General features: G+C 37.3%; 1 protein-coding gene across 2 annotated transcripts; it reads right to left on the minus strand.

Annotated features, from left to right (window-relative positions):
- Positions 1-214: 214 nt before the first annotated feature.
- Positions 215-54,089, minus strand: SLC38A11 (solute carrier family 38 member 11). Of its 2 annotated transcripts, XM_008537091.2 has the most exons (12): positions 53,709-54,089; positions 53,129-53,246; positions 51,246-51,320; positions 44,036-44,170; positions 42,740-42,805; positions 38,262-38,368; positions 35,818-35,897; positions 16,491-16,561; positions 15,645-15,806; positions 12,520-12,632; positions 9,509-9,640; positions 215-2,819 (listed from the first exon to the last, which is right to left on the minus strand). In XM_008537091.2, exons 1-12 carry the CDS (start codon positions 53,745-53,747, stop codon positions 2,526-2,528), a joined length of 1,392 nt encoding a protein of 463 aa, XP_008535313.2. In that variant the 5' UTR covers positions 53,748-54,089; the 3' UTR covers positions 215-2,525. The 2 variants fall into 2 exon arrangements, with proteins under 2 accessions (XP_008535313.2, XP_070437589.1); XM_070581488.1 differs by lacking the exon at positions 15,645-15,806.
- Between the last annotated feature and the right edge of the window lie 18,000 nt (positions 54,090-72,089).

Consider the following 72,089-nt stretch of genomic DNA (forward strand, 5'->3'; position numbering starts at 1 on the left):
GTAAATTAAGAAGGACTTTATAAGTTTAAACGTAGTGACAACTTTAAAAATTGGTTTAAAATCTTCCAGTTGCTTTGTCAGGGGCAAGAAGTAGCAGGGAGCAAATGAGTCTCACTGGAAATCTCTTATTAAACTGAGGCAAGAAATAGATGGGGGGGGTGGTTCTTGAAGTTCTGCATGGTGGTAAAATAAAAAGACGAGTATTCTTGCAAAATAGACTTGAGTTCCTAAGATTTATTTTATCATAATTTGAAAGATGTTGGTAATCCATGCAGCTAATAACTGGGTGAAAGGTAGTCTTGTTCCACAGTTGATTACGAAAAAAAAACAGAACAAGTATTTATTAGGCATTAATATGGCACTCAGTTCCTACCAGGAACTTTTTATCTATTTGAAGAGTCAAGGTTAAGGAATCTGAAGCAACACCAAGAGTTCATGATAATAGAGGCTAAGTGCTATAGTACGTTATCCTTGACGTACTTCTCTTTGTACTCTCTTGGAAATCTCATCTCTCATGACTCTATCTAATAACTATGTAGGTCAGTGTTTCTCACTCTTGAGTAATGTAGGGATGGACTGCTGCAGAAATTTCTTATATTCCCTCAGAAGGAATGAAAGTATTTTTATCATTATTTTACCAAAACATACATCAATCTAAAAATACGTACAAGCCACTTAACGTTAGGATTCTTAAACAACTATATAAAACAGATTTACAAATTAAATACAGAAAAGCTATACAGCCAATAGAATTTAAATCAATTTAGTGGCATAAATAATGTTTAATGAAGGCAAAATCACCACTCAAAGCCGGAGCCTGCTTCTGCCTGCTAAGGTGCAACTTCCTTCGTGTTCAATAGGCCTTTCTTAACATGAGTAACACGATGACTCAGCGCTCACCACTTCTTTATTCAAACTGCTGTGAAGCCATCCTTTATACAATTCCTGTGGGATTTTTTTTTGGGGGGGGGGCTGTGATTTGTACAAAGACTTTGTGTATATTAACTCTGCTTGTGATACTTTCTATTTGGCAACAATTAATATAGTACTATGGATTGTCAACTTGATGGAAATACAAATGAAAAAGGTGAGAGCCCAAGTCTTGGGTGATACTTAATATATTATATATCAACCTAAGGTAGCCAACCAGATGGTTCCCAATTTTATTCTGTTACTTTTTAAAGATTTTCATAGATATGAAGACATGAAATCCTCATTGAGAGATATAAAGCCCGCATTAAAAACTGAGGGCAGCTGTGGTCGACACAGCTGGGCCTCCCAGATCTCCTACAAGGAAGCGTGTGGTGCCCCACCTACCAGCCTCCAGCTCTCAGTTCCTTGAGGGTTTGCTCAGCTGCAAAGAACTGCCTAGCCCAAGGGCTTGTCCTTCCACAGGTGCGCACCTACAAGGACTGCTGGAGAGAGCAGTGTTAAAACCCGGCTATTTCCCCTGAACAGGGACAACTCTGAAGGACCACCTATGTTCTAGACTCCCTTTTGGGTATGGCTGAGGGTTTGTCAGCCTACATTGCATGTCCATTTTGCCCTCCCAGTCCTGCTTTGCCCCTCTTTCCCAGTAGCTATGATCCCTAATAACCATCCTGAATGCCGGACTCCATCTTAGTGTCTGCTTCTGGAGGTTCCAGCCAACAAGAGCTCCTGAGAATCTCTCTGAGGGCTCCCGGAGGAGTAAGAATGCCTCTTCTGTAGCCCTGATTCTTCTTGCAAGCTTCTAGTCTGAAAGTTCAGCTTCCAGGTGTATATTCCTGCCAGCATTTCAAATTCAACCAGTCCAAGGCTGATGGATAACAGATCTCTTGGGCTCGTGCCTAAGAACAACTTGTGAGGTACTTTTTCCTGTTTTATAATTTAGTTAACGGCACTACCATCGTATTCCCACAGGATCAAAACTTGGGAGGTAATTTTGATTTCTCACACACCTTGCTCTGTATATTCAATCTATTATTCGTGCTTCTTAACATGGAAAGAAAAGAACTTTACTCATTTCTCCAGGGAGTCAATTCTCTCTAAACAAGGATGCAGCTGAAATTATAATGGAGAGCTTCACTTTGCTCTCGAAATATCTACTCTCTTTAATAATTTTTTTTCCCTTCCCTTCAATTCCATTAACTTTAAAACACTTTTTTTTCTCATAAAGGACACACACAATTCCAACCCATAATCTTCTACTTATTTGGGAGCGCAATATGTCGGCTCATGTATTAAATAAAAGAATAATGCTTTGAGAGAATGGCAGCTGATGCCAAAGGCTTCACTGCTCCTTCTGCAGTTGGAATTAGTGTAGCACAGTTATTAAAATAAAACATTTATTTTGTCCCTGTTTAAGACAAAATACAATCAACTTTCTTTTCCTCTTTATCTTTTATATTGGGCTGAAGAGTAAAGAAAACCAAGTCTTGATAAATGCCAAAGTAATAATTTTACAATATAGACACTAAAACATATGTGAACGTCATGTGGTTTAGAAGTCCATGAAAACATACGTATTTTTTAAAGCAGTCAACTCACTGAAAGATAGTGACGTTTAAAACTGAAAGTTGTGTTGTCAGTTGAAAATGAGTCACTGAGATGTTTGTGAAGGAGAAATTGTCAGGAAAGCAGTAGAACATTTCCTGCCCGTGGGTGCAGTCTTGAGGATTTCTGACGGCCATGACGAATCCAACCACCATCACCACCGCACCGATGGGGAGCATGACGCAAGACATAATCTTATCCGAGTGTGTCCTTGGTTCTTCAGACAGCTTCAGATAACATGCCGATGGAATGATAAAAATTAAAGGAGCTGCACAGAGCGCACCCTGAGTGTTGAAAACAAGACACGAGATAATGTCACTGGAGGGAGCATTCCTGGGGTAGTTTTCTAAAAACATTTACAAAATGTATCTGTCATTGCACTTGTTAAAAGTTTGATAGGTTCAGTTGAATCAAACAAAGGAAAGAAAAAGAATTACAAGAAAGACGAGGAATAGGTTTTTCTTCTTCTGATGGAATATTTACAAAAGAGAGTAAAATAATGTAATAGTATATCAGACTTAAGAAAAAATGATCAGAAAATAATATGGAAAATAAAGCAGATCGTAGGACGGACTTGTGGCAAACTCTTGAAATTTCCCATATTTTCAGTTACATCATATTTCCTTGTACCTTTCATTACAAATTTCTGTGTATTTACTATGCTGGTCAAATCTGAGAGATCTATTTCTGATTTGTGTACGAGGGGACTTTTGGGAGGTATCTACGGCATATTGTCTTTCCTCTTCACCTGAGTTTGTATGAAAGTAGGTGCCTGTCTGTATGAGAAATGAAAACTATAACCCTAAGGGTACTTAACATGAAACAGCATTTCTAAATCTTCTTTCAAGTGAAACTAAACACATTAATTACCCTAGAAAATTGACAGTGGAACTAAATGTTTATGACTCACTCAGCCTCCCCCACTTTAGCTTATGGCGAAGTCCAACCTGAAGGGGAATGTCAGGCTGAAGCTTATGGAGAATATCATAAAAATACCAAGAGTTGCTGACTTCAAAGGAAAGAGACTTTCCCCTTGAGGCCAAATTTGCTGTGGAAACTTTGCAAATGAAATCACGTTAAAATTTAATGCATTTTAGGTAATATATTTTTCTAATTATATTAAATATTAAGCAAAATATAACACATTATTAACAAAATATATTAAATATAATTCTATGACAAATAATAGTCACTTAAACCATAAAACACAAGTTTTTTAAAACAGACACTCAATAGCAAATGCGATACTGGTTTAGAATTAAAAGCAAGTTTTCCATAAAATACATGTTTGCTATATTTGAAAAAGTAATTATTATGGAAATTTGTAAATATAGAGAAAAGTAGGAAGAATAGTATAAAGAAAGCTTCTATACCTACCACCTATGGTTTGAAAGCTTTTTGATATTATTTTGGTAGATTTTTCAAGGAAAAATTACAGAAAACTGATTTTGAAGTGGATGGTATAAAAGAACAGATTATCCTTTAAAAATAGTTTAAAAGAAATATTTTTTCAATATCACCATATAATAAAATTACTGTGTTTTATAATAAGTACCACCCTCATACCAGAAATATTACAACTATGATTCCAAAAATATCACTTTTTAATTTTTTACAAAGACAGCAACAATCCAGAGAAATGGCAATTAAGGAGGACACACTATGAAATCAGACTAGCCAGGCAGTATCTGAAAATCTGAGGACAAACAGGAGGGATCACAGTCCATGGAAAATATTTCTACCGTCAGTGATAAAGCAGTGAGAAAATACTAAGAGGTACCAAATTGTATTCTATTTTAAAATATATGGACAATATAATTTTGCTACTCATAGAAGCTGAATACAAATGAATACCTGCAAAGGTCCATAGTGTATAAAAAGTGAGTTTTCATATGGCTGGAATTAAATGAATTATGGATTCCTTAGACTGTATCATGACACTTGAAACTGGCAATGTTGTTTAAGTTATGGAAATACTGTAGAATTCAGTGTGTTTACAATAATTATTATCCTTTGATTTCTTTGAAATAGTTTTTGAAAACAATAAAATAGTAATTAAAATACAAACGTGTGTGTGTGTGTGTGTGTGTGTGTGTGTGTGTAGAGAGAGAGAGAGAGACCCTTGTAAAAACAAACTTGAAGCAAATGCATCTGGAACTGCAGAGTGTGAAAATGCTATCAGGATGAAACTGCCACCAGCTGCTGCTTAGAAGCTGTCATCAGTCAGCATTTTGGGACTCTTCCAAATCTAACTTGCTGGGCAGTGCAAAGCAATGGGTGTTCTGTTTATGTTATAATTCCTAAAAGTTGAGAAAGCAGCAATTAGTGGGAAAACTATATAGCTGATGTTTGTACTGGAAGAAGTCCAGTTGGGTATCTTGTCTAGATAGCACTTACTTTCCTAATATTTGAAAGCTCATTCTTATAAGAGGTTGCTGCTAGGACCCAAGACCATCAGTAAAACGATAGTGCAATTCCATCTGTTCTATTCCCTATGAATTAGTCTGGCCTACTTGATCTGTTTAATATAGTCTTGCTTGAGAATATACCACTGGCTTTAAATAATTTTTGAAATTGCTTGACAGGATGTAAATACTATAACTGTTTATTAAAGAGACAATAAAATATAGTCACATTTATAAAGGCAGAATAGCTCTATCCTTTGATGATAATACGATGGAGGCCATGGCATTTTGCAGTTTGCTGTAGGGAAATAGCAGAAGATGTTAAAGATTTTTACTGGCAATACAGATTGGAAAAGTATCTGAAATTTCCTACCTGAATAGAAACCTCTCAAATGATACAAGGCAGCTGAAAGCTAAGTTTAAATAATGCTTATACAACTTTTAAATGTATGCTTTGTCATCAATGTGGACTCATGATATGTATTCTTATACCTTAAAAAGAAAATCTCTCTAGCTCAAGAGGTCTTTGGTAGCTGGGACTATGGCTTGCTCACCCTCATGACTGTATCTCTCTATCTGGGCTCTTGCTGGGTAATTGGCTTGCTTCCTTCCCTCCACTGTAAGCTGCACACAATGCTTGTTGGGCTGGTTACTCTGGCCACAGGGACCAGCTGCTTCATCTTTTCTCTTTGTACTGCTGCAAGTAGAAACCCATAGGGCCCAATTACTGCAGATGCCTCTTTTCTCTAACACTAACATCAGTGCCAAGATGCTGGATTCTTATCACCAAGTTATTTTATTTGCTTCTAAAATGAATCCTGTAAAATTGAGAGTGCGTTTGCTTTGGAAAAATATGTCATTGTGTCTACCCTGTGAAAACAATGAAATAAAAGGGAAGCTAAGTTCTAACCAGGGTTTTGCTTTTTATTAAATAACTAATACAACCACAAATAATTTATCCTATATTATTTTAGTTATACTCAGTAACAGCATTTCCCTAACTTTGCAAATTGTAGGTCTGACTCTATTACGTGTCTCATTTATGAAGATTATTATCTACTTAGTGATGATTCAGAAGCCACAATAGAAAAGAATTCCAAAAGTACTACAGTTGTTAACTAGGATAAAAACTGTTGGCTAACAATTATTAATTTAGATGAAAAAGTTTTAGTTCCATTTTATTTCATCGCCTGATATTTATTTTAACTCATTATTCAAGTCTATCTGTGCGTGTTACAGATTACTCTTAACCTTACTTACAGGTAAGCTCAATGCATAGATCTTTTAATTTAAAAAATGGATAGAGAAGTGAATGTAATTATTTTACATAATTTAAAGCCTATACTTAGGAAACCTAAGACTAGCATACTGATTAAAAATATGGGCTATAGGGTCCAAGAGCCTATGTTCAAATCTTGATTCTGCCACTTACAACTAGTGTGACCTATTTAATCACCCCGTGCCTCAGTTTCTTCATCTGTAAAATTAATATAGATCAAGGGAGATAACACATGCAACACACTTGGCACAGAGTAAATACTCAATACATGTTGGCTCACATTGTCGTTCTGAAGTGGAAGACAGCATGCTTTGCTTACTTCTAATGTGATGCATGACCCAGCCTGCATTAATTACTGACAGAAATGATGCTTGATCTGGCTCTATTAAACATGACAAATGCCCACACAAAAGGGAGTTGAGTAAAGACCTGAATACGTTATTGTGCACACCAAAAGACTTTTGTTGACTGGAAAAACATACAATCAGGTGGTCTGAAAGAGAATGGAGATCCTAGATTTTAACAATTCCTACAAAGTGCTTTAAAACTAGTGTAATTGTCTTTGGTTATTAGATCATAACAGATAACTTAGCACTCTTTAATTGTTTTTTTTATGAATATCTATATAACCAGGTTTTAGAAAATCTAAGGATTTAGAATCATGTTTTAAATTTTAAAAAGTAGTCCTATACAGCCAGCTCAGATCTTGACTTTATAACAGATATTCACCAAATATTCTCTGATTACTCTACAATACCAGAATTCTGTCTTAACCACAAAAAAGTTTCAACATAAGTACAGGAGAGAATATTTAATGTCATTATGTGCTTATGATTTTGTTGTGCAAGTGTCAGGGAGATTAGCAACTAACAGAAAGTAATGGTCAAATTTACAAAAATATATCATTCCTAAAAAATAAGCAATATATGTGTGCTTGGTTAACTTAAAGGGAACAAAAAATTGTTAGGCTATCAAGATGTGGTGAGTGGTCAGGCAGCTGATAAACATATTTTCTCTCATATCAACATCCTACATATTAAAAAACAGCCCAAACATGTGAATTCAAATGAGTCATTTCAAAAAACAAGAAATAATAGAGCTGGGAATGATTATGTTGATCATCTCAGCACAGTTGAAGGATTACTATTACTGTCAACACCAACCATTTTTTGCAACATTTAATTTCCTGGTGCTACACTAAAGAGTGTCTCTTATGTCCAGGAGCATTTGTAGAAACAGTTCCTGAACTGCGGTCCTAAGTGGCAATCGCCCAGGCAGCAATTTGAGCACTGTGTTCTTAGCACTACGCCAGGTGTTGTGGAGGATGTAGAAGGCAGCTGAATTCATTCTTGTCTTCAAAAAGCTTACAATTTGGTAAAGAAGGCAAGCTTATGGACAGTACAAACAGTACATGACATGAGATAGTGCATTAAGTCAGCAGTCATCCATTTATACAAATCAAAGTTGGAACATGAAATGATTTTGAGTGGACCTACTAGCCTTTGGCCTATGCAAAATTGGGAAGGAGGTAAAGGTTCCTTTGATAATATTTACCCACCTCTCTTATGAGCTCTCTTTTCTTTACTGGTGGAATAGATGATTCCCCAGTCCCCTGTGTTTTGGGGAAGCTGTCTACTCCCTACTTTCCATTTACTCTGCTGTAAGAAAATCCCCAATAGCGTGCTCTTGACTGAATCTCCTACCGCCTTTGTCTGAAACTTCAAATCCACATGACATCTGAAGGGAATAGTAACTTGGGCACTGACAATTAATACCTTGGTCTATCCCTCAACTCTCAATGGAATGAGTAAATGATGACTTGGGATCTCACTTGTAAAAGTGTGTCCTCCTCATGGTGCATGACTAATAAATGCTAAATGGTGTGATTCTGAATAGAAATTCCATAAGGATTGTAGAAGAGGAAGATTAATGATCCTAGAGTGGGAGAGCTACTTCGATTCATCTCACCAAACGGCATCATTATCCTGGTTCCACAAAACTGAACCAAGGCATCACTCTTGATATGTCCCTCTATCCCTCTGTGCTCCCAATGGAACCTGTCCACCAAATCTTTTCTCAAAAATGTCTTTTGGGAGCCCATCTACTTCCCTTTCTCTTCTTCATCATCTATATAGCAGCTGAACTTTTACATTTATTTGTGAGGCTGTAAATTCTATGAAAGCATGCATCCTTCCTGATTTCCTCCCATCATTGTATCTCTATTGTGTGGCACTTAGTAATTACCCAGTATATATCTGATCAACGAATAAACGAGCTAGAAATTACATTAGACCTTAAATCTTTGTAAGATTTGGACAGAAATGAAAGGAAAATAATAATTACAGGAAAGGATAAACAGATAAGCCAAAGGATAAAAGGAAGAATTAATATGGCTTACTGACAGGTCAAAAATAAGATTGGCTAGAGCTAAGGGTAGATTTGGGGAAGTAAATAGTAAATAACTTTCCATAGGAAGCATGGGCTCAGATTTTAGAGGCAACAGAGTTTACACTTGCTCTGGCTGGAAAGTGAACGTTTTTAAACAAAATAGTGAAATATTGGAAGCCGAACTTAAATATGTGCTAGTTGAAGCAAAAAGCCGCTATTAATTCAGATGAGGACCTATATTTGAGATGTAGCAGTAGAGATTCCAAAGGAAAGGTCTAGAGAGAGAAGAAAAATATTTTAAGGAAAAAGAACTTGGGCCATGGTAAGTGAATGTGGAGTATGGAGCAAGCTCTCTTCATTGACATGTTTTTAATGAATCCCTCTAGACCTATTTTCTCAGCAAAGAACATTCTAGAGCTATTTAATTTATAGTTATTTTTTAGGAATATCTATATATTATAGAAAATAAAATATGTAAAAGTGCTCTAAACCAGGGGTTCTCAACCTCAGCGTCACTGACATTTTTGGTTGGATAATTCTTTGTAATGGGTTGTCCTATCCATTGTGGGATGTTTAGCAGCATCTTGGCCTCTACCCACCAGATGCCAGGAGCACCCGCCTAGCCCGTGACAACCGAAAATGTCTCTAGACATTGCTAAATGCCCCCTGGGGGAGGAGAGGCAAAATTCCCCCATTGGAAAACCACTGCTCTGAAAGTATACAGTCCTATGAAGTACACAGCATCGTTATTAGGAATATTTACTATAATATAACAAGCGCATTTTCATTTCACTTCAGAAAGTGATACCTTGTTAAAGAAAAGACACCTGATGTTAAACGTAAACATTATCTTTTAAAGGGACTTTTAGAATGGAAGGAGTAAATCTTTAAACGTACTTACGTTGAGTTCTAAAACTATTCCAAGGCAATCAATCAGCAATGACACAAGTGTGGCAACAGTAATGATAACCACTGTTACAACAATATGGACAACTGATGAAAGAGTCCCACCAAAAAACACATTAGCAATTACCTGCCAAATAAACAGATTATTTAGAGAGGCACTCTCAGACGCATGCAAGACTTATTAAGAGAGTATTTCATATTATAGCACCTAGGGCTGTATAAAACACAACCTATATGGCAATCAATTAAATCTTAAGTCACTATGAATGTTCTATCTTTTCCAAAGTATTTACACATTGTACTCACACATATCAATAACAAGTATTCTTTGTTGAACTATTAGACAGGCAATGGATTATATTACAGACTCAGGACACAGCACATGAATGTGTGAATAAATATCTTTCTCAAGTATAAGAGAGACTTGGGAGGTTACCTTATCCTTCTTCCCTGAGTCCAACAAGATTACCACTAATACAAACTACAGACGCTATTCAGATTATTTGAATGACCTCTAAGGAAAGAGTTACACAATTTCCTTTAACAGTAATAGATGTGTAATATCCTTTAGTAACAGGAAATTAATTTTATATAAAATAAATCCTATTTGATATAATTTAATTCTATTTTATCTTGCCTTTCCTCAACAAAAATGAAGAAGAGTTGATCACCATTTTCCACTGATATTCGGATAAGGAAATCAATCAACAGTTACCTATTTAATGCATCTCACACTTAGACATGATTTGCAAAGAGAAAATGCCTAGGAGATGATTCCTATTCTCAAGAATTAACATTCTATTTGGAGAGATCCAACCAATCTAATAAAACAAATAAGCAATCAATTTATGAGAGGATAAAAAAGATCAAATACAATTTAGAACTAGAAGGAGCTTTGGGTATCTAGAGCTGTCTCCCTTAGAGTAATTGGCTTTACAGCATTCCAGAAATGTACTCGTCCCACCTTGGCTTGACATGGGGCTTGAAACATGGATAGGATTTAGAGCAGAATTACAGACTGAAGCAACAGTGTGAAAAAGCAAAGAGGTAAGAACAAGAAAGATAACTATGGAGAGGACAAGGAGGAGACACTGAATAGGGTGGTGACTGTGCAAAAGAACAAGGAGACAAGAGTTGGAAATGGTAGGAGAGGGTCAGATGCTGGGGGACCTTAAAACCAACTCTCCAAACTATGATAAGTAACACTCCCCATAGACTAGATGCTGCCATAACTCTGCTCACAATTTAATGGGGATACTAACAACTTTTACTTATGTATGGTTTACAGTTGGTAATGTCTTTCTTAATACTATCTTATTTAAAATTCATTTTTATAGATGCCTCTAAAATATGATTGTTAATAGTGGAAAATCACTTAGTGAGGCAAGCTAGTGAGAGAGATTTATTAGGGGTAAACAGGCTTTTTGCCACCCTTGTATGTGGTTGGCCACCTCACCTATGAATAGAAATGGCTTTGATTCTGTTTATATGTTTATACCAACTGTATATTGTGTGTGTGCGTGTCTGTGTGTCTGTGTGTATGTGTGTGTCTCTAGAAAGGAGAGAGAGAGAAAGGAAGTGAATGGGCAAGGCGTATGCACGGTCTCTCTGTCTAGCATTTGCTACCATGGCAGAGATCTTGATTTAGTTCTGTCTTCCTGTCATGGCAGCTAGAAAGGAAACACAAGTTCCAAGTACTGAAGACATAAGCTGCGCAGGTGGAGTGACTCAGACCTTCCACAAGCAGTTCACCAGAAACCGCAGGAGGACGAGCCATCTGTTACTGCTGATCTAGAGATCAGATCGGAACCCAAAACACTGGGCAGAAGCTAAAATAAAACCATTTCCTGCATCCAACAAAAGTTAGCAAGATTTTTAAAGCCCCTTAGATTTTAAAAATCTTCATAAAATAGTTCAGTTTACTTCTCCCTTATAGTCGAGGTGGAGAACTTTCCTGTGAGTTGCACATTTCTAAGTGAGGACAAATGCTAATTGTAAAGGCCATACACAGTGCTGAGCATTTCCTTATTCCATTTCCCTGGACAGTTCCTTATGCCCATAATTGGCGTAAGGTAAGCACTGGTCTGCCTCAAGAAACCTGCCGATCAGTTAGTATACCCAAAGCACTGTAGGTGTTTTGCTTCACACATTAGACCCATTCAGATGGTGCCCCTGTGTAAACAGCCTCTAGGAATAGATTCTAAGACTAAGCACTTTTCAGTGTGATTCCTGAAAGAACCACTGTGAGCAGGATCATGTTTTTCTGCTAACTGGTACAGTGGCCTTGTAGCCGACTGCACAAGGGATTCCCGACAAGTCCTTGTCCAATTTTACACAAAAAGAATTAGTTCTCTTTCACCTAATCTTCCTCCACAAATCCAGTGGACTATGTAACATACTTGGTGTTGATGTAGAAATGAAATATAGATATGAATAATATACCACCTATATTATTCATATGGTATACAAATATAAATAAATAAACATATTAATACAAATAACATATATCTAGAAAACTAATGGTTTAAATGAAATTTTGGTTTCCCGTGGAAAACATTTTAGTTTTTTAAAAATAACAAAACTAATCAGAATCTGTTCTATGGTGTTTTTAATACATGTCGACTTATAAAACGTCTTAGCAAAAGATAATTTTGTAAAACACATTTTAAACCTTAGTACTTAATTTCTTTGCAAGAATGTTTTTAAAAAAACTTTGGCCGTATTAAAGGCTGGCATTCATTTTGGAATGCAGTTGTACAAATATTTATACTTAAGCTAATATAAACTAAACCACCAAACAGAATTTTCAAATCTAACTTTTGAAAAAATATTTTGTAAACATTTGAATATAAATTTATCTTTAAACTGGTTGAAAAAGAAAATTTTGTAAATTATATTACTTGTCATGCACTTTGGAATCTGTAGAATCGAGTTATTTGCAAATCTGCCTAAATTAAATATAGTAAGGAGATCATCCAGGTAGTGTTGGAAAGGAATCGTGCTTACCTCTCTCGTCACAAAGCACTCCATTGGGTACGTCAAAATGACAGTGACTCCATAGCAAAACCTTCCAAATGTTACTAGGTCATCATTTCTGCAATAATTTTCGAATAAGTCTCCTAAAGAATAACATAAAATAGATACTGAATATCTAAGATAAATATGTCATAAGTGAGATATTGGATATTTATTATGTAAGTGAAGCTACAGAAACTTCATTTAATTTAATAGAATAGAATGTCTACATATGTTTTTACACTCAGTAACTACATAATTATTGACTGATAGTAAAACTAGTACATGTTCCACTTTAAGATGAATTCATCATTAATAGTTTTTCTCTTACTCTCATTGTTTGTTTTTGGCAGATTTTCCTTAAATTTGTACCAACTTCTAAAAAATGCTTTTATCCATTGTCTTGTGTTCACACAGAATCAACTCCCTAAATTCTTGTGCATTGGTTTTATAAACTTACTTCTGGTCTTTGTTTCTGGTAAGTAAATGACTTCATTATTTTTTTTTTTTAAAAAAGTTCTGTTAAAATAAACAAATTTCCTTTTGAACTGCCGTTCTTAGATCAAGGACAATCCTGAAGGGAGAGTAGACCAGTACGTGTGGGGAGCTGAATTTCCTGCTCACCACACTATGGGTTCAGTCACAAACACAGGGTCACAGCAAGGAACCCAAGCATGCATTATGTTTCATGGCATCCAACAAACACAAGTGGAAATGCACCGATTCAAAACTATGAAAATATGCTTATTTCCCAGGAAGACCACTATATTTTATTAGTTCCAAACTAAATGATGGACCATATATATATATATCTCTCTTGAGCCAATTCTTATTTACAGACTGTGTTTTCTCAGATACCTATGAAGAGATACAGGGACTAAAGAGGGCGTAGAAGTCATATTAGCAAAAAAGAATTTCCCATGCTGAAACAAGGAATATTTGGGCCTGTTTATTTCCTAAATATAACATGCTTACGTTTTATAATCTTGGTCACATTTTTCAATTAGACTGAATCAAAAATTAGATAAAAGCCACACAGTACTACATTGTTTAAAAAGAAAACAAAACAATACTTCTGTACTCTTTTTTCATGAAAAAGCTAAATGTCTTACTGCTTCCCAAGACGTAAAGTGACTCTTCTCTCCTCCCACCAACTAGAACAAATGTACATTACTTTTTAGTGTCCCTTTTGGGCAGAAGAGGATTCAACCACAAAGCAGTAGTGGCAGACACCTGCCCTGAGGTTGACTGGAAAGGCTCCAGCAGTCTGAGAAAAAAAGGACTGAAGCTCCCTGTTCACTAACCTCCACTAGAAAAATGGGCCTGCACCTTTTCAAAAGTCCCAGGGAGTATCAAGAACAATCTAGAATTCTTACTGCCTCACAAGCTGGAATTTATCTACGGAAACGGAAAAGAAAAGAAGAAGGCAGTTTGCACAAACAAGACCAGATTTGCCTAAGGTGAAATGGCCTGAAGCAACAATGTCAGTTTAGTCCAGATTGAGTCTAAGTGGATTTTAGGGAATTATGGCTAGGAAAAAAACCCGAAAACTAAAAACCAAAACCAACCTGTCAGCTTTGTTATGTAAAGATTTAATTATATCTGAGTCATACCACCGGTAAGGTATGACTAAGAAAAAGGGTTTACGTCTTTTTTACAGAGAAGGCATTTAAAAACCAAGGTTTTGTACAGACCAGAGTCTCCAGGTCATTTGTCTTGGCAATAGTGACACGTGGCAGAAATGTTTTGAAACACAATTCTTACCAAGACTTTCAAGGTACTCCATTACTGTACTCTAATGGCACACACGTGTATTCTATTTTTGACTGCACAGGAATTACGTTAATCACTCTTTTTTGAAGCCATCTTTCTTTATTTCTTGAGAAATCTTTGCCTATAAGTCAGTCACCAGTAACCTCTACTTGAAACAATGCACTAGCACGCAATGTACCATCCACCATCCACCCAGTTTTCAGCGTCATCAGAAAACTAAGGTAAGAGGAGCTGGAGGCTAAGAGATAGCTTTTAATGAGTCATATTTGACCAAAATGGGGTAGATAGCAAGGTAAAAGGGAAAGAAAATTGGACTGGAAGTCAGGAGACTTGTTTTCTACTTTGTCACCAGCAGCTTGGGCAAGTTAGTTCACCTCTTTGTGTTTTAAGCAGGGGGTAAAACTAGTTATTCCACTTGCCTTCATAGGGTTGTTTGAAGGTCAAGTGAGATAATAGACCTGCAAAAGCTGTGAAATGCATGAATCACAGCATTCAGCAGGCTGTCAGGATACCCTGAATAGCCTACTACATAGATGTGGGAATGTCAGGGTCAAAGGAAGCAGAAGAGGTGACCACTCAGTTGCGCCTGGGTGAACAGAAGAAAAGGGAGGTAACCTGGGTGTGGGCAGTGGGGGGAGGGGTGGGAGGGGCTCTGGTTTTGTGGGAAAGATGATTTTTGTGTTTAAGGTAAGAATGGGACAACTAAGTAAAAATGTCCTGCAGGCAAGAGGCTGGAAAGGAAAAGAAATATCTGGACTAGAGTTAAAACAATGAAAATCTCCAGAGAATTTGTTGAGAGAAAAAAAGGTAACTTGTCCGAGCCAGTTAATAGGGGGTAGGCAGAAGAGAAGAGGGAGAGGAGGTAGGAGAAAGCAAAGGTGAATGACAGCGAGAAAAAAATATTAACAGAGTGGATAATGGTGTGGTAGTGCTCTTTTCTCTACGAGAGGAAAGAAAGAATGTTTAGAACTCTTCAGTGATTCAGAGAGGTCCATGAGAATCAGAACCAAGAAGATTATTAGCTTTCAAGAGCAGGAAGATATTGGTGTCTTTGAAAGTGAGGTTGCAGTGGTGTAGTAGAGGAGGAAGCCAGAACTCACGTGCTTTGAAGTGAAAGCACGAAAGGAGAGCGAATAGAGTGCAGAAAGACATTTAGCAGTTTAAAAAGGAGAAAATTAGGAAACAGAAATAGCAGAGAGGCAGGAAGGTAGAGGAGAGAGTGGGTAGAAGACATAGTGATCCTTTGAAGCAGAACATTGGGTATAACTGTACCCGAAATGAGAAGTGATAGCACCACTCCACGTGAAATCCAAAATATGTTAAGACCGAATCTCTCATTTTACCTTGGGTGAAGCCAGTAAATGTCAAGTATCCACACGTAGCAAAGAGAATACTGATGAATACAGAAATCAAGGTGGACACATGGATGATGCGGGACCACTTAGCTACTGTGGGTTCTTCCAAAGAACCATAAACTAAGAAACAGTTATGGTGGCAAATAAACGCTGCAATACAAAAAAAAAAAAAAAAAGCATTATTAAAGTAAGCACCACGGTTCTCTTTTTACTTCTGAAAATTCAGAGATATATGCTACTTTGGAATGCTAATGAACCGAAGTTCAAATATACTAATTTACTAGCTATGTCAGAAAATAATCTTTCTAACAGCTCCAGGAATGAGAAATTTCATTCACGTTAGGCTTATGTGGTCTCTTCATGTCACTCTTGATACAGACCAGGTCTATCCAACTTTCTCTCCCATTTTCCATTTCCTAGTGGCCTTTCCAATCTTAAGGGAAATCTCAACAACACCACATTTTCAGTCTGTGGCTTCCTTTCTAATCTGGGATGTGGCAGAGTAGTTTCAGATGTCTGGCCAATTTGTAATACTTTGTGTGCAAGGTTTGAAGAAGGCCATAACACTTGCTAGATTTTCAAGATAAAAAAAAAAAATGACTTAAATGAGTTTTATGCATGAGAAAGAGACTTGTCCAAATTGAAGCAAATTTTAGTGATGAGTGAGAGAAGTTTGAGCCTCATTTTATGTTGGCATAAACTAGATCATGTGCCGCTAATAGGAAGTCTAAAACTTAGGACATCTGCTCTCCAGACACAAACATGAAACAGTGCTTTTTCATTGCTCAGAAGCCTCCATATTGAGAAAGGGCCTTTGAAACTATATACACTCACCAAACGACATAACACCGACGGCCTGGATGGCATTGGGCTTTGCGAATACCCAGGCATCTTCTGTTTTTGGTCTAGAAGAGACATTAGTTAATTTGATCAATGATTAAAGAAATGCAAGCATAAGCATATCAGAGAACAAGAAATGATGACACAATACAACCTGAATATCTTTAAGAGAGAAATTAATAAGAGGCCCCCACTGATTGTAAATAAATTTCCCAGGAATATTAACGTTACCTGTTAACCCTAGTCTTCTAAAATGCATTTCCACTGACTACTTAATTTTGTGACTTTCTTTACTCATCAATTTAACAACAAACATTTTTATGCACTCTTCATTTGAGATACTCATTGAGGGAGATACAAAAATTAATAATGCTACGTTCTTCCTCAGTTAATCAACGCTGCCCTTATTCCCCTCTAACTCATTCTCCCAGGCTCATCACACCCAAAGGAAATGCTTAGTTGGCACCACAGTTTATTGAGGAATATGGACATGGACTAATATTAATTGAGGATGCACTTAACTATGCTCTGGCAACTATCCTATGTTATCTCAAGCTTCACAGTAACACTTAAGTACTATTATCATTATTTAATACATTAGAAAGGTTAAGCTCTGGGTGGTGACAGAACTTGTCAAGCTTCCACACATAGTAAGTGAAGAAGTTGAGATTTCTCTCCTTGGTCTGTCCATCCCAATATCTCTTCCATCAGTGGCCTCAAATTCCCAGTTGTGGATATACTTCTCAAAGAGGTTTTGGAAATATACACACTTGAAATAGCTTGAAGAAATCTATTTCTTAGTGGAATTAAAACACTTGCCAACCTGTTTATTGGCAAGGATTGGTCTCCCTGATTAACGGATCCTTGAGTAATGGTGAAGAGCAAAGGCTCCAAGGTCAGACAGCCTGTGTTGGTCTTCTGGCCCTGTCCACTTGTTAGCTGTGTGATCTTAGGCAGGTTACTTAACCTTTCTGTGCTTCACTTTTGATATCTATAAAACGGGGATAATAATAATAGTACCTAATTCATTGAGTTATTGTGTGAATTAAATGAGATAAAATATGTAAAACTTCTAGAAGAGAGCCTAGCATATAGTAAGTGTTCAATAAATGGTCATTAGTATTAGCTTATATATTAATATTGTTATTATCCACTATCATTTAATAAAAGGTAGCAAAAAATCTGAAAGTATGGCCAGCTTCCCTGAAGAGGAAAGGCCTGAGTGAGACCCAAAAGAATGCATGAAGATAGATGAAGGGGATGGGGGAGAAGAGTCTAGAAAGCACAAAGGCACTAAGTGTAAAGCCATCTATTTTGTGTCTGTTATTCATTCTCGACGTAAAGCAGACATAAAAAAATACCATTTGTTTTGTGAAAGTTAGTGGGATTTATGTGTTGTATCATTTCTTTCCGTATTTGAAATGAGCAGTTATACAGACAAAGAGGGTACTAGCTGGCCTACGAGGGAGGCCTCCGGCAGGGACAGCTTGCTCCGAGTCCCACAGCTTTTTGAGTGGGAGCTGCTGCCACCTGCTGCCTCCACTCCACTCATTGCAGCGAACACCACCAGCTGCAGCATACCTGTCAAGTCCCAAAGTCAACATGGAAAAATGCCAACTTTGTCCACGATCCTTAAACAAAAAATCATTTAGAAAAGGCAGCACTGACAACCGTAGAAGCTTAAAGATCTTTCTCTTTCTAATATGTTTGAAATGATCTACCTTCCCTGTTAGGGTATTTGCATGTCAATAATACTCATCTTTCCCTCCAGTACAGATGATGGTGGTGTCCTACTTTTTAACTCTTATATTAGTAATGAAAACGTAGGAGGAATTTGATTTTCATCTTATTTATTCTATTTAAATTTATGAAATTTTTCCTGATTCATATGGTTCCTTGAATATATTCCTAGATGAGATGGAGTGTGAAATGCACCTAGAGATAATTTTGGATTTTCTGTGTTCATCTTAATGATGCTGATTTTATAAGATGGAAAGTACCAAAAAACATGCTACAGAAAGGAAAAAGTGTATTTCCAAATCTAGATAAGGAGAAGGAAAGAGACAGTGAATATGGTTTTCCAATCTTTTATACAATAGCCTGGGATTGAGCTCCAGAAACAACCAATTCCACAGAAAAGAAAGAGCAAGTTCCTCGGTCTATTATATAAGGTTGCTGAAACCATGATACCCAATGTGGATGAGAAAATGGAGTTATAGACCGCTCTGACTTTAGACTATAGATGCTCAAATAGAAACTGAAATATTATCGAATGCAATCAAGCAGTGTATAAGAAAAAATCAAGAAGAGTTTTTACAATGAATGCAAGGAAGTTCAATAATAGAAAAATCTATTAAAGTAATTCATCACATTAACAGATTAATGGAGAAAAATAGCTTATGACTATTTCAAAATACATAGAAAAGTATTCAATTTGATAAGCACACTAAGTAAGCTATTAATAAAATAGAACTTCCTTAACCTGATAAAGAATATCTACCAAAACCAATAGCAAATGACATATTTAGAAGTGAAAAGTTAGAAATATTACAATTAAAGGCAGAAACCAGATAACGATGTTCACTCTCACTGCTTTCAGAATGTATTACTGGAATTCCTAGCTGATACAAGAAAATAAGAAGCAATAAGACATGTAATCATTGGAAAGTGATAAAATATTTGTACACAATATATGTACCCAGAAAATTCAGGGGCATCTACTGACAAGCTGTTGGAATTAATAAGAGTATTCAGAAATGTTACTGGATACAAGCTCCATACACAAAAATCAATAGAGTTGATGGACACAAATAACAACCAATTAAAAAGTCTTTTAAATGACAGTGACAACAAAAACACTAAGTACGTTTAAAGATATGCATAATCTTAATGGCATTATATAATTTTATTGAAAGTCACAAATAAATGGAGAGATAAACCATAACCATATGGATGAATGAGAAGACTCAATATCATACAGATGTCAATTCTCTCCAAATTAATATTTAAATTCAAAAGATAAAATATTGGGGGCCAGCACGGTGGCATAGCGGTTAAGTTCATGCGCTGCACTTTGGCGGCCCAGGATTCACTGGTTTGGATCCCGGGTGCAGAACTATGCACTGCCTATCAAGCCATGCCATGGCAGGCGTCCCACGTATTAAATAGAGGAGGATGGGCACAGACGTTAGCTCAGGGCCAGTCTTCCTCCCAAATAAATAAATAAATACATACATAAAATATGATATTGAGGGAAGAAAGACTTTTTAAAAAAACCCATAAAAGCTAAAATCATAAAGGTAAAGATTGATAAATCTGATGTAACTAGTGGCAGATAAGATAAAATGTCTATATGATAAAGTAATTCATATACAAAGTTAAAAAATAAAGAAAAGCTAAAAACCGAGAGATGAGATTTGTTATGCATATAACAAAGAAAGGGTGACTATTCAGTGTATAGTACAAGCTCCTGCAAATCAATTAGACAATGATATTCCAGTGAGCAGTAGACAACAGTTAATTGATAGAAAAGGAAATAAAAATGGCCAATAAATATGCTACAAGTTGCTTGCTTCCTTAATAATTAGAGAAACTCAAGTGAAATCCACAAAAAAGAGCATTTTACATCTAATTCAATAATTGAAAAGTTGATAAATTGCTGGGAAAGAACAACTTGCAATTATTATGGAGGGAACTGTAAACTGTCAAACACTCTGGAGAAGAATTGGGGAGCATCTAGTAAAGTGGAAGGTACTCAAAGCTTGTAAGCAAACAATTACATTTCTAGGTCTGTAGGGCACATGTGCACACGGGGATCTGGATAAGGATGTTTACTGCTGCATTGTTCATATTAGCCAAACTTTGGAAACAAGCTCAATGTCCAGCAATAGAATTGATAAATAAATCCATAACTAAAATATGGCACCACCATAAGATTGTGTGCTATAGAGCAATTAAAAAGAGTCATTCAGTGCGAAGTGTATCAAAATGGAAACGTATAGAATACAGTATATAGAGGAAAATAGTGAGTTATAGAAGGGAATGTACATTTTTCTACCATAGTAATTATTTATGTATATTTTACAAACATACTAATCAATACTACATATTTTGTCAATATATAAATGCACAGCATAAGTATAAAAGAAAGAACAGGAATGATTCAAACCAACTTAAAGATAATAATTTCCTCTAAGAAAGAGAAATGAATCCAACTTAAGAATAATAGTTACCTCTGGGAAAGAGAAATAAATCGACTTTTAAATATGATAGCCTATTGTTGATAAAGAGTGGAACGAAATATAGAAAATTATTTCAAAAAGACCTAGCCGAATTTACTGCTCCCTGAACTTTATATAATTATACAATATTTTCTACATAAAATCTTTTCGGATCTGAACTTAATTTTTAACCGTGATTTTCCATAAATATTCTATAACTGAAACTACATTCCTCCTGCTTTCCAGTCACTTATTCAATTCATTCAATTTTCAACAAATATTTGCTGAGCACTAGTGATGTGGCAGTCACTGTGATAATCACTAGGGATGCCGCAGAGAAAAAGACAAAAGAAAGAAATATTTTGGTTTATATTCTATATCATAATGTAGAACAGCCCTATACAATAGTGCTTTCTGTGCAGGTGGAAATGTTCTATCTCCATGCTGGCCAATATGGTTAGCACTAAGACGCACAAGACTATTGAGCATTTACAATTATGGCTAGTGCAACTGGGGAATTAATTTTTAATTTTATTTAATTTTATCTAATATGAATAGTCTCACGTGGCTAGTTGCTACTGTATTGGATAACACAGATCTGCATGAAGTCGTGTAGGTAATTTTTGTTTCAGAAAATGTAATTATCTTCTAATGGTCTAAAAAGTTAAAGAAATTACTTAAAAAGGTTTAATTTTTCTTGTGGTGTAGTTTATGTCATAAGTTTCAGCTACTATCTACCACTTGAACTTTCTGAGAGGCAAGGAGAAGAATGGAGGAGTTGAGTATAACAATAAGTAACAAGAATACTTTATTAACTTATAACAAATCACGGCTATTAGAGAATTTGAAATAAAAGCAAAAAACAACAAACTTGGAGAAACAAATCAAAATTGTCATTATGAATAAAGACTGGAAAAACATAGTACCTAATGGTGATATTGAAATATTGCAAAATGTCAATCAACTAAAAACTTCATTTGTTATTACAAAATGATTAATATAGGATGAGCTTTTTCCTTTTTTAATTTTAAAGCGTAATTTATAATAAGTTACTTGTAAACAGGGAATAGCTTTCAAATGATTATTCAAATTCAAACATATTAATTAACATACAACTCTTTAGCAGTATTTCTTTTGCATAAAGTGAGGTCAGTTTTCTTCTGAAGAAACCCCAAAATAAGAACTACTCTCCAATTTCTTCTTGTTTTAGATTCTTCTGTTGCCACTTTCGAAATTAATTTCCCTGAGGAACTGAAACAAACCTCACTTATTGATGTGTGTCTAGAGTTTGCAAAGGAAGCCAATAGTTCTGAAATTAGTCCTCTGTAGTCAACAGCATCTCTTCAGCAAGTGTTCATGCTACTTGCTAATGAATGGAACAGCTCTGTACCCTCCTTTGGCTCCTACCTGCTTCTTTCATTTAATGTGATTATTTGCTGGCTACAGATCAAACCGTGGTTAATATTATCGATAAAAAGACAACTAGAACAGGGGCTGGCCCCGTGGCCGAGTGGTTAAGTTCGCGCGCTCCGCTGCAGGCGGCCCAGTGTTTCGTTGGTTAGAATCCTGGGCGCGGACATGGCACTGCTCATCGGACCACGCTGAGGCAGCGTCCCACATGCCACAACTAGAAGAACCCACAACGAAGAATACACAACTATGTACCGGGGGGCTTTGGGGAGAAAAAGGAAAAAATAAAATCTTTAAAAAAAAAAAAAGACAACTAGAACAATAATGAACTTCACTTCCATTGTGAAGGACAAACTTGCTCTTGACTAAGGAAAACCATATGGAATACAGCAAGTGGCATTGGGAAACAATACAGGTTTTGGGGCCAGACAGACCTTGATTTAAATCTTAACTTTATGATATACTATACTGTGCCCAGAGTGACTTTGGGCACATTACTCAACGACACTGGTCTCAGTTTTCTCTGCTGTAGAACACAGACAATGTTAATAATTGAATTTTACATATCTGACTTAAAGGTTAAATGACATAATGAATGAAAGAGAGTGGTATATAGTGGACAATCAATGTTGAATGAAACCACCTTCCACGCTTTCTTTCGTTCCTTATTTTATCATTAAAGTAATGATACACGTCTTAGTTTGGATGTAAGGACCTGCACATACATGAAATGCAATCTTCATCATGGTATTCATATTCTTGTAGAGAATGAAGAGACCTTGGGGAAGGCAAGCTATCTTATTTAAAATAAATGGATGATTAATCGTAATAATATACATGCAACCGAAAGGGCAGCCATTTGGATGATAATGAAAAAGATGAAATGCTTCGTTCACGTTTTGGATATTCACAGTAAACATTCGATATTCTATCCCATACACCATATCCCATACAATTTTCTGCACAACTGGGTCTGCCAAATTGGTGCAACTTCCAGGTGAATTTTAAAGCCATTTTAGACAATCTCCGGGGATTTGGAGCTGCTCACCTCCCTCCAGGGATTATATCTTAGGCCAGCCATCAGTCTCCCCCGCTGAGCTGTAGCTCTGTGGCGATATAATAAATTTTGCTACACTGGTGTGGAGACTACCACCAATGGAAGATAATTAAACATTTGAGCAAAAGAGGACACTCATTAAACCTTAAGATATTTGACATCTAAAATGGATAGAGAAGCAAATTGCCTGATTATTTAATCACAGGATAACATCTGAGACTAATCACTTGAAGGAAAATAAAGTATAAAATTAACCTTTTACATTTTTAAGCTTCTGTCTACACACACACACATACACAAATTGAGTGATTCTTATTACTTTTTTGTTATATAATTTTCTGCTTATAGAAAGAGTTTTATTCTGTCAGTGTGGAAAAGATAAAATTTCTTCCTTTTGCATTTCACCACAGGGAAATATTATGAAGGCATATATTTATATTTCACCATTGACATTGATAAAATATAAGTGCAGTGACATTTATTTCTTGATCACTTAGCACTACCTTCTTATAGAGAGACAGAGACTACCCTACTTGATCAGGAAACTGAGACTTTCACTTTCAGGAATTATTTGGGGGTCCTGAATTTTGTTTTAATAAGGTGAAATGGCCTTGCACATCTTGTAAAATCTTAAGGTGTGTGTAGGTGTTGAACGGTCTTTGGAAGCAATGGAAAATTAATCTGTCATGATTTTTACCAAAGTGAAGACATGGTAACTTTCACTGAATGCATGAATAACAGGCAGCAGTATACGATTCCCAATTGCGGGTGCTAAATAAAGAAATATCTAGCAAAACAAGATAAAATCTTATTCTAGTCATTGTTTTTCACCCATATCTCTTCCCAAAGCTTTCAATTAAGTGCTAATAGAGATAGTGTTTGTTCTTCCTTTTCTTTCCTAAATTCTTGATCAAGTAGAAAGTAAAACTGGCTGTAAACTAAGAGGTAAACAAGGGGACCAGATAAGCTAGTAATCAGATAAATTTTTAGAGAATTTTCTAATCATCTTCCTCCAGTACACGAGGTCTGCTTTCCTTCAAGGCATAGTGCAAACCCCACAAACAATGAAATAATCTCTCTGAGGAAAATATATTTTAAATAGAATGTTTGAATTTGTACTTCAATCCTCAGGCAAATTAATAATTGAAAGTTAAACTTGGACATCCAATTAAATATGGTGGATGGAACACATAAACTTTTCTTCTTTCTCTCCTCAGACCTCACAAGAATGCTACTAAATGAATTTAAAAGGGAGATTAATCCATGAGGGAGGGGATAGTGGGAGAAGAGACACCAGGGGAGATGACATTTTGGGAAAAGGAAAGCAGACGCCTACATGGTAACTGCTGAGAATGGAGAAGTTACCACCACACAGAAGAAGCTAATGATGTGAAGGAGCTGATTTCATTTTGCTAAACCCCTGTGTGTGCAGGACTCAGAGACACCACAAAGCTACTCAGGATGCTCCAGCAAAAAGAGAAAATAGAGAAAAATAAAGATCACAATGCTGGATACAACGTATCTAACACAAAAATGAGGTAAAGGAAGTCCTGGAATAACAGTGGGACAGCAAACTGAGACATCAATCCATCTAGAAATGAACAAGAATACAGAATGTTCTGGGAGGGAGTTGTCCAGGAAAAATAATAAAATTGATAAATTACCTTATATGTTTGAGCATTTGGAAAAAGAATAAAGAAAATGATCAAAATCAAAAGCTAAACTAGGAGAAAATATTTGCAAAAGACACAATTCATGAAGGACTTTTATCTAAAGTACACAAAGAACACTTAAAATTCAACACAAACAACTCAATTAAAAAAACGGGCCAAAGACCCATTGAAACCTAACAGACATCTCCTCAAAGAAGATATACTGAAAGGAGCAAGCTTATGAAAAGACACTCCACATCATATGCTATCAGGTAAATGCAAATTAAAACAACGATGAGATACCACTACACAGCTATTCAAATGGCCGAAATCCAGAACACTGACAACACCAAATGCTGACAAGGATGTGGAGCAACAGGAACTTTCATTCATTGCTGGTGGAAATGCCAAATGGTACAGTCATTTTGGAAGAGAGTTTGGCAGTTTCTTGCAAAACTAAACATACTCCTAGTATATGATGCAGTGACCATAATCCTTGGTATTTACCCAAAGGATCTGAAAACGTACACATAGATGTTTACAGCAGCTTTATTCGCAATTGCCCAAATGTGGAGGCAACCGAGATGTTCTTCAGTAGGCAAATGGATGAAGACAACTGATACATCTTGACGATGGAATGCTATTCAGTGCTAAAAAGAAATGAGCTATCAAGCCATGAAAAGACATGGAGGAAACTTAAACATATATTATTAAGTGCATGAAGCCAATCTGAAAGGCTTCATCTTGTATGATTCCAACTATATTTCATTCTGGAAAAGGCAACACTTGGAGACAGTAGAAAGATCAGTGGTTGTCAGGGGTTGGGGGTGGGGGAGAGGGATGAACAGGCAGAGCACAGAGAATTTCTAGGGCAGTGAGAATACTCTGAATGCTAATATAATGATGGATATATGGCATCACACATCTGTCTAAACCCACAGAATGTACCACACCAAGAGTGATCTCTGATGTAAACTGTGGACTTTGGGTGATTGTGATGTACTAATCCAGGTTCATCACTGTAACTAGTGTTACCACCCTGGTGGAGAATGTTGATAATGGGGGAGGCTATGTGTGTGTGTGGGTAGGGGGTATACAGGAAATCTCTGTACCTTCCTCTCAACTTTGCTGAGAACCTAAAACTGCTCTAAAAAAAAGTCTTAAAAAAAACCTAAACTGAACATCCAGCTAAATATGGTTAAAAACAAACTGAAAGCAAGCATTAATTCTAGAAAAAAATGTACAAGAAGAGAAATATAACTAGTTAATTTTGGAAGTTGTGTTATATCTCCACGTATTTCCACATAGTAGAGGTAAGAAAATTTGAGAAAGCTAAATCCTCATCTAGCACATAATAAGGCAACAGTGAGATACCAAAAAATAGCAGTTATAATTCCAAATTACCTGGAAGGAAAGATGTAAATGCCAAAAGAGACAGTGAAATAGGGAAGGATTTGGTGGGAGGCTGCTCTATTTTCTTAAAAGTTATTTGTAATGCTTGATTTTGAAAAATATGTGAATGTATTCTTTTGAGCAAAAATAAATCCAAATGAAGGCAGTACTGGGAAGAAGTAGGATCATTTAAAATGTCTTACAAAGCTTTGAACAGATTGAAGCTTTGCCATTATGGCCACATAATGGATGTTTACTATAAGGTTCAGCTCATTTAAGGAGCAACGAATGCTTCAAGTGTTTTAATATATTTTAATGCTAACAAAAACAGAGACTGGCTTACAGCAGTTTGCAGTCTTGGGATGACAAATACTTTTAAAAGAATGATTGCTTCCTTTCCTCTGAAAAATTCAGACAGATGCTTAGGTTATATACTTTCTAGAAACCTTTGTGTGTAAGGGGTGGGAGTGGGGAGGTTTTGGGGCGTTAAATTCATTTTGCAAAGTCATCTCAGTTTGGATTCTTGGATTCAGGCGTTTCATCCTATTTTGAAAGATACACTCTGCCTTAGCTTCACAACAGCTGAGCAGTTAATAAGCCCTAGGAAACAGTCCTACTGAACACATCTCCATCCTTCACAGACATGAAAACAAGCTTCAGGGCAATTGCTTCTGATCCCCAGAACATCAGACTTCTGATCAGGAGGACCAAAAAACAGCACACTTCTCTGTGGCACCTGTCCAAACTCCTTTTGGCTAAATACGGGTACCTTCCAAATCATACAATCTCGGCAGAGCCTGCGTTTCTGTTAGGAGAGCTTTACATATTCACCTCTTCACCCAGACACGTCTGAGAGTGAAGTGCTCTGGCTGGCACACAAAGGCTCCACGTTTCCTGTCACGCCACAAGCTATTAACGACATAGGCAGATCTGCCCACTTCCTCAGCTCGGCCTCAGCTGACGGCTCTCTGCCACTTCCTCACTCCCAGCTCACTTCCGATTCTCTTCTGCAGACAATCGTGTCTTATGTGAACAGATAAAGCTGTTAAAGAAAATTCTTCTTGGGAATCACTCTAAACATCAAACTGGCAATTTTTTCTTTAAACACAAATTTTAAACAGAGTTGACTTTGAGTTAAAATTTACATAAAACTTTGTGTTGATATTTTTGGGCCAAAATGTAATTTTGATTTCTCATATGAATCATATAAAAACCTTGCATGGTTTGGCACCATAAACAGCACAAATATTTCCTTTTTGCCATTTGCGCAACAAACTCCTTTGATCCTTATTCTGTCACCTACTTATTTTTCCCCACTATTAACTCCAATTCCTCTGTCAACTCTTTAAAAATGGGTGTTAACTGTTTTTGCGGGTTGGGATTGAAAGGGCAGGGAGTGGAGGGGAGGGGGCAGGATTCCACTTTTTAATACAACAAAAACTTGTTAGAACCATGGGTGTTGCTTTGGTTCTCTACTGTGTTTTTCACAAAACAAAATTAAATTAAAATATAATGTGTTTATATTAAAATAAATGTAGTTTCATATATGAGCTCCAGATAATTATTTTCCACTGGTGTTCTCCTTGGGTTTCACCTCTCATCACGTTACATGCTGTCCCTGTGCAATCTTGTCCATACCAGACCCTCCCTAAACTCCAGACTTGCATTTCCAAAACTCTGGGTGACTTCTCCTCCTTCTTTACCCTCTCTCCCCATGCCAAGGAAGTTACTCAAAATCAAGATATTAAAATAGTAAAAACTTACGTTTTTCCCAAATCTGCTTCCTCTCCTATCCTGGGTAACAACTTAAAAGAAGCTGGGGTCCTTTCTCTGTGTTTCCGTAGCACCCTTCTCATAATTCTATTAATCTATTAAGGTTATCTTTTATGTGTTTATCCACCCGACCTTGCCCTCAGTAAATTTTAAGAGACCTGCAGAAAGGGATTGTGCTATATCTTCACAGACCCAGTACCAGAAAAGTGACTGACCCAGTAAGTGTTTAGTAAATGCTATTGACTGAACACACTCTTCCATTTCCTCCTTTTGGTGGTGAGTTCTGGACCATACACCAGCCTGCTTGACCAAGCTGGAAACCTTGGCATCACTCTCGTCTTTTTTTCCTCTTGATTCTACCAGCCTTGCCTTCATACTGTTGCAGTTGTCTTTAGCCTGGATGCTTGCTATAGATAGCCTCCTTCCAGGTCTTCATACCCCCAATCTAGCCTCACCTCACCTCTGCTGTGAGAGCAGTCCAATTGAAATGGAGACTTGCTCTGGTTCCTCTTCTGCTGAAGAACTTTCAGTGCCCCATCAACTAAAGACCAAATCCAAGTTTCTCAGCACTACACACGAAGCTTTCCTCTCATGGTGGTCTCTGCCAACCTCTCTACGATCGATCATTCCTTTGTACCCTTTAGCCAAACTTCCAGCTCAGAATAAACAAAACTCTAATTACTTCCTAAACACAGAAGCTGTATAGGTGGTGGTGATGGGAGAGTGGGGGTCAGTGGATTAGGTAGGCAGCATCTTCAGCAGTTTTTCAAAAAGGATTATATGGAGACATGACTGTTGTTAGAACTGTGATAAAACATATATTTGAGGAGCAACATAAAAGTAAGATAGAGTTTATGAGAAAATTCTCAGAGAAAGCACCTTTATTTTTATTTGATAGTTCCCCTAACCAACGGTGGTGACCCTCCTGTCCTGGGCCCTCCTAATGTTAGAACCCTGAACTGCTTCTACCATTATATGCATCACACCTCTGGGCCTCACACACTTCTGCTAACCAAAGCTTCCGACCTCTCCTCCCTTCCTTTTTGACCCAATTAATGTTAGTACATTTTTCCAAGCAGCAGATGAGATATTGTCTTATCTTAAAATATTTCTTGCCTGCCCAGGTTGGGCAAAGGGCCTCTCCTCTGTTTCCATGGCACTTTCCCATAATTCTGTTAAATATTATGTGGAGATTGTCTTTAAATGTCTATTTTCCCCATCTACAAAGTGTAGACATCTGAGGTCAGGGACTGTGCTTTCTTCGTCTTTGTAGCCCCCATATCTAGAAGATTTACTGGCACCAGCAAGACATTTAATAAATGCCTGTTGGCTGAAAGAACAGGCTACTCTATTTTGCTCTCAGGTTGTGAATCTACACCAGAGACCAGTTTGGCTTCTACTTGGAGATAACAGACAAGTGGCAAAGCTTACTGAGGCAGCCATTTACGAACATAATGGATAATGAGTGGAATGAGTTCCTAACCCTGGGCAGCCTAGGCTGTTCCTCCAGCTCCACTAACACAGCGACTGGACTAATCCTTTCTGAGAATATATTGTCTTGCAGCTGTTTTTCCTGTTTTCACGTAGACTCAAGTCAAATGATGGTTCTCTCTATTGCTTCATGTAGGCAACTGGTCAGCTAAGACTTACCATTAACTCTGATAGGGCTGCAGAACTTGGAGTCAAATGCTATTTTGGCAAATGAGTTAGCAATTTTGCTAGCATGGAAGCAACCTTAGGAAAATTTTCTCTGACGAGAAATGTTTTTACGTAAAATTTTTATTGTCTCAAGATGATTTTTATTGTCTTATTACTTCAAAATTTGGGTCAGTTGATCTCTAAGGTGAATCAACTAAAACCAGAAGGCACATGGATTCACTCACTTATTCAACTGATCATTCAACAGTTCTTTGTTGAATTCTAATTCTGTGTTAGGCACTGTGCTGAGTAATGGGTATACAGTGTGAAAAAGCAAATGTGATCCCTGTTCTCGTGGAGCTTACAATATGGTGGGAAAGACATAAAATACAAGAAAACACATAAAAGATCAATAAAGATAGTCTGACATATAGCATGATTGTTTTATTTCTATGTGTAGATCCCTTCTCACTTCCTATGGTGAAAGTTCCAAATTTAACCAAGTAAAGGATTCAGGTCCTGAACATACCCTTGTCTACCACACTCTCAGATAGTAATCTCGTCTCTGAAAAAATAGAGGCTATTAGGCATGAACACTCAAATTCCCTTCACTGGTCTTCAGAATCTGTCCATAGTTCACTCTCCATAGTCTTATCTTATTGTTTCAAGAGGGAGAAGTATCCCAGTTCCTCTCCAAGGATTACTCTATATTAGCAATTCCAACTTTTCAGGATCTCTTAGGGGACTTGAGCTCCATCTTTTGGCTTGGTCTATAACATGTTCAATATCTCCCATGGTAAAAAAGGTATTTTTTAGGGTTCTGACTGCCTCAACCCACTGTTTTGTCATGTTATTTTCATTCAGTGATGCTCTTAAAAAACAAAAAGAGGGGGAGATTTGCCAAATTCACTTCCCTATCCTTCACTTACATCTTAATTCTAACTTGGCTTCCACCCATATCATTTGATTGAAGCTCCTGAAGGGTACCAGTCACCTCATTTCACCTGAATTGGACATCTGTAGTTTGCACCATGCAATGGCTAATCTCTCTTCTCCAGGCATCATTGCCTTCATTTCCTTTGGGACCACCCTCTCCCCTACTCTCAGTTCACATGCTTTTAGATGGGCTGACCCTAACCTTAGCATCAAGGGAGGGATGTAACCTAAATATAAGCAACTCCACACAGGCCATGACAACAGGGTTTGGGATTGGCATGGGTCCTCATTAGAGTTAATCAGAACGAATACTGGAAGTGAGGTTAGAGGTAACCTAAAAGAAAAAGCTCTTTTTCTTTTTATGGACTTGGACTTGAGTGGATATAGGCTAAGACTGTTGTTTCCATCTTGTCGCAATGAGGGGTAAGCCTTTCAGAAACTAGAGCCAAAACAGGAAGCAAAGCCAAGATGAAAAAAGAGAAACTACGTCTGATTTCATTGATTGACCTCCTAAATCTAACTAAATCTAATAACAGAAATACCCTTGAACTTATGTGAGTCAATATATTCTCTTTTGCTTCAACCAGTTGGGGTTCTATGGTTGTTGTCATTTGCAACAAAAAGGGCAATAATTTATACATCATCAAAAAAATCAGGGGCCACTGTATGACACAACTAATCGTTTCCTTTTTCAAATATGCAGTATTCCTCTGTCTTTGCCCATTTTTTCCTTATCCTTTCTTTAATTCCCTCTAGTTTCTCTTTTTGTAGGGCATTAAATTGTAGAATTTCAGGGTTAGACTGGATAAAGGGCAAAGAAACTAATAGGTGTTGAGATCGTTGGGGAAGGCACGTTTTATATGCATAAATACCTGTTGAAAGTAAAGGTACACTTTTCAGAATTATGTTTTGAACACCACACTATTGATTAAAAATGCCATAAAAGAGATGTTATATGAAGAGAACACAGTCGTCAATTTGGACTGCATGCTATCATTTCCATCCTGAATGTAAAGAATTGAATACTGATAAGGCACAGAATGAAGGTTTTCACAGTGATAATGCTTCTGATTGTAGTTTGGAAAAGAAATGAGAGACCTGTGTTACTGTATTTTGATACTAGCACACTTTCTGGGAAGCAATTAAATTGCCTTGCCACCTCAGTTTTTAGAAAGCAAAAGGTTAGAAAATACAATAAAACTGAACATTATTTCCAAAAAGAAATGAAAGCCATTGGACTGTGAGATATTTGAAATCATATCAAAAAGCAGAATTTATAGCCTTATGAGGTATAGAAAAGGAAATTGAATTTTGTGTTTTATTTTTATAATACAGTCACTAAAAAGGTGTTTCCATAGTAACAAGGTCAACACCAGTAGCTATGACACACCTTCCTCTGCTCTGATAGTGGGTTTAAAGACCTGCTTCCAACACCACTTTAAAAGCCCTATGAAAAAGTGCAGCTTTTCTGATCACTCATCTGAACCAAGAATGAGGAAAACACACATGGAGTATTGAATTTCTCATGTTCTATGGATTATAAGCATTCGTGGCTGTCATATTTTCAGAAAGACGCCCGCCTGCCTAGCTCCTAAGCCAACCACTGAACACAGGATTTCATTAGCCTGACTGTAAATCTGGACAAACAGAAGTTGTTTGCAGTAGTATTCAAACAGAAATAAAAGGCAGCACAGTATTAAAAAACACACTTCTTTAACATCTAAATGTTGAAAGAGTTAAGCAAATAATCCCTGTTATTAGAGAAGTTTCAAAGGCTCAGATAAAATATGATATCACCACTAGAGAAAGGTTAGAAAGATACAGGCCACATTTTGTTTACAACAGAAATAAACAGCCCTTTGGCCATAAAATCAATTCATTTACGCCACCAGGAAGTGTCTCTCCTTCCTCTTTCCTTTGTATCAAGATACAATGCCTATATGATGCTCATTTGTGTTGCCTTATCTCCCCCTCTAAGCTATGAGCCTCTTGAGAGCAGATATTTTATTTCTCTTTGTATTCATAATAATATTTTATATATAAAAGATACTGGAAAAAAAAGTGGAGAATGAATCATGAAAAATAATGATACAACAGCAACTAAAATAACACAAAATCTCCAGTCTAATTTTAGAAATGATGCATAAGTTAAAATGCGCCCTCACAATTTTAATTTCTTTAAACCAAGAGGCTCTAGATCCCTGTTCAGCGTTAAAGAAGAAATCCAGTTCCCCAGCTCCTCGACCAGTTCTCTCTCAGTCTCTGCAGGTGCTTCCCTGGGTCAGTACTCTTCAAAGCCATTTCCTAAGGTGATTCTAATCCTAATTCCTAAGGTGAAGCCAGAGTGGAAAATCATTACTTTCAACTGTTCTCCTGAGGCTCAATTAATGATTAATTTATTTACCTCCAACCCTTAACTACATTTGTTTTCCTCAATATTGCCTCATAGTACTATATTTACCAAATCTGTAAGACCTTTTATTATAACTTTGTGATTTGTTCCCTAGAATCACTTTTCATAATAAAGCTTCAATTAAAATAGTTGCCTTATACAATCAAAATTTTTAACCAAAAATTATTTGTTGTATTCTCTTTAATATACTTACTAGCTTTTTGTTGCTGTGACTTCAACTTTTGAAAACCAGAGCTGAATACAGTACCAATATAATAGACACTAAATAAATGTCAGCAGAATTTAATATATGCTTTTATGCTTATGTTTCCTAGGTCTGTAATACCTTTTACCCCTTATCTATCTGGAAAAATTCAGATTCATCTTTCAAAACACCCAGATCATACTTCTCTTCCTGCAGGAAGCCCTCCCTGATTCAGACAGACTAGTAAGCACTCTTTTCTTCGGCACTGCCACTGCCCCTCATTTATGCTTCTATTTTCCACCTCTCATACTGTGCTGTCATTTCTTTTCCTTTTTGCTTTTTTGAGGAAGATTAGCCCTGAGCTAACATCTGCTGCCAATCTTCCTCTTTTTGCTGAGGAAGACTGGCCCTGAGCTAACATCCATGCCCATCTTCCTCTACTTTATATGTGGGATGCCTGCCACAGCATGGCTTGATGAATGGTGTGTAGGTCTGCACCTGGGATCCGAACTGGTGAACCCTGGGTGCTGAAGTGGAGCACATGAACTTAATCACTATGTCACTGGGCCAGCCCCTCTCTTTCTTCTTTTTTGTTTTTAAAGTAAGTCCCTTCTCCACTCTTGACTGTGAACAACTTGCAGCAGGTGCTGACAGCCTCTCTGCTCTTTTTCTTTCCAGGCACAGCAAAATAGCTAGAAACAACAGGCATTTGAGAAGCATTTACTAAATGAAAGAATAAATGGCCATGTTAAAGTGAACCAGGCACATTTCAAAAACAGTAGTGCTATGGACTGAATTGTGTCCCCTCACAAAATTCCTATGTTGAAGCCTTAAGCCCCAGTGCACTATGATGGTGCCTGGACATAGGGACTTTGGGAAATCATTAGGTTTAGATGAGATCGTGGGGGTGGGGCACTCCTGCTGGGATTAGTGCCCTTTTAAGAAGAGACACCACAGGCCGGCCCAGTGGCCGACTGGCTGAGTTTGTGTGCTCCGCTTCATTGGCCCAGGGTTTCAGTGGTTTGGATCCTGGGCATGGACATGGCACGGGTCATCAGGCCATGTTGAGGCAGCATCGCACACAGCACAGCCAGAGGCACTCACAACTAGAAGCTACAACTATGTACTGGTGGGCTTTGGGGAGAAGAGACACCAGAGAGCTTGCTGTCTCTCTCACTCCCTGCCCTGTGAAGACACAAGGGGAAGGCAGCCTTCTGCAGCCAGGAAGAGATCCCTCGCTAGAACCTAACCACGATGGGAGCCTCCAGAACTACAAGAACAGAAATTCCTGTTGTTTAAGCCACCCAGTCTGTAATTTTTTGTTCCAGCAGCTGAAGCTGACTATTACAACTATGAACTGAATTTAAGTTATTTGAAGAGAACATTAATATAAACATTATAGTTATTTATGCTTTTCCCTTTTCTTTAACTCCTTTAAAAAACAGGCATTTGTTTTTTCAAAGAAAAGGCTATATCAAATTTAGTTCGACCAGATACTTCATACTTCCTTCCAGATAAATTTGAGGCATAATTTTTGGTACTTTCCTGGTAAACTAAGAAGACTGACATAAGCACATACAGTTGAAAATGAAGTGATTTTGCAGAACAATTAATCAATAGGAAAAAAATGTTGCCTTGGGGATGGCATTAGTAACTCTAGCTGTTCACCAGGTTTCCATTTTTTTCTTACAGATAACATTCATTGAAGACCAACATGTTCCTTGCACTGTGCTAAACATTACATCTTAAATTAATTTTATTTTGTCTTATTTAGGATAGAGAAAATATTTAAAGTCTCATGGAAACTACATAATGTATTATTTATTCAATAAATATTTATTGTGCATTGTGGGAATCCAATTTTGTGCTTAAAGCCAATTTTAGCTAGTTTCATTCCAGCATTCTCCTGGGTCAATGAATATAAACTCCCCAGTCCTTACCTGGGAATCTATTCTACAATCAAAGCACAAAAATTGTGTAGTTTAGACCATCAGTAGCCACACTTTGAATTTCGTGGATAAGTAACATTTTCAAAATTAAAATTGGAGCACCAATACCAAGTTGCCAAAATTTTATTTGGCCAAATAATAATATTAAAAACAAATAAATACCACTATCAGCTATCACCATCAGTTCATAAATGACAAAGCATTTTAACACAAAATAATTAAAGAATGTAATCTTAGTAGAGGATAAAGGGTGGTTTTCAAAGTGCCTGCCTTTTGCTTAATGGCATCCACTATATTGTTTATTATTCTAATTTCAGCCTAGACTGGTGAAACTTTAAGAATAAATCCATCTCTGGGGTAGATATAGAAATTTCTGCCAAATGTACCCCTTTTCTTTCTGAGAGCTCTGCTATGTTCCTATTTCTCACTATTCAAAATTCCTTCCTTATTCTAATTCTTAGGGCTGGCTGTTAAAATAATAAGTAAACTCAGTTTAGTCTCCTCAGCCATGCAGGGTCCAGCTGAAAAATGCATGTCTACTTACATATAACTATTTTCTCTTATTGTGTCAAATACTAAAGATAAATGATGCTTCTGGTACCATGATGACTTTCTATCGCAGTATTTATATGTCATGTATCTCTATCTATAGGAAGGCTGTAAATTGAAGACCAACTAATATAGCAACAAAACTTACACGTATGGACCCAGTGACACTACCCTTGCCATCACAATTCCAAGAATCAGAGTTGTTAAAACTGTAGAAATAAGAGAGATCTGAAAAAAAAAAAAAAAAAGTAAAGCTATTGTTAGCTTTGAATAGAGATTATTTTATTGAAAATATTAGGTATTTCTCTTTTTACCTGAGTAAACTTATGTACTGTTTTTAAAAACATAATTCTTTGGTAATTTATTCTTATAAATTGGTGTTGATAATCTCAGGCATATAACTTCTTATCAGATCACAGTGCTAGTTTTTTCCCCCTAAATAGGAGAGCAAGTATCATACATGACAATTATTGTAATCTTGCAACATGGATTTCAATGCTTTTAATGGCTTCCTGCATAGACTACAAAACTGGTGATTTTAGTTTATGAAAGTAAAAGTGAGGGGCCAGCCCGGTGGCGCAGAGGTTAAGTCTGCACATTCCGCTTCTCGGCGGCCTGGGGTTCACCGGTTCAGATCCCAGGTGAAGGCATGGCACTGCTTGTCAAGCCATGTTGTGGTAGGCATCCCACATATAAAGTAGAGGAAGATGGGCATGGATGTTATCTCAGGGCCAGTCTTCCTCAGCAAAAAAAGGAGGATTGGTAGCAGTTAGCTCAGGGCTAAACTTCCTCAAAAAAAAAAAATAATAATAAAGTGAAATTATGCTTTATTTTTTCCTCAGGCTGTATCTTAGTGTTGACTTGCACCTTTTTTCTGTGTATACTTAATCTTCTGCTTCTGTCTTTATCTTACCCTCTCCCTTCAATGCCACCCCCATCCCCGATTCCCTCACTTACATTTTTGCCTCTGCTTTTTCCTTTCTGCTCGCTAGCTCTGTTAGTCTATTTTCCCTATGTGTTTTTGCCCTTTGGTCTGTGTTTCTAAGTCTTCTCTCCTTTCCATTTTCCTTTCTCTTCTGCCACCACTTCAACTGCTTACAATATACACTGGTCTGTGTGTGCATGTGTTCTGTGCACTTATTACATCATTACATTAGATCTGTTTCCGCTCTTAATTTTTTAATGGATAAGCACATTTTAGACTTTTTTCTCTGATTAAAAAATAATATAAAATTCCTTTTATTTCATTTGATTGTCATCAACCATGTTTTCTAGGTTGTTAGTTTTTGACTAGAAAGAAGATTCTATCATGATTCCTCTGATCTACTGAGGAAGAGAGATATTAAGTGACATTCCCAAGGTCATACAGCCAGAAAGCGGCAGAAGGGGAACTCAAATGCAAGCAGCTTGACTCCCGATCAGGGCTCCTAATTAACCTGCTTTGCTCTTTGGGAGATTTATTTAGATATGTCAACATGAGACTTTTAAGATACATTTAGAGAAAAAATGTTCCGGTATTAATGATATGATAGAATATTAGTAGCTCTCTTGTCATGAAGGTCTTGCCTTCTTCTCTCAGAAGATAACATTTATGTCCACATTGAACATGTGAAATGGAAAACATTTCAACTATTTCAGATAATTCACCAAAAAAAGCCCCTTTTGTACACTCTTGTTTATTCCTGGATGACTGTTAGGGAAGGAAGGGGGAGAGGTTGAAATACCCTGGAACATCGTCTCCACTCTCAGCTCTACCTGGACAGAGAAACTCCCTAACTGTGGATACACATCAAACATCCAGTGAAAAGTAACATTCAATCAACTGTTGGATTTTTAAAAATAGAATATTAAAAATGTCAAATGTATAACAAATATTTTTTTTATTGGAATGGCTGGCATTGTGTAGATACAGCACCAACAGTATTTTGAGTCAAATACAAACATTCCTTGAAAGTAGGGAAATAAAATACAGCCAGATAAAGGCTGAACTATGCAGATGAGCATACGCAGTGAGTTGAACAATTATTTAGTTGGTTTCATTCGAAAGAAATCAGTATTTCTTCTTAGCAATAAGAATCATAAATATTGGCCAAATTCTCAACAATTGATCAATCAACACATTGACATTTGTATTCATTGGAGGAAAAATAGACACAACAGACACTGTAACTTACAAAAAAATTTAAGCCAATGAAGTGATTCATCCTTACCTCTTAAGTTTGTTTACTTTTAAATTGATTTAACTACTATCTATAAAAAATGATAGAACATTTTTTCAATAAATTACACTTGGTTTAAGTATAGTTCTTTACATTTTCTAAATTTAAAGTATGCTGTCTGATGTCAGTTAGAGTACTTACCTTAAAAAAGAAAAATAAAGGACACATTTATTTCATACTCATCAACTATTTAATCATCAGTTCCCCAAAATAAGCTAAAGATTCAACCCGAGTTTACTCTAGCATAATTAGAAGTAAACTGAAAGAAACCAAAGATGAATACTGCAATTAAGAACTTGGTCACATAGACAGTAGTTAAATTAACGCAGGTAACAAAGTGCATTTCTGTGACAATTTAAAATGTAAACATTACCTTTCCGAGCTTCGCTATGTCTCGGTACAAGGACAGAGGCAAAGTAAAAGCGACCGTGGAAAGCACGATAATCAGGTGGCGACCGATGAACACGTTCTCAGGATCAACTGAAACACAATCAATGTTAGGAAGTGTTTATAGGTATGAGTAACACACCAGCGACACAAGCAAATAGCCAAACATTTAATGATAAAAATGACTTAAATAACATTAAGTGCTACCTAAATGGCAAAGATTTTAAGGGTAAATAAATTCCATAAAACCATGTAAAAATAGAAAGAATTCACAAAAATGTAAATACAAAATAATTTAAGGGTGAACCTATAGTTCAAATAATTTTATAATATTTTGCATTCAAACTATTTTAATAGCTTCCTAATCAGTTTCCCTGCTTCTACTTTCCATTGTCCTTTTAGAATATATTCTTAATCTAGAAACTACAGAGCTCCTTTCCAAAGGCTAAAACCATTACGTCACTTCCCGTCCCAGACCCTCTAATACCAGAATCCTACATTGAGAAAGTAAGCTACATGAGGAAAGGCATTTTCTGAGGTGCCTTTTTTTTTTTTTAACTTCTGTATCCAAGAGAGACTTGAACAGTAAAACTTCAGCAAAATTTCAAAAATCAAGGTTCGGATAAAAATATTCACAAATTTCTATCCTTTTGTTGAGAGAGAAGTGTTTTCCCGGAAGGAAAGCAGACAGAAGAAACTTGGATAGAGAAGTCACAGGGAAGCTGCTGGGTCTGGTATACACCGCAGACTCTTGCCTATCAGAATGAGCAGATAACAGTCTGTGTGTGTGTGTGTGTGTCTATCATCAAACACAAACAAAATCTGTAAACATAAAATAAACATACCTACAAGGCTTTATATATTTTTAAGCTGTGCTAATCACAGTATTCACTTTAGGAGCTGTACATCTATTCCAATGAAGACACTATTGTTTAAATTTTTTTAGCTCATTCTGAATTCTTTCAGAGATCATGTCATTATATTTTTGAAATGTCTTCAGTGGTACCTACCAAATCTTTATGCATTAATTTCTGCAAAGTCTAAAGTCTATAGAAGTCAAGTCAAATAAGTGAGATTTTTTAAAAAAAGAGCTGTTACTCTAAAAAGTGAGACTAATTTTCTGATATGGACAATAAACTAACTTACAGGGAAGTTTCAAGCTAGGAATTTCAAAAGGGCATAAATTTCACACACACACATACTAGAATGGAATACTTAATCATTAGTATTTGTTCAACTCAGCTATAACTAAACAATCATGATAAAATTGTGAATTAAATAAGAAAATAGGAAGTTAAAGTTTCCCAAACCCTGAACTCAACTGTTCACGTCTGTCTGGTGAACATAATCTGAATTAAGTTATTTGTATATCTGTTTCTACTTACACCTTCAAACCATTTGCTCTACTAAATATGTTTGGTAGAAAATATATTTCCTTCACTGGGAAAATTCTAAGGCCTAGAAAAACACTGAGGTAGCCTGCTATGAATAGCACGTAGGAGCCTAATAACTGAGGATCTTCTTTAGCAGAAAGGACATTTTTCACCAATGATCTAATGATGAGATCTATTACCTATACTGATCTTCTAACAAAAACGCACCTGGATACACACTTTAAATGTTTAAACAATAGTCAAGAAAATCGAATACTTAAATTTTTGAAAAATTGCAAAATCGTTTAAACACACTACTTTTTACACAACATTAGTTTGACTTGTTTCAAGAAGAAAGGCTTTAGGTCTGGCCCCATGGCCTAGTGGTTAAGTTTGGTGTGCTCTGCTTCAGTGGCCTGGGTTTGATCCCAAAAAAGGACCCCCACCACTCACCAGTGGCCACGGTGTGGTGGAAACCCACATACAAAACAGAGGAAGGTTGTTACAGATGTTAGCTCAGGGCAAATCTTCCTTGGCAAAAAAAGAAGAGAAAAAAGAACCAAGGCTTTGGTTACCTGAGAAAAGTATAAGCATTTGACCACATGCCAGTCTAAAGCATTAGTGATATATTTCAGGAAAAAAAGTACAGCTTTGCTAAGGAATTTTTCTACTTCTAAAAAGACTTTGGCATTATATTATGCTTTATAAGATATACAAACATAGCATACATTATAAAATATCACATTCAAGAACAGTGAAGAAACTGTGATGAGTTAAGTGTGTTCTTTGCAATGTGACCTATTTTTTAAAAGTCATTTTTGATGACTATAAAATTAATAACCAGGAAGGGGTTTCAAAGGGAACTTTAGCCTTATCTAGGATGTTTTATTTTTACGATGAGTATATATTTATATATTATTTTTAAAATTAAAAATAAATAAAAATTAATTATCAAAATGTTTCTTTCAGGGGAAATTAATTTAATTATGGTCCATCTCCCTGTATAGTAGATACTATACAGAATATTGAACTGCCATTAAAGCAAATAAGATAGATCTCTATGTTATGATAGGAGAATGTGTTCCTAATGAATGTCTAAGAGAACGAAGCACGTTTCAGAACAAGATGTGTAATGTTATCTTATTCACATGAATATCCAAAGGTACACGCAGTCTTAAAAACTGAATGTGTACATTAAAAAGGAAGCAAGGAAGGACAGAAGGATGGAAGTTCTTGGAAGGATGGTCCCTACCTGGTTGTCTAAAGAGAAAGAGATTATGAGTATGTTCTATCGCGTCTATTTGGCTTATCTCTGTTTTCTAATATTTTCCCAATAAATATGAATTACTTCTCAAATAAGAAAATAAAGCAAAAAATATTTCTTTCCAAATTAATACATGCTTCTCTGAAAAAATGAAAAATAAAAAAATCCCAGGGGTCCCAAAATTAACAGAAAACCACAGTTTACATGTGAATATATTTTTTCTTTATTTATGGAAATGGAAAATTTACATAATTTAGATCATATTGTATATACAGTATTATACTCTGCTCATTTTTTTCTTAGCATTCCATTCACTCACATGATCTCAGTTTATGAAAACATGATTTGGTGGTTGAGGGCTAGGACAGAAGCTGCAGATTGCAGTGTGGGATAAGCCTACTGTATGCTAGATACTGTCTGTATTACCTCTTTTTCACACAATAATCCTAGGAAGCAGGTGATACTTTAATTCATAATTTAGAGATGAAGAGACCATAACTCAGAGAGGGCATTAACCCTTCCAAGGTCACACAGCTAGCAAGTGGAGGGTCTGATTTGACGGTCAAGTCTCCCTGATTTCCGTTTCCACTAAACTCTGTGAGAAGAATAGGTGCAATTTCTAATTTTAGATTTTGTTTTGTATGTCTCTGGAAGGAGTGATTCAAGCAGTAAGGGGAAATGTGTTTTTGCATCAATTTTGACTGTAATAACAACTATAGAGTTAGGTCCCTATGAAATGGGGAATAAGTGGCTTGGATGAGAAGCTCTTCAAAGCAAAAAGACTCACGGTTTCTGAATTATTCAAATAGCCGTGCTATGGTGAAAGACTGAACAGGGAGTGGGGTTGTGGCACATGCTGAAAAGGTCTGCTTGAAATGTTCACAGCGGCTTTTTCATAAATGTCAAACTGGAAACAACCCAAATGTCCCTCAACTGGTGACAGATAAACTGTTATGCAGCCATACAATGGAACACTTCTTAACAATTAAAAACAAAAAAGAGCAAATGACTGATACACCCCAGAACAAGGACGAATCTCAAATGGACTAAGTGTAGCCAGACACGAAAGCCTACATACTATGTGATGTCATTTACTTGGCATTCTAGAACAAGGAAAACCAGGGAGAGAAATGAGACCAGTGGTTGACAGGGGCTGGAGACGAGGGAGGTTTGACTACACAGGGAAAGAGGGAAAATGTGGGAGGGGGATGGCACTGTTCCATATTTCAATTGTGGCTGTGATTATATGATTATATGCAGTTGTCAAAACTCACAGAACTATACATTAATAAGAGTTAATTTTACTATATTAAATTATACCTTAAATAATGGGGAAAAGGTCAGCTTGCTTTTTTTTTGAGGAAGATTGGCCCTGAGCTAACTACTGCCAATCCTCCTCTTTTTGCTGAGGGAGCCTGGCCCTGAGCTAACATCTGTGCCCATCTTCCTCTACTTTATATGTGGGATGCCAACCACAGCATGGCTTTTGCCAAGCGGTGCCATGTCCACACCTGGGATCCAAACCAGCGAACCCCAGGCCGCCAAGAAGTGGAACATGTGCACTTAACCACTGCGCTACCAGGCCAGCCCCTCAGCTTGCTTATTTAACAAATGGTGTAGTAAAAAGAGTACATGAAAAAATGTCACTACAGAGAGGTGGTGATATGTCACGTAAGATATGCAAAATATAAAGTATTCTAACTATATGAATAGTAACGATGTTTTTTAAACAGCTAAGAACTCCTCCACTTGCAAATATTTTACTTGTAAATTACTATGAACCACTTTAACTATGAACAACTCTATGAAATAAATATATTGGCTTACCTCCTGGTATTCTTTGGAAAACTTTGCTTAAAGTATCGCCAGTTATTATGTTGTAACTTATCATAGCTAAAAACATAATTAAAATAATACCATCACCAACAAGCCATCACAGATTTCATCTTCAATATTCTGAAAGTCATCAGTTATTACTTCCCAAATATTGGTATAATCTTACAACTTTTAAATATATGCTGTGATTATGAATATGCACAACTTTAAAAACAAGTAGACCACAGATTTATGGGAGAATATCAATTTTTGCTACAGAAAGGTTTTCACTTTACAAATTGATTCTTTCTAGAACATCTTTAATAATATTAAGTTTTGGTCGTGATTTAAAATGCAATTTGTTGGGGCCAGCCCGCTGGTGTAGTGGTTAAGTTTGTGTGCTCTGCTTCAGTGGCCTGTGGTTCGTGGGTTCAGATCCCAGGTGTGGACCTACACACCACTCATCAAGCCATGCTGTGGTGGCATCCCACATACAAAGTGGAGAAGGATTGGCACAGATGTTAGCTCAGCATCAATCTTCCTCAAGCGAAAAGAGGAAGATTGGTGACAGATGTTCGCTCAGGGCCAATCTTCCTCACCAAAAAAATTAAACAAATAAAATGCAATTTGTTTTGTTATTAAAATTCAGTTTACGAATACTTTTTCAGGAACACGTGTATTACTCAAAGTGAGGGAACAATAACAGAAAATTGTGAAGGCTCCAAAATATCCCCTCATTTGGAAACGGGAAGATTTTGGGGAAACACATGCTAAGCCTCTGTGGAGACATAAGGAGCTAGTGGTTTGAACAATAGCATCTGTATTACTGATTTAAACAATGAAGTCAATTTGGCCATAGGTGAATGTTAACATTTTACTTATTTAAGAAGTGCTAGGTGACATTCCCACCATTATGTTACAAACTTTAAATAGCATTTTGGCCTTGTAGACAGCTTCCACAAATCCTTAGGTTTTCAAAAAAACATATTTCAGCCTTAGAAGAAATCTATTATTTCTCTCACTCACTTTTACTTCCTGATCATTGTATTTTTCACCAAAATTTGGAAGCACAAGCATTAACCTATTGAAAATCATCCTCACTTGATTTTAATGAAATACTCAGAAAACCAATGAAAAGAACCAGAAAATAAGGGGAAAATGGCTAAAGATGTAAACACTTAACATGGAAAATATTTCAACGGCTAGTATTCCTTAATGACTATTTAATGCCTATTAAAACTATTTTATTCAGAGATGGCTGTATTTTTATGCAAATAATGACAATATTCATTTTCACCCGAATCTTACCTATAAAAGGATACAAAAACTGTAGAACAGAGAGGACGAGATATCCTGGAAAGCCGAAGGTTTTATTGACCAAAGACTGGTAAGTGTCTGTTCCAGAGAGGGTCCCTCCTTTTATCAATAAAACCAGGGAAAAGTCTGTGGCAAAATAACAAACAAATGTCAGATTACATTTAATACAAAGGTTTTTCATGTTCTGACTTAAAGAAAAAGGGAAATTTTAAAAAAGAGTTTAATTTAATGCTACAGTAGATTAGCATGACAAGGCTTATTTTCATAAAACATTATCTTTCATGAAAGAGTACTGTTTCCAGTCATATATTTTTTTCAATCAAGATGCAAATATACTTAACATATCCGTGCAATGAACTTGACAAAAGAGGGTACGCAGACTGGAGTCAAAGCGTCACTTTTCCATTTTACTTTCCTAACCTAACCAACGCAACGACTGTTAACAGGATGTGGCTAATTGTCTGAGCAACAGAATGCAGATAATCAAATATTTCATAGGCATCCAACATGTAAAGACTGCGAATGAAAAGATCAAATATTTCATAGGCATCCAGCATGTAAAGACTGCGAATGAAAAAATCAAATATTCCATAGGCATCAACATGTAAAGACTGCAAATGAAAAACGCTGTAAGCATTCAGAAAAAACATATACTTAGGGGAATCAAATTCTTTGTTTTATAACACAGTACAACTATTAATTTTATTTTATAGTTATTATGGTTAAGAGAGTACTCTAAGAATTTTTTTTAAATTTACATTTTAGAGACTTAAGTTCCAATTTTAGAGCTGAAAGTAAAGATAAAAATATGTATAAATTATATAATTAAAAGTTAATCTCTCTCTTTTTTTTCATTTAACTCAACATTTTTGGAACACCTTGTGAACAACGCTGCAGTCATGTTGGGTACACAGCTATGCACACGTGCGCTTCTTGCTTTCTCTTTGCTCTTGCTCATGCTTCCATCACAGGTGATTTTTTATTTTATCCTTTAAGTGATTTAGAAATGCATAAAATACAAAGAAGAAAATACAAATCATTGCAATATGGTTTCCACCTCGATTCCCTTCCATGTCATTAAAACTTCTTCCAAGAAGGTCAACAATAAGTTCCAAGTTCATAAATCCAACTGGCACCTCCTAAATCTTTATTTTATTTCCTCTTTCAGTAGCATTTTTCTCCTGTTTACCATTCCCCTTTCTCAACCATCCTCCTTTGGCCTTTATGACATCACTTTCTGTTGAATTTCCTCCTACCTTTTTGGCAATTTATACTCAGTTTCTTACCAGTTTCTTTTACTCTGTTCAACCCCCGGCTTCTTGGACTTTTTTCTCACTCTTTGAGATGTCCCACTGTGATTGTATTCTTGCCTGGGGTTTCAATTTTCAAACGATGTTAGTAAACCCCAAATTGGTATCTCTAACCCAGATTCCTCTAAAACTCCAGATTTCTACATCTAGCTATCTAATAATCACTTTAACTTGGAGATCTCATAGGAATCTTTATTTTAAATACCCCAATTCTAACGTATATGTTTGTTCTGGAACCCGTGTCTCCATCCACATTTCTCTAAACTGTGAATAGTATCAACAGAAACTTGAGAATTGCTTTAGACTTCTATCTACCACCTTCTGTATTCCCTTGGTCACCAAGTCCATTAATTACTGCATCATAAATTATTCAACTGTACCCCCTCACTTCTAATCTCTAACCTGCTTTATTTGAGGGTTTAGGCCTTTATCACTTCTCACCTGGATTACTGCAACATCTCCTAATAGAAATCTCAGGCACCAATCTGGCCCTCCATCAAGACACTTTTGACATCCCCTTCCTACCAAGACTTTCTTGACATTCCTCCTCTACCAGATGGATCTGACTGCAGTGTAAACCTGCTCATGTCTTCTGCTTAAAATCCGCCAGGGCCGGCCCGGTGGCATAGCAGTTAAGTGCACACGTTCCGCTTTGGAGGCCGGGGGTTTTCCGGTTTGGATCCTGGGTGTGGACATGGCACCGCTTGGCACGCCATGCTGTGGTAGGCGTCACACATATAAAGTAGAGGAAGATAGGCATAGATGTTAGCTCAGGGCCAGGCTTCCTCAGCACAAAGAGGAGGATTGGCAGCAGTTAGCTCAGGGCTAATCTTCCTCAAAAAAAAAAAAAAAAGAAAGAAAGAAGGAAAAACAAATCCTCCAGGGGAATTCTCTAATGCCTTAGGATAAAAATCAACTCGTTTTCATGAGGCAGAAAAAAATTATTTATTAGCTGTGTGATCTTAGGCGAAGGACTTCACTTTCCTGAGTCTCCTCTGTAAAGTAAGGCAATACAGCAACCTTGAAGAGTCTGTGAGGTTTATGCTGTTTAAATGGCGACCAAATGCCTGGCACATTATAGAGCCAAAATGCATGAGAATCTGTGCTATTTTTGGTTATCTTCTATAGGCTGCATGTGGTGGTAGAAAAAGCATTGCTTTTGGGGTCCAATAACAGTGATAATAATAATGATAATAGCCACAAAAATACCAGCAAATAATCTCACAAGGCTTTCTGCGTGCCAGGCCTCTTTCCAAATGCTTTATGTATATTAACTTCTTTAATCTCCACAACCATCCTAAGTAGGTGCCATTATTATCCCCCATTTAATAGATGAGAAAAGGGAGACGCAGAAGGTTAAGCGAATTCCAAACTTCACAGAGCTGGTAAGGAAGAGTCAGGACTCAGATCCTGGTAGTCTGGCCCTAGAATCCATGCACTTTATAAAAATCTCAGCTCTGTTACCAGTAACTGCAGACCTCGAGCAAGTCATTTTAACCTATTAAAGTCTCAATTCCCTCCTTCATAAAAGTAGAACATGAATACCTACTTCATGGAGTCAGAAGGCTTAAGAGCAGTGGCCGAGTTATGCTCGGCATCTAGCTGGTCCTCAGGACACGGTCATGATTAGCATTACACGGGAGCCTGCATAGATGCCTCTGCAAACCTCTCTGCCTTCGTCTCTCTCCAGTCACGAACACCAAGCCTACACTCTAGCCAGACTGGTTCACTTACACAGTTCCCTTTGCATTTTCACATCTCCATCTGCTTGGAGTACCCTTCCATTTTCTTCGCTCACTCACACTTTTCCATAAACGGTCAGTAGAGGTGTCTCTTCCACCCCGAAAAATGCCTGCTCCGTTGAGGCTGGGTTAAATGCCAGTATCCCTATCATCGTGCATATATTTTTATTATGGTGTTTTTTCATGAAGTACTATAATTATGTGGTTTTGTCTGCCTGACACACCACATTGTGAGCTTCACACAGGTAAGAATAATGTTCTTCATGGCTATAATGGCATCAGTGTCAGTAAATATCTGTTGAATGAAACAATGATCAATAGAGCAGAATTGCTAGATGTCTACATATTGGATTCAAATTCAATGTGATAAATTACCTAATAAATATATTTAAAGATATTCTGCAAGCACAAAGGACAGAGCAATTAATTATTTTCCTTTGTTTAAGACTGGGAAAAGCTTCATAGAAGAGTTGAGTAGTGCCTTCGAGGATAAACAGGATTTCATCAGGTGGAGAGGAAAAAGAATGTCAAGCAAGGGACTATCCGTGAGAAGGCAGCACAAAAGCATATTCAATAGGTGGGGAATGGAATAGTCCAGAATGGCTAAAACGCGAGTTCCACATATGGCAGTGTTGGTGACAAGGTGAAAGAGAAGTTAGGTTAGTGAAAGAGGAGACTAAAAATGCAGACTGTGGCCAAACTGCAGAAATTTGAAATTTGAATGCAATCATTTCTTTTCTGTTGTCATTACAGAGTTTTGGAATGTTTTGATGGGGAGAGTAACAGAAATCAGGCTGAGGTTTTATAGAGAGAACTCTTGCAGCAATATAGAGAGTGGATGGATGCTAAAGGCAGGAAGACTGAACAGTAACATACTGACCTGGGAAGAGAATCAATGAAGACGTGAGTAACAGGGAGGAGGTAACCAATTTCACAGAAGTTGTGACATTTTGGGGAAGAACTATATGCTTGAGATGAGAATGCTGACTTTTACGGAAGTTCAAAACATATTACTTAAAGTTAGCAATTTGCTAAGAATCGAGTCAATAATTTAGTTAACAATTTGCTAAAAATGTAGTCAATAATAAGTGCTTTAAGCTACTTGTAAAATACAGGCTACAAATATATCTCTTAAAAGTTTTAGAAAGCTGAAATATCAGTCACTATAGCATTTTGATCTCACTTTAAATATATTGTATGAAAATTTTAGATAATCCTTGAATGAGTCTGTCATTCAACAGGAAAATTTTCTTTTAAATTATTATGTATGCTTGGACAATAAAAATTATTTTCCTCTAGGGGCTGGCTCAGTAGCATAGCAGTTAAGTTCACGCGCTCTGCTTCGGTGGCCCAGGGTTTGCAAGTTCAGATCCCGGGCGCAGACCAACACACCGTTCATCAAGTCATCATGCTGTGGAGGTGTCCCAAATACAACAAATAGAGGAAGACTGGCACAGATGTTAGCTCAGGACCAATCTTCACCACCACAAAAAAAGAAATTATTTTATTCTAATCAACAAATTTGAAAATCTTAAAGCAAATTAAAATAAAACTATTTGCTTAAGTATTTATAATTCTTTGTTGTTACCCAATATTTCACAACCATGAAAACAGAGCTTAGAAAAACTACCTCTTGATTTGGACATATCCCATTAGAGGCCTTAAAAAGACAAAATAGTAATTGTAGAGACAAACCATTGTGTAATTACAGTGTCAATTTAGAGAAAAACTCAATATTATACCTTACTTGTAGATTTTGCTCTTAAAAGCCCAATTAAGAAATAAAATGGGGACTGACCCCCTGACCGAGTGGTTAAGTTCACGTGCTCTGCTTTGGTGGCCCAGGGTTTCATTGGTTCGGATCCTGGGTGCGGACATGGCGCTATTCATCAGGCCATGTTGAGGCAGCGTCCCACATAGCACAACCAGTGGCACTCACAAGTAAAACATACAACTATGTACTGAGGGACTTTGGGGAGAAGAAAAAGGCAAAAAAAAAAAAAAAGGAATTATAGTCTATAATTTTTTTTGCTTCTGTGTGGCCACCCTTTATCAAAATTATTTAAGGATTTTGATCATGCAACTAAAATGAGTAGCTAATTTCCACTGATTGGTAACTTTGCAATATACGACTTTGCAAAGCACTGCTCCCAGTCATTGCTGCAGGCTGACGTACAGCATCAGGTGAGGACATTACTCACAGTATGATTTCTTTACGTATAACGTGATTTGGCTTTGGTAAACTGTTTACTCCCCTCAAGTATTGAATTCTTCGGTGACATGTATTTTAATTTTTTCTATCTACTGCTTTACAACGTGTGCAAATATTTACAGTACACTTAAATAAGCCATGGTTATTATGCCTGGGTGGGAATTAATAATCTGTCAGTGCTGATTGACTGGGAAAGAGGAAATTAAAAATGAGAACATTAAATCTATTTTTTTTTTTTAAGGAAGATTAGCCCTGAGCTAACATCTGCCACCAATCCTCTTTTTGCTGAGGAAGACTAGCCCTGAGTGCCCATTTTCCTCTACTTTATATGTGGGACGCCTGTCACAGCATGGCTTGCCAAGCAGTGTGTAGGTCTGCGCCTGGGATCCGAACCTGCAAACTTCGGGCCACTGATGCAGAACATGCAAACTTAACTGCTATGCCACTGGGCCAGCCCCACAGGGTAAATCCTTGAATGGGATTTTTCAGTGTAATAAATGCTCTCATGAATAGAATGCAATTTTTAAACACCAGCAACCCTGAATAAGCACAAAGTAATGGGTCCCACATTACTATGTTCTGGGTCTTAAGCTACAAATTAGAACTGTAGAAGGTAAAAGCAGCTTAGATTTTGGGAGTTGGGGTGCTGAGAAGAAAGCAGGGAGGAAGAGAGTCCAGTGCCTCTGCAGCTCTGACTTTGGTACCTACTGCATGCTTTACTCTCTCTTCCTCAGCCAAAGGGACAACAGCAGAGCTAAAGGCTGGTCTTGGAAGTCTGAAATTTGATGAGGGAGGGCTCTCGGTCAGGGTTTCCAGAGCCGAGCTGAGACAGAGCCTCTCCGGCAAGGGTCTTGAGGGAGTGCTCTCAGGAGAAGGGGAGGGAGAGGCTAGGGCAGGGGCAACAGCTCCGTAAGGACGTGGTCTCAGGTCTCAGGTGGAGACGAGCTGCAGCCTAGTCCTGTGGTGGTGGCACTCTGGAGCTCCAAGTGCACCACACTTTGGTCCCTCCTGGAGGCAAGGAGGCCAGCTTTTGTCATTGGCTGAAGGCTGTGGGTCATAACCTCACAGGAAGGCAGAGCCATTGAGGCCCAGGTCAACACTCTGGAGAGGGGACGCTGAGGTGTTCTGCATGACCTGGTAACAGGGCATCTAGGTGACACATATAGAGGCTGCCATAGCAGCAGCCACTGCAGGTGGTATGATTGCTGCCTCTTCCACAGTGATCCTAAGGTGGAGGAAAGACCCTGAGTTTGTCATGAGGTGAGCTGGCGGGTTGACAGGGCAGGGATGAAGACAACAGGGAGAGGAGGTGATGATGAGTTGAAAGCGTACACTTTACAGGGGGAGTGGCAAAATGCAGCTGTGAATGAACACGTTACATGAAAAGAGGGAAGCAGAAGGGAAGAAGTGAGGTGGAAGCATCTTATTGTTGCATTTAAAGATAGCGGCAGGCAGGGAGCCGGGCAGACATGGGCAAGGTGGGGAGGGGGCGGCGAGCCCTGCTGGCTGAGCACGAGGGCGCTCAGTTCCACCTGCATAAACATAGCTGGAAAAGGCTGCTCATTCGTGTGTACCTGCCCATGAGTTTTGTGGGTAAGGAAGCCCCGACGTCTACACTTTCAGAGCACAGTCTCTCCCAGCCTTAATCAGCCTTTAAAATGACTCCATCTACCACTTTCTGCATAAAGTGAAAAAGGCACATGAAAAGGATTTAGGCCTGGCAATATACAATGCTTCTCTAATCTGCTCAGAGGATTAGCAAGAAAAGTAAATCTCCTCAGACACAAATGTCTAAATTCTTTAGGATTTTTTGATGCACTTTTAATTAGGGAATTCAATTACAGGGTGTGTGTGCGTGTGTGTGTGTGTGTGTGTGTGTGTAAAATGGTCATTGTACAACTTAACTTGTGGGAATAAGTAATTATATAATATTTTACCTGTAACATACGAAACCCAGAATAAAAGCAATATTCCCAGAGGAAAGCCAGCTTGCTTCATTGAATAAGGCAATCCTGGAAAGACATAAAATGCCCCACCCATCACATTAATAAAACATAGAAATACAGAAATTTCTCCCCAATTTCTGTATATAATAGGCTAAGTAAATTGACATATTTATATGACATAGTTGTACACAGTGCATATGACTACTGAAATTCAATGTTAGCGTATTAATACTAACTTCAGAATAAAATGTTATAACTAAGGATATGTCAAGAGAGCAAGTTTAAGAGGTGATGGAATAGGAATAAGAAAGCAGTAAACGAAAAATAGATGCCAGTTCACACAAATAACATTCACTTCAGGATAAGGGGAACATATGTCCCAGAAAACGTGAAGACTAAGGACCCAAAGCTTTTCTCATGTGCTGGCTGGGAAAGCAGAGAGGACAAGAGCACAGAAGGGTTATGGGATGTGAGAAAAGACACACTCTGGACTCAAAATGGGTAACGATGTAGGAAAAGGAGAGAAAAATGAGCTGGCGAAGTACTTTTTATAAAGCTGAAGGGGGTATATGAAATTATTTCTTATGAATTATTTTTGGAAATAATTTTACATGCTGGACAATAAAATATTTCAAATAAAACATATTTAAAATATTTCCACCCAGAATTTTTATTCTCCGGAAAATTTCCCTTAAAGAACCCTGCTGAGCATAATTAAGAGGTACTTTTTAATGTTGCTGACATAGATCAGCTTCCAGTGTTCACCTCAGGAATTAAGTCTGGAATTTTGCCAAGCGGAGCGGCCCACACCTCCGGGGTACATGTGGGCACAACTTCAAACGCGGCCTCGCCCCTTCATGCTACTCCCTCACCTCAGGCACTTCCATTTTATGTACCATTTGAAATAAAAAGTCTACATATGGAAACAAGTAAAATCAAGATATGCATCAACTTGTGAAAGGTGAGAAAAATGACTCAATCTAGATAAATGTTCAATGGTGACTGTGACTAAAATGTCAAAAATTTATAGGAAAAGTAATATTCTCAATGAGCACTGCAGGATTTTGTTTTGCCCCTGCTTTTTCTTAAATTGGATGTTTTTGAATAACAAAAAGAATAATAAGCACCGAAAAAACAACCTCCTTTATTACTGTCATGCAATGCACTTAATTTTGTCAGAATTTTACCCTTGCTTCAAATTGGGAAAATATGAGCTGCTCATTTCTTTCAATTCTGATTATTTGGCTCCTCTGTTAAAAAAAAATGTGTTTTCATTTAACCAATTTCTCTGTATTGAGTAAATGATATTTAAAATTAATATATCATAATAAGATTGTACTTTGAAAATTTAAGACTATAGATGGGTAAGGAGATATTGTATGGTTTAATTTTTCACAAGACTGTTATGTTTACACATTACACTTTTTGTACCTCCAATACTTACAAATATCTGGAGATTTTACATCTTTCTAGACATAGAAAGGTGATTCTGATCATAGAAAAGTGACAAGTAATAGTGAACACTTCAGGAAGAGGAGAAAAAAGTAAGGTTGGTGATATTATCAATTGACTGTGCAGCCTACGGAAAAAAAAATCTCAGCATCTCCCACATGCAGCTCTTCTACCTTAATCTGCCACATGCAGAGGATGCTCTCAAATGTGGAAGGAGTGTGAATCACAATCCCGTCTTCAGCATAAGAGACTGATGTGATGTTCATTGTTACATTGGAAAAAAGGGAAGGTTTTTAAAAAGGACGAAAGTTATCAATTTTATCATTTAAGATCTTTTCCTTTCAAAATAATGAACACTAGTAATTAGACTTAAATTTGGCCTTTTCACTTAAAATTAAAAGAAAAAAACCCAAAACACTTACCTATTATACCTGATCCTATAATTGAGTTGACAACATTAAAAACAGCAGCTGACTGACGACAAGTTTTCCCTTTGTGCTTATGTTCAGAAACGAGCGTTTCTCTGTCATCTAGATTGCTCTGTTTTAATATAAAAATGGCAAACAAATATTTAGTAGCTCAAAGAATTTGAAAATTGTCAGACAAATATGCAATGTAGCAGACTAACACGATATTAGTAGTATAGTAAGTAACGTCAATAACAATGAGAAAACGGTGAAGATGACAATAAAGAATAACAATAATAGCTACTAGTTCAGCAGAGCTGTGGAAACAATCTCCATCCTAAAATGTTCCCAGACTGCAGCGTGGAGTCCCAGAGTACAGGATCTGTTAGAGAGCCAAAGGTGTGATTCTGTGAATCAAAGGGGTTATGTTAGAAAGTGCCTGCCAAGAAAAACTAGATCACGGCAATTTTTTTCTCCCGGAGAACTTTCCGTGGTGCTAAACCAAGACCCCAGGTGAAGGAGGCCACCTCTGTTGCAGGGTGAATGAAACCTGAAGGGACCCGGCTTCAGAACCTGCCCCAGTCTCCAGTTTTACCTGCGGCGGGACGGCGGGCCGCTCTCCCTGGTAGCCCATGGCCGCACCGCGGTCCTCAGGACGTGGAAGGTTCTCGGGGCTGCGTATCCCACTCAAGCTGAACCAGGTCCTCCGCGACCTCGCACACCCGGGTGCGCGGGCAGCGGCAGAGCTGGAGCGCGCGGTTCTGCGGACGCCCCGGCCCCGCCTCCGCCTCCGCGCCTCCGCGGGCCGCGCGGGCGCAGCTCCGAGCTCGCTTGACTCCCGCGGCCCCGGGCAGTTTCCCCCTAGGAACTTGCCCAGCCAAATGCACCTTTCTTCTCATGCAGAGATGCTGCACGATGTTTCTGATCTGGGCAGCTGCCTCCCCGCACCGCATCTTTCTTGCCCACCCCCCACTCCAGATGCAAAGTACAATTTGTGCCGCCCATGCTGCCCTGCCCAGATAGTGCAAAGAGTTAACGATGGCCTCATTTTAGTTCATTCCCAAGTTAGCTGCTCTTTGGCTGGAGTCTGATGCCCAGGTAAGAATGCAGCAGCACGTCTGCTGCCATGGAGCATCTTTTCTGTTACCTCCCCCTCCTCTCTACACTTTTCTATGTCAGAAATAACAGATGAAAATGTAGGACTTTGATTTTAAATGGAAAATAAACTAACAAACAAAAAACTTTTCTAGAGTTTAAGCAAACTTGATTACTGAGCATGCTTTGGTCAAGTGTTTCCTGGTGACTTTTCAGAAAAGGAGACAAGAGGGGAAAGGAAGATGGATTGATAATGGATTCAGGTAATGAACCTTAAAGAGGGGTGGGATGCGGTATAAGGGGATGGGAAAGGGAAAGTACTTAGAGTAGCTGAGCTAGAAAGAATCTTAAATGACCGTCTACTCACCCCTCTTATATTACAGTCTAGGAAACAGGCCCAGAGAAAAAGCAGTGGTGAGAGAGGACGTCCTTGCCTTGTTACTCATCTTAACCGGAAAGCTTCGAATTTCTCCCCGTCGACCGTGATGTTAGCTGAAAGTTTGTTGTAGATATTCTTTATCAAGCTGAGGAAGTTCCCCACTATCTCTAGTTTCCTGAGAGTTTTTATCAGGAATAGGTGTTGGACTTTGTCTAATGTTTTCTATGTATCTGTTGATATCATCATGTGATTTTTCTTCTTTAGCCTGTTGATGTAATGGATTATATTAATTGATTTCTGAATGCTGGACTAGCATGGTATACCCGGGATAAATCCCACTTGGTCATGGTGTATAATTCCTTTTAGACTCTGTTGGATTCAATTTACTTTTATTGAACAGTATCGAATTGAACAATATCGAATTGATTCAATTTTTTTTGAGAATTTTTGCATCTATGTTCATGAGAGGTACTGGTCTGTAGTTTCTTTTTCTTGTAATGTCTTTCTCTGGTTTGTTATTAGGTCAGTGTGGGCCTCATGGAATGAATTAGGAAGTACACTCCCTGATTCTATTTTCTGAAAGATATTGTAGAGAATTGTTATAATTTATACCTTAAGCGTTTGGTGGAACTCACCATTGAACCCATCTGGGCCTGGTTCTTTCTGTTTTGGAAGGTTGTTAATTACTGATTCAATTTCTTTAATAGATAGAGGCCTATTCACATTTTCTATTTCTTCTTCTGTGAGTCTTGGCAGATTGCATGTTTGAAGGAATTGGTCCATCTCATCTAGGTTATCAAATTTGTAGGCATAGAGTTGTTCATAGTATTCCTTTATTATCCTTTTACTGTCCATGGGATCTGTAGTGATATCCCCTCTTTCATTTCTATATTAGTAGTTTGTGCCCTCTCCTTCTTTTCTTAGTTAGCCTGGCTACAGGCTTATAGATTTTATTGATTGTTTTAGAGAACTAGCTTTGGTTTCACTGATTTTTCTGTATTGATTTTCTGTTTTCAATTTCATTGATCTCTGTTCTGATTTTTATTATTTCTTTTCATCTGCCTGCTTTGGATTTAATTTGCTCTTATTCTAGTTTCCTAAAGTGGAAGCTTCTATGATGGATTTTAGAGCTTTTTCTTTTTAATATATGCACTCAGTGCTATAAATTTCCCTCCAAGCACTGCTTTCCCTGCATCCCACAAATTTTGATGTTTTGTTTTGATTTTAATTTAGTTCAAAATACTTTGAACTGTCTCTTGAGATTTTTGCTTTGACCCTGTGTTATTCAGAAGTGTGTTGTTTAATCTCCAAATGTTTGGTATTTTCTAGCTATTTTTCTCTTATTGATTTCTAGTTTAATTCTATTGTGATTGTGAACAGACATGATATGACTTCTCTTCTTTTAAATTTGTTAAGATGGGTTTTATGGCTCAGAATGTTGTTTGTCTTGATGAATGTTCCATGTATGCATGAGAGGAAGGTGTATTCTCCTGTTGTTGGATGAAGCAGTCTGTAGATGTCAATTATATCCAGTTGATTGTGTTGTTGAGTTCAACTATATCCTTAGTAATTTTTTGCCTGATGGGTATGTCCATTTCTAATATAGTTGGAATCTCCAGCAATAATAGCCTATTCATCTATTTTTCCTTGCATTTCTGTCTGTTTTTGCCTCACATATTTTAATGTGCCATTATTAGGCATATAGATGTGAAAGATTGTTATGACTTCTTGGAGAAGTGACCCCATTATCATATGCAATACCATCTTTATCTTTGATAACTTTTTTTGATTTGAAGTTTGCTCTGTCTGAAATTAATATAGCTACTCTTGTTTTCATATTTTGATTAGTGTTAGCATAGTATATTTCCATCCATTTACTTTTTATCTGTACATGCTTTATATTTAAAATGAGTTTCTTGCATACAAAATAGAGTTGTTTTGTTTTTTGATACACTCTGACAATCTCTGTCTTGTCACTGACTTTCAAAGTGATTGCTGATATAGTTGGATTAATATCTACCAGATTCTTTACGGTTTTCTTTTTGTTGCCCCTGTTCTTTGTTCCTTTTTTTGTCTTCCACGCTTTTTCTGCCTTTTGTGGTTTTAGTTGAGCATTTTGTATGATTCCATTTTCTCTCCTTTCTTAGCATATCAGTTATGCTTAAAAAAATTTTTTTAAATGCTTGCCCTTGAGTTTACAGTATCCATTTACACCTAATCCAAGTCCACTTTCAAAGAACCCTATACTGCTTCATGGGTGGTGCAAGTACCTCCCAATAATAAAAACAATTCTAATTCCTCCTGCCTATCCTTTGTATCATTTCTGTCACTCATTTCACTTATACATAAGCATACATAAGCATATATAGACATATATATGTATATAATATACACATAAGCATATATGATTGACTACATTGTTGCTATTGTTATTTTGAACAAACTCATTTGTTAGATTAGTTAAGAATAAGAAAAATAAAAATTTTTTTATGCCTTCACTTAGCCTTCTCTGCTGCTCTTCTCTTGCTTATGTGGACCTAAGTTTCTGATTTATATCATTTGCCTTCTCTCTAAGGAAGTTCTTGTAACATTTCTTGAAAAGCAGGTCTACTGGCAACAGATTCTCTCAATTTTTGTTTTTCTGAAAAAGTCTTATTTCTCTTTCACTTTGAAGGATATTAGGGTATAAAATTCTAGGTTGGTAGGTTTTTTCTCTGAACACTTTAAAGATTTCGCTCCACATTCTTCTTGCTTGCATGCTTCCTGAGGAGAAGTTGGATATAATTCTTATCTCTGTTCTTCTATTAGTCAGGTATTTTTCTCCCCTGGCTTCTTTCGGAATTTTTTCTTTATCTTTGTTTTTACATAGCTTGAAATGATATTCCTGGGCATAGTTTTTGTGGTGTTTATCATGCTTGGTGTTCTCTGAGCTTCCTGGATCGAAGGTTTTGGTGTCTGATATTAATTTAGGGAAATTCTTAGTGATTATTGCATTATTGTTTTAAATATTTCTTCTGTTCCTCTCTCTTTCTTCTCCTTCTGGTATTACCATTATGCATATGTGACACCTCTTGTAGTTGTTCCATAGTTTGGATATTCTGTTCTCATGGTGTTTTTTTTCTGTTTTTTTTTTTCTTTTTCTTCTTTGTTTTTCATTTTTGGAAGTTTCTATTTGGATATCCTCAAGTTCAGAGATTCTTTCCTCAGCTACATCTGGTCCACTAATAAGCCCATCAAAGGCATTCCTCATGTCTGTTACAGTGCTTTTTATCTGTATCATTTCATTTTGGTTCTTTCTTATGATTTCCATTTCTCTGCTTACACTGCCCATCTATTCTTGCGTGCTGTCTATTTTACCCATTAGAGCTATTAGCATCTTAATCATAGTTGTTTTAAATTCCTGGTCTGATAATTTCAACATCCCTCTCATATGAGAGTCTGGTTCTGATGCTTGCCCTGTCTCTTCACACTGTGTTTTTTGCCTTTTAGTATGTCTTGTAATTTTTTCTTGATAGCTGAACATGATGCACTGGGTAAAAGCAACTGCTGTAAATAGGCAATGCTGTAATAGGTAATGTGATGGTGAGGAAGGGGGCTGGGAAGCATTCTGTAGTCCTACGAGTAGGTCTTAATGTTTTAGTGAGCACATACCTCTGGACTGTGAACTCCACGCAAGCTTCTCAGTACTCCCCTCGACCTTAGGTGGGATAGGATAGTTAGAGTAAGCTGGAGTTATGTGTTTTCCTTCCTCCAGGCCAGTTAGGCTCTGATTAAATCCCAGCAGGTTAGCCTCTGGTTAAATAGTTTCTCCTGAGGACAGACCTTGTTAAGAAGCAAAGAATTCTCTGGAGTATTTAAAAATGGTTCCTTCTCCCTCCTGCCACAGGAAGCAAGAGATTTTTTCTCTAGTATTTACTGTGAGAACCTGGTTGAGCTCCTGAAGGTGAAATTCACAAAAGTGTGGGGGCCCCTAATGACTGGGTCCCCCTGGACTTTTTATCTCTCAGACATGTAATGCTAGGCCTCTGGCAGTTTGTCAGTTACGGTTCTGGTGTCCGTACCTTGGCTCTGGGTCCCACTCAGGTTTGTAATTCTCTGTATTTGTCTGTTGGTCTGTCTAATTTTGGGGGTAGCAGTTTGCCCTGTAACCTCACTTCTCTGAAGGATCTAAGAAGAGTTGTCAATTTTTCAGTTTGGTCAGCTTTTTACTCATTTTTAGGACAAAGTGGCATATTTCAGCTTGTTATATACTGGACCAGAAACTGAAAGTTTTTTATATATTTTAATGATCTTTCATAAAGACCTTTTTTCTAATTTCAAAAGTATTATTTATTTCATGTAACTTCAAAAGTATTATGTTCGCAGTGAGAAAACATGAAGAAGAAAGAATAGAATACAAAGAATCATGGAAATCTTCCCATGCAGAGGTGAACACAGCTAACGTTGTAGAACCCTACAGTTTACTCAGATTATACAGTGTTTGATGTGGAGGGTAAGTGCGTATTTACATGCACAGAAACGGTTTTATTGAGTCTGTCTTAGCCCAGATAAAGGCCATGGGAGCCAGACTTTCAGGAAAGTAGACAGCCTTAATTTGAGCTTTTTATCAGATCGTATAATTATGTAGATAGTATACTATGCTCATGTGGGGTTATTACTTTTCTTCATTATTTGGTTACTGTCAGACTAGGTGACTTTTAAGAGCACCTCTCTCTCTTAGAAATAATCAGAGAAGGCTGTATCTTGGCAGAAATCTGAATTTACAAAGTTCTTCCTGACGGCTAACCTGACTCCTTTCTGACACTGGTAAGGTTCAAGTTTGGATGAGACCAGAGACAACTTTCAATCCCCATCCCTGGGAAGTTACTTTTTCCTTAACCTTGGAAAGAAGTCTTGATGAGAGATAATTTTGTTTTGTGTAAAAACAGATGCTTGATATTCTCTACAGTATTCAATTATGGGCTTAGCTGCTGTAACAAGTAGAACCTTAAAATGCAGTCTCCAACAAGACAGGCCTTTCTTTCCCTTTATTAACTTTCCAGAGGTGGGAGTCCTCAGTTGTTAGAGGTCTGGAAGGACTGCCCAGCCAGTTTTGGCCAAATAATCAAAATGTATCCTTTCTTTTTATGCCTCAGTTATCTTACAAAATTATTTTCGTAACACTCTTTTATGGTCTATATATTGCTCATTATCAAGGAATATCTTATTGTGGTACCATGTTATTGTTATTATTGCATAGTTAAGGTATTTTGATGTTTTCTAACTAATTAGTAGAATTACGTAAAGCCACTATAATGGCATTTCTGGTTAAAAGTCAGAGTGGTTGGGGCACTGAGGAATGAGTTAAAATTAATTTAACTGGAAGCCTGGTTTGCCCAAGATGGTCCTGATTTAGGCGTTTTGTCCCAGTGTAATTATGAATAACATCATTTTCCTTCTCTAAAGTGTCCCAGTTTGGATGATGTCACGACATCATGCTACAAAGGCACCTGAGGGATAATAACACCACTTAATATCTGCATAGCACTCAGGGTTTTCTCTAGTGGTGTCCAAGCTGAGAAGGGATGGAAGATCTAAAAAATATGGACTTTCAGTTAATTTTTTTAGTATAGAAGATTAGGAATTGAGGCTCTGGAATCAGAAAAGTTCAAGGGATCTTGGCAAGTTGTGTGACTTTTTAAGCCTTAATTTCCTTATTTTTAAAAAGGGAAGAATAACAGTACCTCTTTCATAGCAGTTGTGGGAATCGAATGAGATACCCTACTTGTGTTAGTGTGGCTGCCATAACAAAGTATGGTAAACTGTGTGACCTAAAACAACAGAAATTTATTCTCACAGTTCTGGAGGCTAGAAGCCTGAAATCAAGGTATTATCAGGCCGTGCTGTCTCAGAAACATGTAGGGGAATCCTTTTTTGCCTCTTCCTTGATTCTGGTGATTTGCTGACAATCTTTGATGTTCCTTGGCTTGTAGATGCATCACTTCAGTACTCCATCTTCACGTGGTATTCTCTCTGTGTCTCTTCACATTCTCTTCCCTCTGTGTCTGTGTCCAGGATCACCTTTTTATAAGGCTACCAATCATATTGGATTAGGGCCCATCTTAAAGACCTCATCTTAACTTGACTACACCTGCAAAGACCCTGTTTCCAAAAAAGATCACATTCTCAGGTACTTGGGGTTAGGACTTCAATGTATCTTAATTGAGTGACAATTCAACTTATCAGACTATTTCAAAAGGTTTTAGTTAATTGCTTGGCACATAATATTTTCTCAATAAATGTTTCGTGCTGCTATATCCAAACAGATAAATACTTTATTAGGCCAAAATTGTATAAGGTAGAGGGAATTTTGACTCTTGCAGCAGAAAATGCCATCTGGCTCTGAATATCCGTTCTCCCTTCTTCCACCATAATAGAGCCTCTGATTTTTGTCCGGACCGTGGCCACCTAGAAAGAAGAATAACATTCACATCTTTACTTGCAGCCAGTTGTGACTAAGTTCTGACCAAAAGGATGTAGGTCCTCTTGGACACAAAGACATATGTTCTTAAGGACATAAGGAATATATGTCTTTAAAGAGATGGGTAATATCTTTTTCTCTCCTTTGCTTCTTCCTACTGACTGGGGTACAGAGACACATGGCTGAAAAGGGAACTTTATCCTGGACAACCACCTGTTGGAAACTTCATCTTGAAGATCCCAGAATAACAAGATAGAAGGGGCCTGGGTCCCTGGTGGATATGGCAGCTCGGGATTGTTCAGGTGATATGAGAAGGAAATAAACTTTATCTTGTTTAAACTGCTATTATTTGGGAGTTTCTGTCATTTACAGACAAATCTAATCTTTGTTAGCATGCTTCCTCTGGGTACCAAGACTCTGATTCTAATAGTCAAATAAGATTCATCCAATCCAGACATTTCCATATAACACCACCTAAAGAGGTTCTTTAACCAAATTCGTTGTGGAAGTAAAAGGAGAGTTCCTTGTGATTAATTAAACTGTATATTAATAAATATATACAGTTACTATTACATGCATATATAATAAACTATAAATCATTAGATTTTGATATTTTCAGTTTGGCCTCATTGATGAGCTGGTGAGAAACCTTGGCTAATATGGCTGGGGGAATACTCTGCTAATATGGCGTGGGTCCTCTTCTGTGTGTCCTGTGTTGGTCTTATCCTTAGATCCTTAGGTGTTTGGTGAGCACTGGTTGTCCATGTCTTCCTTCAGGGTCTGCATCACTCACCACAAAGAATTCTTAGTCCTTGATCATTAACCTGGGCACCCATCAGCAAAACTGCAGCTCTGACTCTGATTCAAGTGCACTCTCAGCGTCTCCCACTCTACTGCCTGTATTCTCAGCATATATGATAGAGAATGCAATTTTAAGTCTCTATCAGAGGAAGTTTTTCTATTGGGAATCCAAACTCAGATTTGATCCTTCATGTCTGCAGCTCACAATATTTACTTTATAACATTAGAATCATTTCCCAAACTCCAGAAGCTGGTGAATGGCTATTACAGCTTAGTCACTTCATGCCCACTAGAATAGCATGATGCATGACAACAGGTGAGCAAGCTGAGATTTATATTCAAATAGTACCAGTTTTTATCACTCATTAATAAGTATGCCTGGGGCCGGCCCGGTGGCGCAGTGGTTGAGTTTGCACGTTTCGCTTCTCGGTGGCCCAGGGTTCTCCAGTTCGGATCCCGGGTGCGGACATGGCACTGCTTGGCATGCCATGCTGTGGTAGGTGTCCCACATATAAAGTAGAGGAAGATGGGCATGGGTGTTAGCTCAGGGCCAGTCTTCCTCAGCAAAAAGTGGAGGATTAGCAGTAGTTATCTCAGGGCTAATCTTCCTCAGAATAAATAAATAAATAAATAGATAGATAAATAGATAAATATGCCCGAGCACACCCAAAGTGACAAGGTTGAAGAGATGAAATTGGGTGCTACATGCTCTTTAGTACCTATTAGTCAAGGTAATCTATAAAGGTTACACTAAAATAAATAGGAGCTCATTTGCCTACTTTGGTCTTTCTTCTCCTTTTATTTTAGTAAAGTTTCATTTGCAATATTTCAGCCTGGTGTCAGTTGAATTAAGCCATGACAAAGAATATTGTGTACCCCTCAGCTGGGCTGCCTAGGAAGATCAGAGACTCTGCAAGATAGTGCTCTTGACTTCGTCAGCTCAAGCACGTGCAGAACTGGAGCAGAGAATGTGGCAGAACCTTGGCAGCAGAAGTATTAGGAACAACCGTAACTGTGTATCCTCTCCCAGCTGGAGCATTGCCTTCTCATGCATGACATGTGCCAGAAATGCTCTTTGTCACAAAGAATGGCAGGTGGGGTTAAAATCAGAAAGTGAGAGCAAATAGACCAAAAAGAACTTTGTGACTAGAGCCAGGATTACCCATAGTGTAGAAATATGGGGCTGGCAAACTTTTGCCGAATCTCCTAATCTAATTTATGTCTTTTTCTTTCTGGTCTTAGATCATTTTGATTATTCCTAAAATGCAATACCCAATCCTTTACTCTGTGCTACTGGTAATTGTGGACTTGTCTATGGAAATAGTAAGCTGCTTGAGGGAAAAGATCACATTTATATTGCTCTTGTTGATAATGTTGTTTTTTGTTTACTGAACCTAGCACACTGATTCATACAATTTCTACTGCTCATTAAAAATATACCAAATGGAAGAAACAATCTCAAGAGGAATCAGCTTGTAAAAAGCCTTGTTAAGTGAGACTGAGTTTTAAATTGGCCAGAAATAAGGGCCATCAGGAGAACATTTCAGTAATGAGATTATGATGCTCATTTGCCTTCAGGGCCCTTGAGAAGCTGAGAAAGGCCTGGATCATCTCCATTTATTAATGCAACTAGAATACTGAAAAAAATAAATTATAGAAAAGGGTGACACAAAGTTGTAATACAGTCTTAAGTGTTCCCATTTAATAAATTAATCTCTGCTTTTAACTGCAAAATACAGTGTGGTATTCTTTTATACAATAATTATAGGATTATTAAAATGTATTTATTCATAATGCATAAAAATGGGATGGCATTTTCATGGGACTTGAAATTAATCATGTGACAGAATTTAATCTCATTAATATATCTCTATAGCTGTATGTATAACTTACTTCTGAGTTAATGTCTAAATCTGAGAATCTTCAAGCATTGAAGACTCAAGACAAATGACACTTTTCAGCCACCTGTGAGAGGCACTGTCTGTCTTACAAATGTTTAGTAGAAATATTGCTGAAAGATGTCAAGGACATCCAAAATAATAACAGCCGAAGGTAAAAATTATCCACTCATGTTTCAAGAGGATTATCCACTCATCCTCTACAATGAGTGGATGTACTAGGAATGTGCTGGGCTCCACAGCACAGCCCCACTCCAGTAATGTATCTGCAAGCTCACAGATGTTGACTAGAAAAAAGGTGTAGGATCTACTGGATATGGTCACAATTTTCATTTTTGATCATTATTAACTACAAATAAGATTTTTGAGTTTAGCACTGTGTAGGTTCTGAAAACAAGATATATCAGCTCAGTACTTGGGAGCCAGCCTTCATTAAAAGATGAATAACTTAATTAAGTACTATGAATGATGTACCAAATGAATGAAATAGATGCATTTGCTAGAGCAATTCAGAGGATCAAGTGATCATAAAAGGCTGGAGTGGGTGGTCAGGGACATTTGATAGCAGACTGGAAACAGATAAAATTTAGGCTGCCAAACTTGTGGGTTATCTGAAACTCATTTCAAAATGAATTAGTGCTTTTAGTTAATAATAAGTTTTAAATGATTCAACAATCTCCTTGAAAAAAGTCTACTGCAGTCATAGGCAACAGTAATTGAAATATATTACACAGAACAAGGAAAGTGGTAGTTCTGGTTATCTGTGTTGGTTACACCACACACGGACTATTGTTTTTAGCTATGGAAGCCACAATTTGCGAAATTTACAAGTTTTTAGAAGAGAGGAATTTTTCAGAAAAGAAGAATCAGAATGATGAAAAGTCTCTTGAAGCTTTAAATAGCTGGAGAATATAAAATTCAGGGGATTAAGGGTTTACTCAATATATGGAATGGCTTTATAATCTAATTACCTAGAGATATACTGGAATGACTTGAGTGGTAAATTCCTACTGCAGATATTTAAATATAGGCATGACAACCAGGCAGGGATGTTGTATTATAGATTATTGTATGGGATGATAAAGGATAGGAAGATTTTCTTCTTTGTTTGCAAATAGAAACTTACTTGAACTTCCTTAGGAATGGATGGGGAGGGACAAGAAAAATTTATATACTGGATCTAGGGCTGGAAAATTTTGCAGTGTTCCAGATAGCCCTGGATATTTGCTTTTGCTGTCTATTATGGCTAGCGTGATCTTTGTCTCATGGAATTTTGGTTCTCTCTGTGGACCTACCTATTCTTCTCTTGCACGTGACCAGCTAGTCTCTATTCTGCTGGAGGAAAAGAGTTTGGAGCGAATTTGACAGGTTCAGCCAAATGCCTTCATCTCTGTTGAGCACAGCCGTTTGAACCACACCTCCTCCTGGGTGGCTGCCAGCTTACGGATGAGTTCTCCTGGGATTAGGTTCCAATCCCACAGCCAGTCAATGATCAGACCCTTGGATCAGCTACTGTGGCTTCCCTGCCAAGCACTGGGGAATAGGGCTGAGGAAACAGTTTGAGCTAAAGGTAAGCCTGAGCACTGGCCTGAACCGTGACCAGTATAAATGAAGACACTAGACAGTTTTAAGTTTCCTCTGGAACTTGTAATTCGTCAATTCCATTATGTGAGGTAGGTTTTGAGTTGGACCTTGATCATTGAAAGTAAGATAAGGGGAGGTTATGGCAATTCCTGATATGAGGAATAAGGCAGAAACAGCTACTATTGGGGTAAATAAAATAAGAAAGAGAATGTGGTGTTTGGAACTAGATAAAGGTAGATTTTAGTTAGTTTTATTATTATTTCTCATTACTTTTCAGTTTTTAATATTAACTTTCTTCCTGTTAACTGTGGAGGTACCATGCACGTATTACTAAACAAAAAATAGAACAGGTATTCAATTTGCGAAGATATAAAATATTTTTTTAAAATATGAAGCACTATGAGTGTTTCATGAAGTTAAAAATAATGTGTGGTAATAAGTGGCTTTGTTCCTACCAGTGGCTAATTTCTCTCTATAGAAAGCCACGTGGGAAATGAAGTGAAAGCAAGAATGAAGCATTTTTTTACTTGATCCATTTTTCTTTCTTTCTTTTCTATAAGGCGTTTGTTTTTAATTTCAGTTTATTTTTGTTTAGTTTTCTCTTCCTTGGCTGTGTTTCTTTCTCACAGAGATTCCAATCTATCTCCTTCTCAACATGAGACTCTATATCTGAGATGTTTTCTAGAAAAATGTCAGTGTAAACAAAGTGGCCTCTTGCCACATAGCCAGTCAGGAAATCAGCCTGATTATAAAAAGCAGTTTTAAAATAGTATGGGCAAGAATGATAAGAATCCAGGCATATTTGTTCTAAGTACTACTACCTTCTTCAACTTAATGTCCAAAAGGACCTGCATTTCCCTAAGGGCTGGAAAAGAAGCAAGGCCGACCGCGGCCACATTCTCATGACCTTCCTTCATTGGGACGTGACCCGGATGTGGTGGGAAACGCAGGACAGCAAAGCCCTTGCTAAGTTTTTGTATGCATGGTGTTGGCCTGGACTTAAATGTCCCCACTAGAAAGGCGAAAAAAAAAAAAAAAAGGTAATTAAATAATGTAAAACACAGTGCAATTAAAATGTAAATTATCTAAAGGGAAGAAACCATGGACTTAATGATTGGACATGTAGACTAGTAGCAATAACCAGAGTTAAGTAAGCCATAAAAAAGCAGTATATGTGTGTGTGTTTTAAATTTAATTGTAGGGGCTGGCCCAGTGGTGCAATGGTTAGGTGCCCACGTTCTGCTTCGGCAGCCCGGGGTTTGCTGGTTCACATCCAGTATGCTGACATGGCACCGATTGGCAAGCTATGCTGTGGTAGGTGTCCCATATGTAAAGTAGAGGAAGATGGACATGGATGTGAGCTCAGGGCCAGTCTTCCTCAGCAAAAAGAGGAGGATTGGCAGAAGTTAGCTCAGGGCTTATCTTCCTCAAAATAAATAAATAAATAAGTAAATAAATAAATAAAATAAAATAACAAAAAAATAACAACAAAAAAAGATAAACGTAAAATTTAATTGTAAAAATCAGAGAACTTTTTGGTGTGAAGTATGTCGTACTAAAAAGTCTGTAAATTTACCTCTTTGATAACTTCTGGGGAAAAATAAGAGCAATCTAGTATGTTTAATGTGTATCTTCCCCCAAAACACACAAACACACACACACAAATCAAACTAAATACTGGGGGAGTGAAAATAAATCATGTACACTTTTCCCCTTTAAGTTAACTAGCCAGTGGCTACCAGGGCAGCATAACTCTTCATTGATTGAGCTAGATGGAAAAACAAATACATTTTTTTCATTTGTACATTTTTCTGTAGCCTAGTTAGCAGAAATATTTCCCTCTTAGAAATTCCTTTTGTAATAATTTTCTATTTAAAGTATCATGTGACTATACATACTCGTTTTATGTATGTCTCTTTTGTTATCTACTCCCCAATATTTATGGGAAAAGGTAGGATTAAAAATCATGTAAAAAAAAATGAAGTGGAAAACATTATTATCCCCTAATCCATTTGTGTAGGTTTCTGTGTTGGATCAAATAATCTCTAGTTACTTTTCTGGTAAGCTACTAACTGACATCTTTTTTTGTGTGCTGTGTCTGCTGATAAGATTCAAGGGGGGGTGGCTTAACTCCTTCAGTGATTCCAGTGATAATAAAAATATTCAGTCAGAGAAACACGGTCTTCAGTAGTTAAATTATTCATAATTCGTTTTATACAATCCAGTGACTTAGTCCTTAAAGAAGCAGGATGTCCAGGTCCTGGGACCCATACTGTGGGGAGTTGAGATCTTCTAGACCAATTTGGCTACAAAGCATCTCTGGAGAGTTGTATTTGGGGTCCAGCGGATGGTGCAAACATTTAAAAACTTTTCTCATCATGTAACCAGTCAGCCCAAATACAGTCCACCTCAGAAAGGAATCTGGGAATTCCCTTTTCTTTCTTTTCTCTCCTCTTTTTTCTGCCTTCTCTCCACCCATTTCCTCAATCTATTCTTCCTTCCTTTTACTTTCTAGAGACTAGATTCCATGCTGGATGTAGTGATGTTGAGTCTTTACTGTTTCCGGGCAGGAGAGCTTAAGCTCTTCTCATGGTGCTATAGGGGAACAGAATTTGCTACCCCAAAATGGGTCGTTTTGACTTGATTATTTTTAAGAATAAAATACTCAGCAGGAAATTTTGACCTTCCCCCTAACTGCCTAAAGAGTTTCAGATAGAAGGCCTGTTCCGGGAAGGAGTGGATCTCCTATCTATCTATCTATCTATCTATTGCCATAGATAACTATAGTGTAATATGAACTAGGTGTCCAGACAGGGAGAAACCTAGCAAAGCCCCTTGGATGAAAGACCCCTTTGTGTCCCATTGTCTCTGCAAGGCATGGCAAAGATTTGTTTACCAAACATTTGCTTTTCCATCTCCATGTGAATTGCCTTCCTCCCCTTTGAAGTCCCAAATCACTACCCCCAACATCCTTCTTTGTCTTTGGTTGAAGATGGTATTTAAGGTGGTAGCTTTGGCCATTTTGGTGAGTTACTCAGTTTTCCTGTGTCTCTCCCAGAAAACTAACAATACATGTTAATAACTATATTACTTATTAAACATGTTTGATTTTTCTCTTGTTATTCTGTCTCATGTCAATTTATTTATTTATTTTTGAGGGAGATTAGCCCTGAGCTAACATCTGCTGCCAATCCTCCTCCTTTTGCTGAGGAAGACCAGCCCTGAGCTAACATCTGTGCCCATCTTCCTCCACTTTACATGTGGGACGCCTACCACAGCATGGCTTGCCAAGTGGTGCCACGTCTGCACCCAGGATCCAAATCAGTGCACCCCAGGCTGCTGAAGCAGAAGGTGTGCACTTAACTGCTGCGCCATTGGGCCAGCCCCTGTCTCATGTCAATTTAATTCTTAGAGCAGCCAGAAGAACCTAGGAAGGTAGAGAAATATTTCTTCCTCCCCTACAGTGCACAGTGGAACAAGAAAAGGCTAACTCTACTTAACGCTATTAACTGCTACTTACAGCATAACTCATGTGCACAGTTTCTGTTTGCTCTTTCTAAGATTCTGTCTTCAACATTTAATTTTTAATATCTACCTTTATCCTCACACACATTTCAAAGAAAGGAGCACCAGCATCTGTATTTTAACAAAATGACTCTGTTTGCAGTCATAACTGATTGACCGAGGTAGTGGAAGCTTTAAGATTTTCTAGGCAGTCTGATTGGAACCAGTGATTGGAATCAGTGATGAAGAGGCTGGGCGGCGGGGGATAGTTGGTGGTGTTACCTTGTTTGTCTTGAAGACACATTGGCATAGCTAGCAAATACACTATAATAAAAATGCAACTTTATTTTTGTTTCTTACTTCTCCCCTTAAAGTTTACTCAGTGGGAAAATTTTCTCTTGTTCCAAATGGTATTTCCAACAGCCCCATAATAATTAAGTGATAAGCTAACCGGGGGCTCAATTCAGTAATTAAAGCTTTCCAAGGAAGCAGGTGGCCTCTTGTGGCTGGGAGGCAGTGGGAGGACTGGTTAGCTTCTTCTCTCTTCCTTGGCCCCTCTGCCTTCTTCATTTTGCCCAACAGATTTTGACAGCTCTGGCATTTGAGAGTCAGGGGAAGGCTTCTCTTTCAGGATCTGACATGATTGGTGTCATTGTAAACAGGCTTCTACTCTTTGGACTTAAAAGACGAAAGCTTTGTCTTTCTGTTGTGAATTGATTTTGTGGGTTCCTAAAAATTCCTCCAACATTACTGTGGTCTCTCAATTCAAGTTTTTGTCCTTTTATCCAAAAGGTTGTTCACTCCTTCAGAAGCTCCTGGCAATCTGGCAGTCCACATTTGAAGTGCATACTCTATGACGTTTTTCATTTGTTTGTTTTTTAGTGAGGAAGATTGGCCTGAGCTAACATCTGTTGCCAATCTTCCTCATTTTTTTTCTTTTCTCCTCAAAGCCCCAGTACATAGTTATATATCCTAGTTGTAGGTCATTCTAGTTCTTCTATGTAGGATGCCACCACAGCATGCCTTGATGAGTGGTGTGTAGGTCTGTGCTCAGGATCTGAAACATCTAACCCTTGGCTGGTGAAGCAGAGCGTACAAACTTAACCGCCAGGCCACAGGGATGGCCCCAATGGGTTTCGAAAGGATATACATCCTTGTAACCATCTCGCCAATTAGGATGTAGAATATCCCCATAACCCCAATGAGTTCCCTTGTATACCTTTATAGTCAATCTGTCTCTACCCCTGAGTCCAGGCAGCCACTAATCTGCCTTTATCCTTATAGTTTGGATTTTCTTATTATAAAATTTCATGCAAGTGAAATCATATAGTGTGTATTCATTTGCATCTGGCTTCATTAACTTAGAATAAGGAGTTTGAGATTCATCCATGTCAATGAATGTATCTTTAGTTCTTTCATTTTTATTGTAGGATAGTATTCCATTAAATTGACACAGCACAATTTGTTTATCAGTTTACTTGTATATTGAGTTGTTTCCAGTTTTCAGCTATTATGAATAAAGCTACTGTGAACATTCATGGACAAGTCTGTGTGTGGACAATTGTTTTCTCTTGGTGAACACTTAGTGGTGTTTTCAGGTAACATAGTAAATGTATGTTTAGCTTCATAAAGTACTGCATCATTTTATTCTCCAGTCAACAAGATATGAGTGTTCCAGTTGCTTTATGTCCTTCCCAATATTTGATACTGACAGCTTTAAAATATTGGACAATCTAGTGGTTATATAGTAATAGCTCATTTTGATTTTAATTTGCATTTTACTTGTGACATAATTTCAGCATCATATATGTTCTTTTAAGCACCTTTTTAATTATTTTTTCCAAACACAGTACTCAGAATACAAAGGACTCCCAACAAATATTTGCTGAACTTATACAAATTGAATACAAAAAATGCAGCTCATCAAAGGATTTGAGCTAAGTTTATATCATTCTCTGGTATCTATGTACTGAGCAAGTTATCAAAGAAGAGAGCTAAAGCAAATTTACAAGAAAATTGTATATTCTCTTCTGTCTATCAAATATGATGTCCGTGCAATTTGCTCAAGATCACATAGGTAGTTAGTGGCAGAACAAAGATTAGAAACCACACTTTCTCATTCTCAAATTAGTTCTCTTTATATTTAAATCAGGATAAATTTAAAACGTTGATTTTTCTATGACATTTCATTGAATTTATGTTTTATTTAATTACTCTTTTGTCAGTTATTCCTTCCTTTTCATCATTGCAAACTTTAGCTTTGTGATAAAAACCTAACCATCGCTCAAAATCTGTTTCCCTTCATGAAAATGTATTTAAAGTTCCAGAGAACATTATAAAATGAACCTTTAACCAGTGTTTATTTGGGGAGACCTACATATTATGTAGTATCTTTGTTTCCTACCTTATTATTATTTTTTAAGCAATCATTTTACAAGCAGTTAGGAGGTGAATTGCTTAAAAAAAGAAGTGCTCTGTGTATTAGCTCTGAGTCTTGTAATTGAGTTTAGCCCTGACTCAAATGAGCTGCGTGTATGCGGTGTGCACCTAACTGATAGGCTTGCGTACTCCATTGCACACCCCAGGGCATCAGGACCTTTCACTGCTTTGTTAAGATCAAGTAGCCAGTGAGAAACAATTCAATAAGAGTCCCTGGTTTCTACACACAGAAGTTGAGATAAAAAGTTGCCTGAAGCAAGATTCTACTCAGGCAAGAAAATACAGGAAATAGAGCATTATAATAAGGCTCAGTTGTCAAGAACAGGAAACTGCTGTAAGAATCATTGATTTGGCCATTTTGATTGAATTGTTTACCAAAGCCCCCTCCTCTGTAGTATTCTCTAACAGAAAAAAACCTTACTTAGCCCTTGGGGCATCTTTTAATTATTATTCATCTCTAACAAGGCACATTACATTGACGGCTCATTTTAAGTCTGAATTTTTCTTATTCCTAACTACTTGCTTTGTGTATGCTATTTTTTCATTGAATTATAGTGTACAATGAGAAGTGGCCTCTCAAATCACCAGATAGAATATGTGATAATCAGTTTAATTTGTAGTCCATTTTCATTATTCCTCCAAAATTCTTTATTTTGGTAATTTAATCACAGCTCTTAACAACTGCCTTGAAATTTAGAGATAAAAATAATGTCTAATTTTGGTATCCTTAGTCGCAAAAATAGTCGTGGAACAAGCTGTAGTCTAAGATAGATGGGTGAATCCTCAGATATCCTATTTTATATTAGCTGAAGAATA

Source organism: Equus przewalskii, chromosome 17, assembly GCF_037783145.1.
Source record: "Equus przewalskii isolate Varuska chromosome 17, EquPr2, whole genome shotgun sequence".
NCBI classification, from domain to species: domain Eukaryota; kingdom Metazoa; phylum Chordata; class Mammalia; order Perissodactyla; family Equidae; genus Equus; species Equus przewalskii.

Coding starts and splice junctions, on each gene's coding strand:
- SLC38A11 (XM_008537091.2), bottom strand. CDS start 53,747: ATGGGCTACCAGGGAGAGCGGCCCGCCGTCCCGCCGCAG. Junction 44,171..51,245: donor CTGGGTTTCGTATGTTACAG/GTAAAATATTAT, acceptor ATTTTGCCACAG/ACTTTTCCCTGGTTTTATTG. Junction 35,898..38,261: donor ACATAGCGAAGCTCGGAAAG/GTAATGTTTACA, acceptor TTTTTTTTTCAG/ATCTCTCTTATTTCTACAGT.